Source organism: Moschus berezovskii, chromosome 3 (assembly GCF_049115385.1).
Source record: "Moschus berezovskii isolate FMDL1 chromosome 3, NW_MosBer_1.0, whole genome shotgun sequence".
Taxonomy (NCBI): Eukaryota; Metazoa; Chordata; class Mammalia; order Artiodactyla; family Moschidae; genus Moschus; species Moschus berezovskii.
Genome location: NC_142462.1, coordinates 107,948,308 through 108,020,396, shown reverse-complemented (window position 1 = coordinate 108,020,396; position 72,089 = coordinate 107,948,308). Strand labels below are relative to the sequence as shown.

The window sequence follows — 72,089 nt, the reverse complement described above, 5'->3', positions numbered from 1 at the left end:
CTTCTATGTTTTTCTGTAAAACAGAGTTGAACCGTGTGTGCCTCTGAAAATGGCAGTGGGAAACTTGATTAGTGGTCTTGTTTATATGAAGTATAAGTATACTTGTACAACCCTCTCGTCCTCCTCTAGTCTGCCCGTGAGTAGGCAGCAAGCAAAGCACAACCAGGGCCCCACATTTCCTACTCAAAGTGCCCATTACCCTCTCACTAAATATTATTATTTTTGCAAAAGCTTTAGCTAAATTACAAGCCACTTTATAGTCTGAATATACCCCACTGTAGCATGTATATTACACTGAACTATAAAATGTTTTGAGGTTTCTTGGGATGGGAATAGGTGTAAAATTACAGTCCATTATTATTATATATTTCTTTTCACTACTCTTTGTTATATTTCTTAGGTCTAAGCAAAATAATTCTTACTCTGCTGACTGTTTACAACCTTCAGATATGAGTAGATGGTCCCTGAGTTTCCCCAGATCATCATTTACGAAAGTTCCACCATTCAGCTCTTTTAATCATCCTCCATAAATCCAGTTTCCCTCCTCCATCACTCTTGTATCTTTCCTCCCAACACTCACCCCATTTGTTGGTACCTGGCTGGTAATTAGATGCTCAGAGCCAAGCACAGCCTTCCAGGTGGAGTCTCAGCAGGGTCGTCTGTTACTCCAAGCATTGCTTTGCAAATCCATTTCTTTTTTTTCCCTGGGTCCCACATTTCACTCCAGACAGGATAAGCCAAAGAGAGCACAAAGGAGAAAAACACAGATATTACCCCGACCCGTAGAATGGGTCCTGGGAAGGAAAATGACAAAGCTGGGCTGTGTTCCACTTGAGCCCAGGAACTGTTGCAGGAAGATAGTGTAAGGAAAGCAGGGATCCATTTTCTCCTCCATCCTCAGCGGCTGAGACATTTTGTCATAAATGTTATGAAAGTCTCCCTGGGGCTGAGCTGTCTGGGGTCTCTCTCCTTCCAGAAGTCACCAGAGGCCGCCTCTACAGTGCGATGAGAGGCAGAGGAGAAGGTCCCAATCACAGGTGTGCTGAGGGCAGCAGCCAGCACCTTGTCCACACCCCTCGCTCTGCACCTGCTCCTTCCTCTCCCAAGCCACCTCCAGGGCACTTTCCTAGTTACTTGCTCACCACGATCTGGGATCCCTTCATTTTTCTCATCAGCAGGGTTACGGAAGGAGAGGAAACCACATCACTAGATAGCCTGGATGAGTTTATATGAATCAGCCACACCTTCTTGGCAATTTTGTTAGCTCAGGTTTTCCTCATCTTGGGTGCTGACCCCAGCCCTGTATATAACATTTATCACAGCAGGGATCTGACAGACACTGGGGAGATGACCTGTAACAGTGTATCTGGATGTGTGTTTAAACCAGGCAGCTCTGGGCTTGTTACCTTATTCTCCCATCAGCTGTGTGATTAGGGGCAGGTGACTTCACCATCCAGGCCTCAGTTTCCTCACGGATAAGACAGAAACAAGCATCTCACTGGGGTTCTATGAGTCATGAGATGGCATAAGTAAACCCCCTAATGTATAAATGGCATTTATACAATGTTCATTTCTCTCCCTTAGAGGGAAACCTGATCATGGTGACTGGCTCTGGTAGACCTCACAATCTCTCACGCTTGTAAACTTTCTGTAATTGTCTCTACTTAGGAAAAGTTAGTATTTGGAGAGGGGAAAAAATATTCAAAGAACACAGTTAGTCTAATCCATTAGCAAGACAGCACAGAAGTTCATAACCTAGCTTTGATCAGCAATTTGGAGGAAGGAGTTTCCAAATACTTGAGGGACCATTTCTCCCCCTTGATGTGATGTTGGAATTTAACTCCCATTAACCATTACAGGCTTAATGAGTCGCATCCTGGGGAAACATACCTTCTAGTGCTTAATGAACACAAAATAAAATATTTCCTTTTATCTTCAACATCTACCAGAGGCATTTCAATAATGACATTCATATTCATGACGCATGAGGCACTTCCATCAGTTTAGCATTGTCACCGAGGCTCCTACAGAATGCCAATAAGGATGCAGAGATCCTTTTGATGAGACTGTGATATGGAAGCTGCTCCTGCAGAGGAATCACGGGGTCCCAGGTCAACAGAAGGTAAGGAACATTCTACAGTATCTTTCCACTCGAACCAATGGAATTTGGTAGCCTTGAAATGATAACCTTCAGATAGAGCACAAATCACCTTTACTCCAGCAGGGATGCTCTACCACCTGGTAAGATAAAAACAAGGGAGTGGCAATAGTGAAGCATGAGGTTCTGCAGTTTGCCCAGCCGGGACTTGAAGGGGGCAGACTAGGGGGTTTAAAAAGGACTGGGAAAGGACCAAGACAAGGGAAGACACAGAGGTGGTACAGGAAGTGGGGGTAGATGGTTCTAGAAGAGTGCTGTCCAATAGAACTTTCTGTTCCCATCTGAGGTTCTGACCATGGAATGTTCTCTAAATCTATCCAAAATGATAGCTGCAAGCCACACATTTCTATTAGTACTTGGGATGTGCTTAATGTGATTAAGAATTGAAATTTCCATTTTATTTACTTTTAAATTCTTTAAGTATGTATAGCCACGTGGGGATAGTAGCTACCATGATGATCAGTGTGGTTCCAGAAGAAAAGGTTAGGGGAGGGTTCACAATAAGGAGGGTCACACATCTGATGCCGTGCTTTGAGCCTTATCCTGTGGGCAAGGGGAAGCAACTGAGAAGTGTTAGACAGAAAAAGACTAGTGGTCAGATTTTTGAAGCACTGTGCAGGATACCCAAAGCACAGAAAATTTTCTTTAAATATTTGATTTTTAGTTGTAAGAAAATTACAATATTGTGATAGTTTTTGCCATACATCAACATGAATCGACCACACACATATGAATCGACCACAACATACAGATACACATATGTCCCCTCCCGCTTGCACCTCCCTCCTACTTTCCTCCCCGTCCCAGCCCTCTGGATTGTCGCAGAGCAGAGCACCAGCTTTGGGTTTCCTGGGTTATACAGCAAACTCCCTCATGGTAATGTGTATGTTTCACCTGCCAGGTGCATCTGGGGGCCAGTGCAGGAGACATAAGAGACACGGATTCGATCCCTGGGTCAGGAAGATCCCCTGGAGGAGGGCATGGCAATTCACTCCAGTATTCTCACCTGGAGAATGCCCGTGGAGAGAGGAGCCGGGTGGGCTACAGTCTATGGGGTTGCAAAGAGTCGGACACAACTTAGCATGTGCGCAATATGTATGCTTCAATGCTGTTTTCGCAAAATATCCCACCCTCTCCTTCCCCCGCTGTGTCCAAAAGTCTGTTTTCATGTCTGTGTCTCCCTTGCTGCCCTGCACATAGGATCATCAGTACTATCTTTCTAGATACTGTATATATGTGTTCATATACGATATTTATCTTTCTCTTTCTGACTTACTTCACTCTGTATAATAGGCAGCATGGGACTTTTTAAGATGGAGTCCCAACTCAGGATGAGGTCAAGGGAATTGCCTAAAAGAGGAGGTCGCACCTGAGCAGAACTGAAGAAATGAGCAGACATTTGCCAGGTGGCTCTAAAGGAAGGACTTTGGAAGTGGAAATAACAGACGCAAAGCAGCAGGGCCAGACAAAGATGGTCAGTGTGTGCTCAGGAGGCCCAGATACTTCTCAGGACCCAGGGCCCAGCACAGGGGCTGGAGAGCATCAGATGCAGCTGGGAAGATGGGATGAGAGGGCCCTCATCATACAGCAAACTCCCACTGGGTATCTATTTTACGTATGGTAATGTGTATGTTTCATCTGCCAGGTGGAGCTGGTGGTAAAGAATCTGCCTGCTAAAAGTTATGACTAATCTAGATAGTATATTAAAAAGCAGAGACATTACTTTGCCAACAAAGGTCCGTCTAGTCAAGGCTATGGTTTTTCCCGTGGTCATGTATGGATGTGAGAGTTGGACTGTAAAGAAAGCTGATCACCGAAGAATTGATGCTTTTGAACTGTGGTGTTGGAGAAGACTCTTGAGAGTCCCTTGGACTGCAAGGAGATCCAACCAGTCCATTCTAAAGGAGATCAATCCTGGGTGTTCATTGGAAGGACTGATGCTGAAGCTGAAACTGCAATACTTTGGCCACCTCATGTAACGAGTTGACTCACTGGAAAAGGTTGGGGCGGGAGGAGAAGGGGACAACAGAGAATGAGATGGCTGGATGGCATCACCGACTCTGTGGACATGAGTTTGAGTGAACTCCGGGAGTTGGTGATAGACAGGGAGGCCTGGCGTGCTGTGATTCATGGGGTCGCAAAGAGGCGGACACGACTGAGCGACTGAACTGAACTGAACTGAAGGCAGGAGACATAAGAGACACGGGTTCGATCCCTGGGTCAGGAAGAGCCCCTGGAGGAGGGCATGGCAATTCACTCCAGGAAGTGAATTCCTTCCCTTTTGGAAGGAAGTTTGGATTTTTTGGTTTTCTTTTTCTGTGAAGATATAGGAGATCAATGAAGGGTTTTAAATAGAGAAGTGAATCTTAGGTAAGTAAGCTTGGGCTAGTGATCAACCTCTCTGAGCTTCCATTTCTCTGTTTGGGGGTTGCAAAACTGCCAACAATGAGGTCCACCTCACCTCACAGATCTGTCTGTGTCAGGACTGTCCTGAGCAGAAGAAGTATTAGTCACTCAGTTGTGTTCTTCTCTTTGAGACCCCATGGGCTGTCCATGAACTTCTCCAGGTAAGAATACTGGAATGGGCTGACAAAACTCTGGTTTTCTAGTCTCTTCCAGCTGTCTCATCAACACGTGGCATCTCTGGCTGCGCTGCAGCCTCCTTTCTCAGTGGTCACCCCCGCGGGCCTGACGTGGAGCAGACTAGAACTTCCTCTTTTCCAATCCACCCCTCTCCTCTGAACTACCCTCCTCACTGTTGCATGAAATTGTGGGTGTTGGGGGTTTGGGGAGGAAACCAGTGCTGACTATGTGTGTTAGTGACTCAGTCATATCTGACTCTTTTTGCGACCCCATGGACTGTAGCCTGCCAGGCTCCTCTGTCCATGGGATTCTCCAGGCAAGAATACTGGAGTGGGTAGCCATTCCCTTCTCCAGGGGATCTTCTGACCCAGGGACTGGACCCGGGTCTCCTACATTGGAGACAGATTCTTTACCATCTGAGCCACCAGGAATACTCTATAACCATGACCAAAGGAGCATCTGTCTTGTTACAGGGTTTGTTCATAATGAAATGCTAAAATTTTAACAGAAACTCAGAGTAACATATTGTTGCCTCAAGAGAAACAGCAAACTCCGGGAGATAGTGAAGGACAGGGAAGCCTGGTGTGCTGCAGTCCATGGGATTGCAAAGAACCGGGCTAGACTTAGCAACTGGACAACAACAAAACTTGTAACAGAAACTCAGTCTACCATATTGGTGCCTCAGGGGAAAAAGTTGATAGTAATTATGAGTTGTTTTGATCTTATATGAAAGAGCCACCTTCCCTCACCCTTCCCCTCAAGACCAAGCCAAAGCAGGTGGGGTAGGTCTGTGAAAGACAGAATCTTCCAGGTCCACATTCAGAGAATGATTATCCTCCAGCAGGAGATCAGGGACTGATGCTCCACTTTCCCAGGGCATGATGCAACTTCCAGAAATCAGCAGCTCGAGGAAAGCAGGATGCAGAGACCACACTCGGGGGGAAAAAAACCCTGTTGACACATCATCAAAAGCTTTGGAAAATATTCTGCAGAGGAACAAGCTTTCCTTGTATTAAAGAGGTGGGCAGGAACACAAAATCTTCTCTGCCTAGGAGGTCCTCTGACCACTCCTCATTACTGCTCACTCAAGGAGCTGTCTGTCCTTTATAAGCCATCTGTCATGGCTGGAATAAAAAGCAGAGAATGGAAAGCATCCTGGAGGAAATCGGTCCTAGACAAGCAGGCTCCTCGTGTGTGACCCTGGTGGGGCTATGCTGTGGATGCTGAGGCTTGAGAAGCTCATCTTCCAGTTGTCTTCTCTGTCTGTGAGAATCTGTTGACATCAGTGCAACATAGAAGAGAAACTACTCTCTGCTGCAAGTTTCAGAAAGATTGACTGGATCGCTCTGCCGGAAAAATAAGCCCAGAGAAAACGAACTCTCAGGATACGATGCATAAATGTTGTGGTTGTTATTTGCTCAGTTGTGTCTAAGTCTTCTGCAATCTCATGGACTGTAGTCTTGCCAGGCTCCTCTGTCCATGGGATTTTCCAGGCAAGAATATTGGAGTAGGTTACCATTTCCTTTTCCAGAGGATCTTCTCAACCTAGGGATAGAACCCACGTCTCCTGCTTGGCAGGTGGATTCTTTACCATCTGAGCCACCTGGGAAGCCCATGATGAATTATAAGAAAGAGCATTTTCACATCCCAGCTCAGCTACTAACTACCCTGGAAGAGGTTATCTGACCTCTCTAAACTTCGGTTACCTTGTCTGTGCCTATAAAATGAGAAGAAAATACAGTTCTCTCATAGCGATGTGGCAAAGTAATATATGAGATGCTGTAACATAAAACATCTGGCAAAATGCCTGGCACAGAACTGTTCAGTACTTGCCAATTATCTTAAAGAACAATTACCTTAATGATCCTAATTTGGTCATTCGACAGGTATATTGAGTGCTCCTATGTACAAGGCACTGTTCTCATTGCTGGAGGTACACACAGAGTCCCTGGATTCCTGGAGTCAAATCTCTACTGGAAGACACAGAAAATTAAAAAAAAAAAAAAAATCCATTAGAAGACAATGACCATCATGTTAGGTAATGGTAAAGAAAATAAAGCAGGGGTGGGCCAGATGGAATGTCAAGGGATGCTATTTTAGATATGGTGGTCAAAAATGCTCTCTCTGAGGAAATAACAGTTAAGCACAAAATTGAAAGAAATGAGAAAGAAAGCCATGGATATACCTGGGGGAAGAGTGTTCCAGGCAGAATGACTAGCAAGTGTAAAGGCCCTGGAACAGGAATGGGCTCAACATACTGCAAAAAAAAAAAAAAAAAGACCCAGCAAAGTGCCCAGAGCAGTTGAAGAGTAGTGGCCCAGGGAAGAATGGAAGAGAAGTACCAGGGGCAGGGTTATAGCTGGAGTGTCCCGAGACACCTTGGTGGTTTCGTGGGAGTTTATCTAGCATCTCTGACGAAGTTGAAAACCTCGGGGGTCAGTGGAGCAGAGCAGTTACGACTCCAGACCCTAGTATCAGGCAGATCTGGGAGTTAGCCAAGGTCACAACTTTGCATCACCTTGGAAAGATCTCTTAATCTCACTAAGCTTCAGTTTCCTCCTCTAGAAAATGGAGCTCGTAATAGTGCCCATGCCTATCTCATTGGGTTTTCATGAAGATTAGATGAGAGAAGTTGGGAAAGGTGCTGGACATTGAATAAGTGTCCATATGTTGTTGTTCAGTCACTAAGTCATGTCTGACTCTTTGCGATCCCATGGATTGCAGCGTGCATGCCAGGCTCCTCTGTCCTCCACCGTCTCCCAGAGTTTGCTGCAATTCATGTCCATTTAGTCAGTGATGCCATCCAATCATCTTATCCTCTGCTGCCCCCTTCTCCTCCTGCCCTCAGTTTTTCCCAGCATCTGTGTCTTTAGCTATTACCATTGAGGACAGCAGACCCATGCCCTGCACTTTTATCCTTCAGCAGATCCATATGAAGCTCTTACCACGGACATGCCTTGTGAGGTATAATCCCATACTTCCTAGTATTGTGTTGACCACATAACCCAATGCCTAATGAACTTCTGTTCTGTTCTGATTTACAAAAGAGCAATAACTTTCTAACCCACCAATCAGTTTACTGACAACTCTATTTGAAACCCAAGAACCAGAAGGAAAACAAAATATGTCTTTAAATTCCCTAAACACCTGCCAGAAAAATTGCAAGCTAACGCTCCTCCTTCCAACTCTCTGTAACCTAAGAAACCAACTGATGGAGCACGTGACTGGGTTTGAAAATGTTCGGAATAGAGAGCTCCTCAGCCTAACGTTTTCAAACCCAATCACGTGCTCCATCAGTTGGTTTCTTAGGTTACAGAGAGTTGAAAGGGACAGTGGCCAAACGCCAACACACTTAATGTAGCTTAATGTATAGATAGCAACAGTGCAAAAGGACATCAAATGAAAACCATAGAAAGCAAGGAGGAGAACTCAAAAAAGGAAAACAGGAATCTACTCACTCATCCCTTTATTCACATATTCATTAATTCAGTTATTCAACACATATTTATGGATTACTATTGTTGCTGCTGCTGCTAAATCACTTCAGTTGTGTCCGATTCTGTGAGACCCATAGACGGCAGCTCACCAGGTTCCTCTGTCCCTGGGATTCTCCAGGCAAGAACACTGGAGTGGGTTGCCATTTCCTTCTCCAATGCATGAAAGTGAAAAGTAAAAGTGAAGTCGCTCAGTCGTGCCCGCCGACTCTTAGCAACCTATCAGGCTCCTCCGTCCATGGGATTTTCCAGGCAAGAGTACTGGAGTAGGTTGCTGTTGCCTTCTCCTAGGTACTATTGTTAAGAGCTGGGTACACAAAAGTGGCAAGACCCTCATCCTCGCCCTGGCAGAGCTTGTGGTGAGGTGGGGGAAGACAGGCAAGGAAACAATTTCAATACAGCGTTAAGTTATAGGCCAGATGAGCACAGAACACTAGAGGGCGCTGGAGGAGCGTCGATCAGCCTTCATCGGGCAGTGTTCGTTTCCTGGAGAAAATTGGAGGCCATTTAGCATCAGGGCACTCAGAGGCCGTGGTCCATCCAGTGACTCGGTAAGAATCACCACACTGCAATAATGGATGCTCAAAACCAGTGTTCTGTGCACAAGATAAGGATCGTCAATGTTCCCTGTATTTTATTTCATAAAGCAGGGAATAACATGAAGATTTTCATTTAAAATTATTTCAGTACAATTTTCAGTTCTTAAATTGATGCATTATCTGGAAATTTTTGCTTCATTGCAATCTTGCCCTTGTGACACTAACATTTATTTCCTAGTGATACAAGATCTATGAGGGATTATTGTTAGGCTGTAGTTTTTCAGACAATGTATGAGGCTTACTATATAATATTTTGTCTTGTATATAAATATTAGATAAAGTGCCTACTTTTTTAAGAAAAACTGGTTATGGGGAAAGGTTTAGAAAGAAATATCCTTTCCTATGGGAGTCCTGTGGAAGTTTGGCACTTTTTTTTTCCTATTTTCTTTATTGCGGTAAAAAGACAAATAATATTTTAGTACAATATTTTAAAACATCAAAATCAGTGCAGAAAAAGCCACAATGAATGAAATAACAGCTTTCAATACAGTAAGGTGGGTGAGGTTGCTATGCAAATTGAGGGTTGGATCCTGCTTATTTTTGTTTTGTTTTTACTATTTTTAATTTTTTGGCTGCACTGGGGCTTCATTGCTGTGCACAGGCTTTCTCTAGTTGCGGAGCGTGGGGGGCAGCTCTCTGGTTGTGGTGTGTGGGCCTCTCTTGTTGTAGAGCACAGGCTCTAAGTGCGTGGTTTTCAGTAGTTGTGGCTTGTGGCCCTGAGATCATACAGGATTCAGTAGTTGTGGTATATGAGCTTAGTTGCTCCTAGGCATGTGGACTCTTCCTGGACTAAAGATTGAACCCATGTCCCCTGCATTGGCAGACAGATTCTTATCCATTGTACCACCAGGGAAGTCTCTATTTTGTTTTTATTGATGTGCAATTGACATACAATATTATATTAATTGCAGGTGTACAACAGTGATTCATTTGTATATAATGATCACCACAATAAGTCTAGTTGCCATGTCATCATGCAAAGTTAGGACAATGTTGTTGACTATATACCCCATGCTGTACCAAATGTCCCTGTGACATTTATTTTATAACTAGAAGCTTGTACTTTCTGATCCCCTTCACCCATTTTGCATGCCCCTCTACACTTCCCTGCCCCCTAGAAACTACCAATCTGTTCTCTGTACCTGTGAGTCTGGGTTTGGTTTGGTTTTGTATGTTTGTTTGCTTTATTTTTTTTTTAGATTCCACATATAAGTGAAATTGTGTGGTGTTTGTCTTTCTCTGTATGACTTATTTCACTTAGCATGATACCCTCAAGGTCTATCTCTTGTTTGAAAATGGAAAGGTCTCATTCTTTTCTATGGTTGAGTAGTGTGCCGTTGTGTATGTATAAATGGCACCCCACTTCAGTACTCTTGCCTTGAAAATCCCATGGATGGAGGAGCCTGTAGGCTACAAGTCAATGGGGTCACAAAGAGTTGGACACGACTGAGCGACTTCACTTTCACTTTCATGTGGATATGTGACCATGCACATGAGTGCTAAAATCCCTCCAGTCGTGTCCGACTCTTTGCGACCCCTGGGACTGTAGCCTGCCAGGCTCCTCTGTCCATGGGATTCTCCAGGTAAGAATACTGGAGTGGGTTGCTGTGCCCCTCCTGCAGGGGATCTTCCCAACCCAAGGATTGAATCCACGTCTCCCATGGCTCCCATTGCAGGTGGAGTCTTTACTGCTGAGCTACTGGGAAATCACATACATATGGTGTGGATGTGATGTATGTGCACCATATATATGCATCTTCTTTCATCCACTGATCGGCATTTAGGTTGTTTCTGTATCTTGACTATTGTAAATCATGCTGCATTGAAAAAGCTTGGTACTATTAATGCTGCCAATCTAAAACATGAATCTAAACCCTGAGTCAGTCAGTTAACTGGGCTAGGTTTCACAGCTAAGTCCTGACCAGTTGTCCACTTCTTCAGTTTACTAAACAGTACTTTCCACTGGTAATTCAATGCAGTGTTGATTGTTAGAGCAAAATACTGTAAACAACCTAAAGATCCAACAACAGAGGACAAAATGTGAAAATGGAACATTCTTCAAGATGTATTGTTAAAGAAAAAATTGAGTGAAAAAACCTACATATTTTATAGTAAGTGGAAGGATGCCCAAAACATTAGTGACAATACTAGCCTCAAAGTAACGGTGCTGGGTGACTGAGGTTCAGGAAAGGGAAGGAATTTTACACTGGTCTCCTTTGTACCTTTTGAATTTTGTATCATGTGCATGTGTTATAAATTCAAAAATCTACAAAAAAGTTTTTAAAGAGGAAAAAGTAAGAAATGTCATCAATTGAAAAGGCAACCTGGTGAGATGGTGGAGCAGATTGATCAGGTGCCAAATGAGGGCTGAACAAGGACCCCCTCCTCCTGGTTCTGTTGCTTAGAGCATGATCCAGGGTCAGAAGCCATCAGCCTGCAGAAAGAACCTGGCTCAAAAATCCATGCTTTAAAAATGTGAATTAAATGGACTCCAGAGCAGATATGCAAATTGCTGGTGAGCACACGAAAAGATGCTCAATGTCAGTAATCACTAAAGAAATACAAATCCAAACCACCATGAGATACAACCTCACACCCATTAGGATGGCTACTATTAAAAAAAACACAGAAAATAAGTGTTGGTAAAGAGACAGAAAAAAGGGAATCTTTGTGCATTGTTTAGAAACAGAAAATGGTATGATTGCTGTGGAAAATAGTATGATTGTTTCTCAAAAAATTAAAGATAGAATTACCATCAGATCCAGCACTTCTAAGTATATTCCCAGAAAAATTGAAAGCAGGGTCTCAGTGGGATATTTGTACATCCATGTTCATGACAGCATTACTGACAATAGCCAAAAGATGGAACTCAAGTATCCATCACTGAATGAAGGGGTAAACAAAATGTGGTATAACAGACAGTAGAGTATTATTCACCCTTACAATGGAAAGAGATTCTGACACCTGTGATGACATGGCTGAACCTTGAGGACATTATGCTAAGTGAAATAAGCCACTCAGGTCATCTCAGGAGGCAGATCTTCAGAAAACTAAGATCATGGCATCCAGCCCCATCACTTCATGCAAATAGATGGGGAAACAATGGAAACATTGAGAGACTTTATTTTCTTGGGCTCCAAAATCACTGCAGATGGTGACTGCAGCCATGAAATTAAAAGATGTTTACTCCTTGGAAGAAAAGCTGTGACCAACCTAGATAACATATTAAAAAGCAGAGACATTACTTTGCCAACAAAAGTCCGTCTAGTCAAAGCTATGGGTTTTCCAGTAGTCATGTATGGATGTGAGAGTTGGACTATAAAGAAATCTGAGCACCAACGAATTGATGCTTTTGAACTGTGGTGTTGGAGAAGACGCTTGAAAGTTCCTTGGACTGCAAGGAGATCCAACCAGTTCATCCTAAAGGAGATCAGTCCTAAATATTCATTGGAAGGACTGATGCTGAAGCTGAAACTCCAATACTTTGGCCACCTGATGCAAAGAACTGACTCATTGAAAAAGACCCTGATGCTGGAAAAGATTGAAGGCAGGAGGAGAAGGGGACGACAGAGGATGAGATCGTTGGATGGCATCACCAACTCGATGGACATGAGTTTGAGCAATCTCTGGGAGTTGGTGATGGATAGGGAAGCCTGGCATGCTACAGTCCATGGGGTTGCAAAGAGTCAGACATGACTGAGCGACTGAACTGAACTGAATTGAAATAAGCCAGTCACAAAAAGACAAATACTGCATGTTTCTATTTCCATGAAGTATTTAGAGTAGTCAAATTCACAGAAGCAGAAACTAGAATGGTGGTTTCCAACGGCTGGGGGAGGGGAGGAAGGAAGGCTGAATGGTTGTTTAATGAGTACAGAGTTTCAGTTTTGCAAGATGAAAATGGTTCTGAGAATGGGTGGTGGCGATGTCAAGGTATTTAATACCACAGAACTGTGCACTTAAAAAGTGTTAAGATGGTAAATTGTGTGTAAATTACATGTTACCATGATTTAAAATAAAAATTTAAAAATTTGAATTTGAATGTATCCAGAAACAGTTTACACCTTCCGATTCGCTCCAAAACTCAATACGTTTTGCAGTTTCACACATTTATCTTAAAAATCAGTTTCACATTGACCTCACCTGTCTGGAACCATATGCACTGAAATTTGTGAGCCTTAGCAAATGTATTTAAACTTTTTGACCCTCAGATTTTCTTTAGGAATAATAATCCCTATCTCCCTCACATAACTGATGGAGGGGTAGGTGGGCATTGAGAGGAGTTTAGAAACCGAAACAGCCACTATGGTGTGCTATGTTCATCGTGGGGAAGAGCTTATCAAAGTGTCCCGCCAGGTGGGTTAGTGACATAGCTTAATGCCTGAGCCAGGGAGAAGGTCACAGAGCCAGAGTAGGAAAATCAGAATGAAACGATTCAGTGGGTTTGTTTTATTCCCTTAAAATAGTATCAGTTATCGTCAAGGGGTGAGGGAAGGTGGAAGCATAGTAACTTAGAGACACATCACATTTGATGCAAACAAGCATGATCGATTCTCTGACATCATTCTTTTCCTAAAAGGGGTTTAAGAGTATCTTTTCCTCATAGCACCTTTTCCACCACAGTCAGTCTCTCCCATCAGGAAGCTTCCATAAGCCTTGTATCCTTATCCATCAGAGGGCAGACAAAATTTAAACCACAATCACAGAAAACTAATCAAACTGATCACATGGACCACAGCCTTGTCTAACTCAATGAAACTATGACCCATGCCCTGATGGGTCATGGTGGAGAGTTCTGACAAAACGTGGTCCACTGGAGAAGGGAATGGCAAACCATTTCAGTATTCTTGCCTTGAGAACCCCATGAACAGTATGAAAAGGCAAAAATATATGACACTGAAATATGAACTCCCCAGGTCAATATGTGCCCAGTATGCTACTGGAGAAGAGTGGAGAAATAACTTCAGAAAGAATGAAGAGACAGAGCCAAAGCGAAAACAATGCCCAGTTGTGGATGTGAATGGCGATAGGAGTAAAGTCCAATGCTGTAAAGAGCAATATTGCATAGGAACCTGGAATGTTTGGTCCATGAATCAAGGTCAATTAGAAGTGGTCAAACAGGAGATGGCAAGAGTGAACATTGACATTTTAGGAATCAGTGAATTAAAACGGACGGGAATTTAATTCAGATAACTGTTATATCTACTACTGTGGGCAAGAATCCAGAAGAAGAAAAGGAGTAGCCATCAACAGTCAACAAAAGAATCTGAAATGCAGTACTTGTGTGCAATCTCAAAAACAAAAGAAAGATCTCTGTTTGTTTCCAAGGAAAACCATTCAATATCACAGTAATTCAAGTCTATGCCCGAACCAGTAATGCTGAAGGAGCTGAAGTTGAATGGTTCTATGAATACCTACAAGATGTTCTAGAACTAACATCCAAAAAAGATGTCCTTTTCATCATAGGGGACTGGAAGGCAAAAGTAGGAAGTCAAGAGATACTGGGAATAACAGGTAAATTTGGCCTTGGAGTACAAAATGAGGCATGGCAAAGGCTACCAAAGTTTTGCCAAGAGAACACACTGATCATAGCAAACACCCTCTTCCAACAACACAAGAGAAGACTCTACACATGGACATCACCAAATGGTCAACACTGAAATCAAATTGATTATATTCTTTGCAGCCAAAGGTGGAGAAGCTCTATACAGTCAGCAAAATCAAAACCAGGAGCTGACTGTGGCTCAGATCATGAGCTCCTTATTGCCAAATTCAGTCATAAATTGAAGAAAGTAGGGAAAACCACTAGACCATTCAGGTATGACCTAAATCAAATCCCTAACGATCAAATCCCTTACTGTATAAGTGGAAGTGACAAATAGATTCAAGGGATTAGATCTGATAGTGTGCCTGAAGAACTATGGACGGAGGTTCATGACATTGTACAGGAGGCAGTGATCAAGACCATCCTCAAGATAAAGAAATGCAAAAAGGCAAAATAGCTGTCTGAGAAAAGAAGAGAAGCTAAAGGCAAAGGAGAAAAGGAAAGATATACCCATTTGAATGCAGAGTTCCAAAGAATAGCAAGGAGAGATAAACCCTTCCTCAGTGATCAGTGCAAAGAAATGGAGGAAAACAATAGAATGGGAAAGACTAGAGTTCTCTTCAAGAAAATTAGAGATACCAAGGGAACATTTCATGCAAAGATGGGCTCAGTAAAGGACAGAAATGGTATGGACCTAACAGAAGCAGAAGATAATAAGAAGAGGTGGCAAGAATAAACAGAAGAACTATAAAAAAAGATCTTCATGACCCAGATAACCACGATGGTATGATCACTCACCTAGAGCCAGACATCCTGGAATACGAAGTCAAGTGGGCCTTAGGAAACATCACCACGAACAAAGCTAGTGGAGGTGATGGAATTCCAGTTGAGCTATTTCAAATCCTGAAAGATGATGCTGTGAAAGTGCTGCACTCAATATGCCAGCCTCAGCAGTGGCCACAGGACTGGAAAAGATCAGTTTTCATTCTGATCCCAAAGAAAGGCAATGCGAAAGAATGCTCAAACTACCACACAATTGCACTCACCTCACACACTAGCAAAGTAATGCTTAAAATTCTCCAAGCCAGGAAAATTCATTCAACAGTATGTGAACCATGAAACTTCCAGATGTTCAAGCTGGATTTAGAAAAGACAGAGGAATGAGAGGTCAAATTGCCAACATCTGTTGGATCATTGAAATAGCAAGAGAGTCCCAGAAAAACATCTATTTCTGCTTTATTTATTACTCCAAAGCCTTTGACTGTGTAGATCATAATAAACTGTGGAAAATTCTGAAAGAGATGGGAATACCAGACCACCTTACCTGCCTCCTGAGAAATCTGTATGCAGGTCAAGAAGCAACAGCTAGAACCAGACATGGAACAACAGATCGGTTCCAAATTGGGAAAGGAGTACGATCAAGGCTGTGTACTGTCACCCTGCTTATTTAACTTAAATGTGGAGTTCATCATGTGAAATGCCAGGCTGGATGAAGCACAAGCGGGAATCCAGATTGCCGGGAGAAATATCAATAACCTCAGATATGCAGTTGACACCACCCTTATGGCAGAAAGCAAAGAGGAACTAAAGAGCCTCTTGATGAAAGTAAAAGAGGAGTGAAAAAGTTGGCTTAAACCTCAACATTCAGAAAACTAAGATCATGGTGTCTGGTCCCATCACTTCATGCAAATAGATGGGAAAACAATAGAAACATTGAGAGATTTTATTTTCTTGGGCTCCAAAATCACTGCAGATGGTGACTGCAGCCATGAAATTAAAAGATGCTTGCTCCTTGGAAGAAAAGCTATAACCAACCTAGACAGCATATTAAAAAGCAGAGACATTACTTTGCTGACAAAGGTCCATCTAGTCAAAGCTATGGTTTTTCCAATAGTCATGTATGGATGTGAGAGTTGGACTATGAAGAAAGCTGAACGTTGAAGAATTGATGCTTCTGAACTGTAGTGTTGGAGAAGACTCTTGAGAGTCCCTTGGACTGCAAGGCGACCCAACCAGTCCATCCTAAAGGAGATCAGTCCTGAATATTCATTGGAAGGACTGATGCTGAAGCTGAACTCTGATACTTTGGCCACCTGATGTGAAGAACTGACTCACTTGAAAAGACCCTGATGCTGGGAAAGGTTGAAGGCAGGAGGAGAAGGGGATGACAGAGGATGAGATGGTTGGGTGGCATCACAACTCAATGGACATGAGTTTGAGCAAGCTCTGGGAGTTGGTGATGGACAGGGAAGCCTGGTGTGCTGCAGTCTATGGGGTCGCAAAGATTCAGACACAGCTGAGCCACTGAACTGAACTTTCCTGGTAGTGAGATTTACCATCTCAATTCAATAACATAATTTAACAAACATCAGTTCAGGAACAATGAAGAGGATTACTGGGAGGCACACAGATCAAACAGACATAGTTTCTGCCATCAGGAGCTCGTCCATAGCCCCTAGCATGCAGGACTGTTTCTTCAGGTGTTTAGCCTGATTTATAGTTTCTACTATGGCCAGTACCATTTTCAACCCTTCATCTGTTTGTATCTAAGAGTTTTGTAAATAGGAACTGGTTTTCCTAAAGGTCCTTCATTACTTCCTCCCTCCCTCTCTCCCCTCACTCTGTCCCTCCATTCCTTCCTTCCTTTCTACCTCCATCCATACTCAATTAGCATCTGCTGTGAGCCAAACGCCATTGAGATACGGAAGGCACCACGATTAATAAGACAAAATCCTTAAACTTATGCCACTAACACTCTGATTGAGAAAGTTTCCTTCCTCGCCCAAACTCTGTAGTACTCTGAAAAAGGTCATCCGTCTTTGAATAACATCCTTGAAGTAGCTAGATGACATCAATGTATCAACACACCAGGGCACTGCTTGACTCTGACCTATGAAACAGGTAACAAAAATATTTGACTTTATAAATAATACTGTACATATATTTATAGGGTGCCTTTCCCATGCACAGCTCCAAGTGTCTCAGGATTTATGTAATGGAGGAGAAAGATATGAAAACAGGTTTAAAAAAATACTCAAGTGACAGATCTCTGTAGGATTGTCAACTTGAGGACACTTGTCGAGGAATATTCCACAGGAGTAATCTTACTTAATTTTTTGTCAACAAGTTAGTTAAGTGGATTTAATAAATGATTCAAAATATGTCAGAGTGGCTGGAGCTAGAAGCACAAATGGCTTTTAAGGCAACCTTGACAGCCTTTTCCTGCTGACAACCCAGGGGCAAAGATGATGAACATTCTCAAAACAATAGGTCCTCCTTGTAAGGCAAGTGGTTGGCGTGAAGGTTTGAACACATTGAGCCCAGCTGCTGTCTCAGTTCAGTTCAGTTCAGTTCAGTCGCTCAGTTGTGTCCGACTTGCGACCCCATGAATCACAGCATGCCAGGCCTCCCTGTCCATCATCAACTCCCGGAGTTCACTCAAACTCATGTCCATCGAGTCAGTGATGCCATCCAGCCATCTCATTCTCTGTCATCCCCGTCTCCTCCTGCCCTCAATCACTCCCAGCATCAGACTCTTTTCCAGTGAGTCAACTCGTCACATGAGGTGGCCAAAGTATTGCAGCTTCAGCTTTAGCATCAGTCCTTCCAGTGAACACCCAGGACTGATCTCCTTTAGAATGGACTGGTTGGATCTCCTTGCAGTCCAAGACTGACCTTTTCCAGTCCTTGACTAAAGACCTTGATTAATTCACTGATACCCAACAGAAATATGTGTTTATGTTCACCAAAAGTTATGTACAAGAAATTTCATAGTTGCACTTTTCATAGTGGCCAAATGTCCATCACCAAGAAATTGTAGTACATTAATACAAGGGAATGCTATCCAGCAATGACAGTAAATGAACCATAGTACATGCAACGACACAGATGAACTGACAAACAACGTTAGGTGAAAGAAGCAGAAACAAAAGAAAATATTCTGTATGATTCCATTTATGTCAAGTCCAAAACCAGGCAAAACTAATCTCCGGTGCTAGAAAGCAAGAAATGTGGTTATTCCTGGAGGGGACTAATGATTTAAAGGAGGCACAGGGATCTTTGGGCATGCTGGTAATATTCTGTTTCCTGGCCAGGGTATTGGTTATATATCATTGTTTATGCAAATTCATTGAGCAGTGCATTTTTGGTGTTTACGCTTTAGAAATGATTCAAGCTGAAAAGTATTATGTAGTTATTGAAATTATGAATTGTGACTTATTTGACTCAAATAATGATAGCTCAGCTGGTAAAGAATCTGCCTGCAATGCAGGAGACCCCAGTTTGATTCCTGGGTCAGGAAGATCCGCTGGAGAAGGGACAGGTTACCCACTCCAGTATTTTTGGGCTTCTCTTGTGACTTAGCTGATAAAGAATCCACCTGCAATGCAGGAGACCTGGGTTGGGAAGATCCCCTGGAGAAGGGAAAAGCTACCCATGCCAGTATTCTGGCCTGGAAAATTTCATGGACTATATAGTCCATTGGAGAAGGAAATGGCAACCCACTCCAGTGTTCTTGCCTAGAGAATCCCAGGGACGGCGGAGCCTGGTGGGCTGCTGTCTATGGGGTCGCACAGAGTCGGACATGACTGCAGCGACTTAGCAGCAGCATATAGTCCATGGGGGACACAAACAGTCAGAAATGACTGAGTGACTTTCACTTTCACTTCCCAATGAAGTTAAACTCATTCATTCAACAAAAATTATATGTACATATTATATACCAGACACTGTCTATAATGCTAAGGACCTAGAAATGAATTAGTTATTGTGGTTCCTGTTCATAAAGGGACATAGTGCAAAAGAGGAGACTGACATGAACATGTAAACTACAGTGCAACCTGATTCTTGGGTTGGTTCAGGTATGTATGGGGTGCTAGAGATATGGAGGAGCAAGCTGTGAATGGTGCACTGAAAAACTACACACAGAAAGGTGATGTTTCAGCAGGGGACTTCCCCCTGCACAGTGTAAAAGTATCTATTCACTCCTCTGTCCTCCATTGCCGTAAAGGGATGAGCAGGAGTTGGCCAAAATGAAAAGCGTGTTCTGAGCAGGCCAAACAGCATGTGGAGATGTGAATTTTGAGTCTCTATAAACTCAGGGAACAGAGTGTTTAATGTGGCAGGAATCCAGGCAGTACTGGAAAGAATGGCAGGAGAGGAAATTCCAAATATAAACTGAGGCTTGATGGTGACATATCTGTATGCCTTCTCCAGAGTGTGAATTTTACACAAGGAGCCAAGAAACAATGTATAATTAGTCTTCAAAGATGCCTCTCTACCCACACATAGCTGATGCTTTTGCTAGTCCCTTCTCAGAATGAATCTGAGAATCATTCTTGGCCAGTGGAACCAATAGAATTTGGTGCAAGTGATATCTGAAGCCACTTCAGCTTCTGACTTGATTTCTTGGAATGCTGGTTCTAGGGGGAGCTAGTTGTCTTGTGGGAAGTCTGGCTATTCTGAGTGCACCTTATTGTGAGGAAGCACAGCCCGGGAGAGGCATTGAAGAGAGACCCTTCACCAGCCCAGTCAAGACTTTGGTTGACTCCAGCCTTAGCGGACATCTGGCCACAACTGCATCCAAAACCCCGGTGGAGAACGGACTAGCCATGTGTCGGACGTTGTCAACATACAGAACTGTGAGTGAGAGAAAATCTTTTTGTTCTATGCTATTTTCTAAATATTTATTTATTTTGGCTTTGCACACAGGCTTTCTGTAGTTGTGGTGAGCAGGGGCTACTCTCTACTTCTGGCATGTGGGCTTATTGTGGCTTCTTGGCTTCTCTCACTGTGGAGCATGGGCTCTGGGCTGCTCAGGCTTCAGTAGTTGGGTTGTACAGGCTTAGTTGCTCCATGGAATGTGGGATCTTCCCAGACCAGGGATCGAATCTGTGTCTCCTGTATTGGCAGGTGGATTCTTAACTACTAGACCACCAGGGAAGCCCTATATTATGTTTCCAATTGCCATATTTTGGGGTGGTTTGTTACACAGTAGTAGCAATTGGAAGACTTGTTGGAATAGCATTGTGACATAAAGAGTCTGAGTTTATTTTTGGAAACAGTGTGGAGATAGCATGGAGGGTGGACTGAAGCTACAAAGAATGTGTTAGGAGGGGAAGTGGGCATGGATGTAAACTGAAAGGAGAGGCTGGAATCTAGAGACAGTCGTGAGGCAGAAGTGTTGTGAAAAGAAGACTGTGAATATCTTTCAGGCTTTTGCCCAAAGAGAACAAGTGGTGGATAATGTCCTTAATAGAAATAAGGGCCCTATTTGAGAGGGTAGATAATGAACTGTCTATATGTTGATGTTGAGGGGGTTACAAGGATTCATTGGTGAAAATGTCTGATAAGCAATTGGTAACTTTAAGGCACACAGGAGATTGGGGCTGCATGTGTACACTCATGTACCATCTCAGTTACAAACAGTGATGGTTGAAGTTATGGAGGTGAGGTCATCAACAGAAAGTATACACGGCAACAGGAGGGACAGATAGTGGAGATCTGTTAGGAGAATTCAGTGAACAGAGCAGGAAAAAACCAAATAAAAACTGAAAAAAGATTAAGTCAGAGAAGTAGAAAATTCATGTCATAAGCAGAAGGACAAGAGAATGTCAAGAGCATTGAGCTCTCATTATCAAAAGTCATTGCAAGATCGAGTAAGGTGAGCTTGTGGTATTTGGAGCGGTCACTAGGTTTCTTAAATGAGACTGCTTTCAATAGGCTGGCTTCGGTCAGAGTAAAATGAAGAAACCATGAATATAGATTACTCTTTAAAGATATGTGGTGTTAAAGTGAAGGAGAAAGACCAGGTAGCTTATTTGAGCATGATTGTAGGCCATGGGGAAAAAGGAGCCTGGTTGGCTGCCTGAAAGTGAAAGTCACTCAGTCATGTCTGACTCTTTGCAACCCATGGCCTATACAGTCCATGGAATTCTCTAGGCTAGAATACTGGAGTGGGTAGCCTTTCCCTTCTCCAGGAGATCTTCCCAACCCAGGGATTGAACCAGGTCTCCCACATTGCAGGTGGATTCTTTACCAGCTGAGCCACAAGGGGCACTAAATCCCTGATCCAATGGGAGGGGTGGGATAAAAAGGTCTTCAGAGTCAACTATTTAATAGGCATCTAGGGGGAAAATCCCATAGACAGAGGAGCCTTGCAGGCTACAGTCTGTGGGGTTGCAAAGAGTTGGACACGACTTAACAACAGCACACAAACTTCAAGTGTGGTGGATGGATCTGTAGCATCATCAGCACCTGGGAACCTGCTGGAAGTGCAGAAGCTCAGGATCTGCACTTTCACAAGATCCCCAGATTATCATAGCTTTTAATCCTCACAACCACCAGGTAAGTCGGGCATTGCTGTGTTCTGTGCTTAGTCGCTTCAGTTCAGTTCAGTCGCTCAGTCCTGTCCAACTCTTTGCGACCCCATGAACCACAGCACGCCAGGCCTCCCTGTCCATCACCAACTCCCGGAGTTCACTCAAACTCATGTCCATCGAGTCGGTGATGCCATCCAGCCATCTCACTCTCTGTCGTCCCCGTCTCCTCCCGCCCCCAATCCCTCCAAGGAGATCCAACCAGTCCATTGGAAGGACTGATGCTGAAGCTGAAACTTCAATAGTCGCTTCCGTTGTGTCCAATTCTTGCTGACCCCCTGGACAGTAGCCCACCAGGCTCCTCCGTCCATGGGGATTCTCCAGGCAAGAAGACTAGAGTGGTTTGTCATGCCTTCTTCCTGGGGTCTTCCCAACCCAGGGATCGAATCCAGGTCTCCCGTATTGCAGGCGGATTCTTTACCATCTAAGTCACCAAGGAAGCAAGATGGGCATTACTGTTCCCATCCTTACCTATAATAAGAAACCGGTTGCCTTAGCCGAGCCAAGATTGAGTACTAGAACTTCCAGAGTCCAAGTTCAGTTCAGTCTCTCAGTTGTGTCCGACTCTTCGCGACCCCAGGGACCGCAGCACGTCAGGCCTCCCTTCCATCACCAATTCCGTGAGTCCAAAGTTCTTCTCAAAAGGTAGAAAAGGAAGTTCAGAAAATTTGCACTTTCAATTCAGGAGAATTGTCAGATCCTAGAACACCTCTCGGAGAAGGCAATGGCAAGCCACTCCAGTACTCTTGCCTAGAAAATCGCATGGACAGAGGAGCCTGCTGGGCTGCAGTCCATGGGGTCGCTATGAGTCAGACATGACTGAGCGAATTCACTTTTACTTTTCACTTTCACACATTGGAGAAGGAAATGGCAACCCACTCCAGTGTTCTTGCCTGGAGAATCCCAGGGACGGCGGAGCCTGGTCGGCTGCCGTCTATGGGGTAGCACAGAGTCGGACACGACTGAAGTGACTTAGCAGCAGCAGCAGCAGAACACTTCTAATTATCAGTCAATCACAGGTGTGTTGTTCTAGTGCCCTCAGCTGTGAGTTTGCCCTGAAAAATGATGGATGAATCCCTTTCGTAGCCTTTGGCTTCCTCACGGGAAACATTGACAGCGTTGGAACTTCACTTCCCAGCAAGCCTCGCGGCCCGCTACGGCGCGAGGCATGACGGGCACCTCCCCTCTCTCTCCGATTTAGCTGCCCGGCAGAAGCGGAGTACGTCGCAGCCTGACGTACGGGCGCGCGGCATTCTGGGAAGTGTAGTCTAGCCCGGACTCGGACGCCCCCTCGTATGAATGGGGCTCCGGTTGACGGCGAACTACAGCTCCTTGACCGGCAGCGTTGGTGGCAGCCGCTGGGAAAAGGGAGACCGTCACGGACCCGGGAGAGCGGCGCTCCAGGACGGTGGTGATGTTCAGTGCCGCGGTGAGGCGGTAGCCGGCCTTCCTGGGATAGTGGTCTAGTTGGGCGCTTCCTCTGCGCTCTCGCTCCCCTTCCCGTGTCCTGGCCATGCGCCCGGCCTTCGCGGTGGGCCTGGTTTTCGCAGGCTGCTGCAGTAATGTGATCTTCCTAGAGCTCCTGGCCCGGTGAGTGACCCCCGCCGGTCGCACAAAAGAAGCGGGAGGAGGGGCGCCCCCGAATGCCGCAGCCACCCCCCCGCCCCGTCTTGTTGTCGTTCCCTCCTCTCCCCGAGGCGCGCGCGGGCCGGGATGGAACCGCCTCCGCCCGCGGCTGCTCTGGACTACCTGGGACCTCTCTGAGTTGGCTGACCCGTCATCCTATGCACCGTCAGCTCTCCTGCCCAACAGTTTTTCAGCATCCCTCGAGGGGAACGCTCGGGGTGTTTGCTGTCGTCACCCTCCGTTTCATACCCTGGAGGACTGAAGCCTGTAGAGTTTCCCACCCCCCCCAAGGTCGAAGGGAGCTCGTGGGAGAAGCCAAGATTCCCCCCAGCTCTTCTTGATCCTGCTAATGCCTCTTGTATGACTTGAGCAAAGCTTGGACTTAAAAAGCAGTCTGACTTGGTTTACGCTGCAAAGAAAGTTTCCGTTTTATTAATAAAGTAGGCTGCAAAATTGTTTTATTGGCCTCAGAGATGGTTATGATACTTCTCCCAGCATACCTCTTGGGGATGTAGTAGAACGAATTCTTAGGCAGAAAGTGGTCTAATTGACCAGAGATGGACTTTCCAGCATTAAGATACTATTGACTAAATTAGGAAGCTTGCAATTTGAGGCTAAAACTTTATAAATTAAGAACGGTTATGACACTATCCCAAAGGACACGAGGGTAGCTTTATTGAGGTGGCACACAAACAGTGTTAAGTAACTGTGCAAAGGTCATTGAGCAGAAACTGTTACAGAAAAGGCGACAGGTGGACCGGAAAAGCCCAAGACAAAATCTCATGGCTCTGTCATTCCCCTGGCTGTGTGACATTTTCAAGTTATTTAGCCTCTCTGGGCTTCCTTTTTCCACCTATAATATCTGTGCTGTTTAACACCTTGTTTTAAAAAACTGCACAGTTATCTCCATTGCCCATCAGAACAATCTTATGTACAAGATAGGTCAACAATTATATTCTCTATTTTACTGAAAGTGAAACACGTCCCAAGAAATTAGGTCCTCTTTTATCACTTGTAAATGGCGGAACCAGAACTGGAACCCAAGAATCTAAACTCTTAGTCCAGTATCTTTTTCAGCCTTCCTGTTATTTTTAAACTGGAGCAGCCCATAGTTTTGGTCACCCAATTCCTCGTGTGGTGCCTATTAGACTTGTATTTTATTTTCATGACACTATTGATCGATTAAGATATTCTGAAGCAACCAGTTTACTTAAGGAAATTCTGTGGGGTTAATTTTTGCAATTACAGAGCTTGAAATTTTATTATGCAAAAAGTGTTGATAAAGATCTGTCATTTGCTGTTCTTGGGAGTAAGTGGTGAGGGATATGAAAATGAAAGGAAAAGATGCATCCAGCTGTCAGCTGGTAAGCTTCAAAGGAAGGTCACTTTGGAAATTGGTTTAAAAATATAAAAATGTGATGAAATCAGGTCAGCCATGGAAATGAAGGTCAGAGAATAATAGTGTGTTTATGTTGAATATGCCATTAAATTAAATCTTGCCAAAGGCTGTATGACATCAGAATATGCTAGCAATTGAGAGCCTTTTTTTTTTAACCAGTTGTGAGCTAAATTATTTAGTCTTTCTGAGTCTGTTCTCTGAGCTGTGAAAGGGTGGAGATAGATGCCAGCCTCACAGGGTTTTGAAGGATTAAGTGAAATTCAGGTGCAAAGCCTGAAGCTCATATTTGGTTCGTTACCCTTTTAACAACCTTTGTTTCAGTATTTGTATAGCTGTTTTATTGGGCTTCTCAGGTGGCTCAGTGGTAGAGTATCCGCCTGCTAATGCTGAGAGATGAGAGTTCGATCCCTTGGTCAGAAAGATGCCCTGGAGGAGTGCATGGCAACCTATTCTAGTATTCTTGCCTGGAGAATCCCATGGACAGAGGAGCCTGGCGGGCTACAGTCCATGGGGTTGCAAAGAGTTGGACGTGACTTAGTGATAAACAACAACTGTGTTTTATTAACTGTTCCTGAAAAGTTGTGGGTAAATATAAACTGTACAGAATGTTTTTCTGCATTATTCATCTGAATGTTTGCATATAGTAGTAAGGGGTACATTTGCTAATTTAATGAATACCCCAGACTGAAGAGCAGTTTTTTCCTAATTTGCTTGGGCAACTCCAACTTAATCATGTTTCAGATTGAGAAAATAAGAACTGGTTGGACTAGATAGTCTTCAAGGTTCTTTGTAGATTTGGCTTCCCGTAATTTGTAACTCTTATCTTGGGACATCATCCATTCGTTCCGTTCCGTTGCTCAGTCATGTCCGACTGTTTGTGGACTGTAGCCTACCAGGCTTCCCTGTCCATGGGATTCTCCAGGCAAGAATAATGTGGCCTACCGTTTCCTTCTCCAGGGGATCTTCCCGACCCAGGGATCGAACCCCGGTCTCCTGCATTGGAGGCAGACGCTTTAACCTCTGAGCCACCAGGGACATCATAGTGGAAAGTTAAAATTTTGTAGAGCAGGCAGTGTGCTTCTTCTATGGTTTTCTTGGAATCATTAGGTATGGAACACCAAGTGAGAATAGAAATACTAAAGTGACTTGTAAAGTGAGCATTTTTAATCATTCTCTTCTGAATTGGAAAACAAATTTAGGTTTTTCTTTCTGACTTCATACCTATGATTGGGACCTATAATAAAATACAAAACACCCATGCAGTGTATAGGGCAAGCATGAAGTATTGAATGAGTGCCTTGATCTTCTTTCTGTGAGAGTTCACCTTCTACCTCGGAATCAAGATACACATTGGTTCCCTATCTAGGCGAAGTGTCTTAGATCACGAAAACAATCTGAAACATTTTCTTTTTGGCATTTTATTTTTTAATCAAGTGCCTAATGTTAACTCAAATAAGGACAATTTCTTATGTAAAAATGTAATAAGTAAAACTTTGGATTCTTGCCAAAGAGAATTCAAACAGAAATGATTTGCAGTTGGTGATTATAATTCCTGAGGAATAAAGTTCAAGAAAATAAGTGATTTAGGGGAAAAAGATCTAGGTTTGTACTCTGATGTTTTCAAATGAATTATTCAAGTTAAATTGTTCCATTGGTAGCTATACAGCACTGTGTTCTTAAAAAGTTCTGTAAATTGATTTCTTAAAAATTGAATTATGTGGGCGCATTAGGGAGATATAAAAATAGATATAAAAATATGGAAATAGAGACAAAGTAGATTAGATTGTCAAGGGGAGGGGAAAATGGGGACTGATTCCTAATGGGTATGGGATTTCTTTGGGAATGTCCTAAAATTAAACAATGGAAATGACTGCACAACTCTAGATATACTAAAAACCACTGAATTAAAAAAAAAAAAGGGGGACCTCCTTTGCGGTGCAGTGGTTAAGACTCAGCACTTCCAGTGCAGGCGCACGAGTCAGTCGCTGGTGAGGGAACTAAGATCCCAAATGCCACTTGGCAAAAAGGAAAAAAATTAATAATAACATGATAATAATAAATAGATTAATAATAAAATGCAAACACCATTTATTTGCCAGGTAGCCCTGAGAGACTTACCTAACTCAGTGTCATATGGCCCTCAGTGTCTTTAGCAATGAAATGGGCATAACAATACCTACCTACTATGAGACAGGTATTGTTATAAAATAACACCTGTGAAGCCATCATAATCAAGGTAATAAACATATTATCCATCACCTCCAAAATTTTATTGTGTTCTTTTTTATGATAAGAACACTGAACATAAGATGTACCCTCTTAACAATTTCTAAAGTATGCAATATGGAATTGTTAACCGTATGTACTACAATGCACAGGTATCTTTTGAACTTGTTCGTTTTGTATAACTGAAAACTTATACCCATTAAACAACAGGTCCCATTTTCCCTTCCCCCTTGACCTTGGCAGTCTCCATTCTATTGTCTGCTTCTGTAAGTTTGATTTTAGATGCTTCATGTAAGAGGAGTCCTGCAGTATTTGCCCTTTTGTGACTGACTGACTTCATTTAGCATGTCTTCCACGCTTTTGCAAATATCATTTCCTTCTTTTTTAAGGTTGGATAATATTGTATGTTTATGCCACATTTTCTGTATCTATTCACCTGTCCATGAACATTTCAGTTGTTTCTGTATCATCACTCAGTTCAGTTCAGTCGCTCAGTCGTGTCCAACTCTTTGCAACCCCGTGAATCACAGCACGCCAGGACCTCCCTGTCCATCACCAACTCCCGGAGTTCACTCAGACTCATGTCCATCCAGTCGGTGATGCCATCCAGCCATCTCATTCTCTGTCATCCCCTTCTCCTCCCGCCCCCAATCCCTCCCAGCATCAGAGTCTTTTCCAGTAAGTCAACTCTTCGCATGAGGTGGCCAAAGTATTGGAGTTTCAGCTTTAGCATCAGTCCTTCCAATGAACACCCAGGATTGATCTCCTCTAGAATGGACTGGTTGTATCTCCTTGCAGTCCAAGGGACACTCAAGAGTCTTCTCCAACACCGCAGTTCAAATGCATCAATTCTTCAGTGATCAGCTTTCTTCACAGTCCAACTCTCACATCCATACATGACCACTGGAAAAACCATAGCCTTGACTAGATGGACCAGTGTTGTTAAAGTAATGTCTCTGCTTTTCAATATGCTATCTAGGTTGGTCATAACTTTCCTTCCAAGGAGTAAGCGTCTTTTAATTTCATGGCTGCAGTCAGCATCTGCAGTGATTTTGGAGCCCCCAAAAATAAAGTCTGACACTGTTTCCACTGTTTCCCCATCTATTTGCCATGAAGTGATGGGACCAGGTGCCATGATCTTTGTTTTCTGGAGGTTGAGCTTTAAGCCAACTTTTTCACTCTCCTCTTTCACTTTCATCAAGAGGCTCTTTAGTTCCTCTTCACTTTCTGCCATTGCAAATGGTGCTGCAGGGAATATGCTACGAACAGCTATGCTTTCAAGCTCTTGATTTCAATCATTGATTTTCAACATTAAAAAAACTGAACTATAGTTGATTTCTAATGTGCCAATCTCAAAGTGACTCAGTTATACACATTCATACATTTTTGTGGGGGTGGGGGAGCGCTTCCCTTGTAGCTCAGTAGGTTAAGAATCTTAACCTACCTGCAATGCAGGAGACCTGGGTTTGATTCCTGGGTTGGAAAGATCCCCTGGAGAAGGAAATGGCTACCCACTCAATATTTTTGCCTGGAGAATCCCATGGACAGAGGATCCTGGCAAGCTACAGTCCATGGGGTTGTAAGAGTCGGACATCACTTAGCAACTAAACCACCAACCGCCACCACATACATGTTTTTAAATATTCTTTTCCATTATGGTATATCCCAGGAGACTGGATGTAGTTCCCTGTGCTATACGGTAGAACCTTGTTATTTATCCATTCTATGTGTAATAGTTTTCATCTGCTAACTCCAAACTCCCCAGTCCATCCCTCTCCTCCCTTCCCCCTTAGCAATCACAAATCTGATCTCTGTGTCTGTGATTCTATTTCTGTTTTATAGATGGGTTCATTTTTCCATTTTTAGATTCCACATGTAAGTGATGTCATATGGTCTTTCTCTTTCTGACTTCACTTAGCATGATATTCTCTAGTTGCATCCATGTTGCTGCAGATGGCATTATTTTGTTTTTTTATGGCTGAATAATGTTCCATTGTATGTTTGTACTATATCTTCTTTATCCATCCATCTGTTGATGGACATTTAAGTTGTATCCATGTCTTAGCTATTGGGAATAGTGCTGCTTTGAACACTGGCTTATGTGTATCTTTTTGAATTAGAGTTATCCCTGGATGTATGCACAGGAGTGGGTTTGCTGGAACACGAGATAAATCTGTGTTTAATTTTCTGAGGAACCTCCGTACTGTTTTGCATAGTGGCTGCACCAACTTATATTCCCACCAACAGTACAGGAGAGTTCTCTTTTCTCCACACCCTCTTCAGCATTTGTTGTTTGTAGACTTTTTAATGATGGGTCATTCTGACTGGCATGAGGTGGTACCTCATTGTAGTTTTGATGTACGTTTCTCTGATATAGTGATGCTGAATATCTTTTCATGGGCCATCTGTATGTCTTCTTTGGAGAATTGTCTATTAAGGTCTTCTGTCCATTTCTTGATTGGGTTTTTTTGTTGTTGTTGTTGTGTTGTATGAGCTGTTTGTATGTTTTGGAGATTAAGCCATTGTATGGCACATCATTTGCAAATGATGCTACGGCTTTCATTCTGTAGATTTTTTTTTTTTTTAATGGTCTCCTTTGCTCTGGCAAAGCTTGTAAGGTCACATTTGTTTATTTTTATTTCTGTTGCCTTGGGATATTGACCTAAGAAAACATTGGTATGATTTATGTCAGAAAATGCTTTGCCTATGTTCTCTTCTAAGAGTTTTATGGTATCATGTCTTATGTTTAAGACTTTAAGACATTTTGAGTTTATTTTTGTGTGTGGTATGAAGTTGTGTTTTAACTCCATTGATTTATATGCAGCTGTTCAACTTTCCCAGTACCACTTGCTGAAGAGACTGCCTTTTTCCCATTTTATATTCTTGTCTCCCTTGTCAAAGATTAATTGACTCTAGGTGTGTGGGTTTATTTCTGGGTTCTCTGTTCTGTTCCATTGATCTGTATATATGTTTTTGTACCAATACCACACTGTTTTGATTACTCTGTGTGTGTGTTAGTCGCTCAGTTGTGTCTGACTCTTTGTGACCCCCACGGACTGTAGCCCGCCAGGCTCCTCTGTCCGTGGAATTCTCCAGGCAAGAATACTGGAGTGGGTTGCCATGCCCTCCTGCAGGGTTTGATTACTGTAGCTTTTTATTAACAGTATTGTCTGAAGTCTGGAAGAGTTATGTCTCTTGCTCCCCCCCCCCCACCCCTTAGGATTGCTTTGGCAATTCTGGGTCTTTTATGGTTCCATATACATTTTGGGGTTATTTCTTCTAGTTCTGTGAAAAATATCATAGGTAGTTTTATAGGGATCGCATTAAATCTGTAGATTGTTTTGGATAGTATTGCCATTTTAACAATATTAATTCTTCCAAATTAAGGGCATTGGATATTCTCCCATTTCTTTGAAACCTATTTGATTTCCTTTATTAGTGTTTTATAGTTCTTGGCATATAAGTCTTTTACCTCCTTGGTCACGTTTATTCCTATTTTCTTGTTTTGTTTTCTGGTGTGATTTTTTAAAGGTTTTTTTTTCCTACGTTCTCTTTCTGTTATTTCATTGTTTGTGTAAAGAAATGCAACTGATTTCTGAATGTTAATCTTGCATCCTGCACTTTGCTGAATTCATTTATTAGATCTAATAGCTTTTGTGTGGAGACCTTAGAGTTTTGTATATATAGTTTCATGTCATCTGCATATAGTGGCAATTTTATCTTTCCTTCTGATTTGGATACTTTTTTATTTCTTGTCTGATTGCTGTGACTAGAACTTCCAATACACTGTTAAATAAAAGTGGTGAGAGTGGGCTGCTGCTGCTAAGTCACTTCAGTCGTGTCCGACTCTGTGTGACCCCACAGACGGAAGCCCACCAGGCTCCCCCGTCCCTGGGATTCTCCAGGCAAGAACACTGGAGTGGGTTGCCATTTCCTTCTCCAGTGTGTGAAAGTGAAAAGTGAAAGTGAAGTCGCTCAGTCGTGTCCGACCCTTTAAGGCTTTCTTGCTAAAAGTATTGTATCGAGTGCTGCTGCTGCTAAGTCACCTCAGTCGTGTCCAACTCTGTGCGACCCCATAGATGGCAGCCCACCAGGCTACCCCGTCCCTGGGATTCTCCAGGCAAGAACACTGGAGTGGGTTGCCATTTTCTTCTCCAGTGGATGAACGTGAAAAGTGAAAGTGAAGTCGCTTAGTCGTGTCAGACTCTTCGCAACCCCATGGACTGCAGCCTACCAGGCTCCTTCATTCATGGAATTTTCCAGGCAAGAGTACTGGAGTGGGTCGCCAGTGCCTTCTCTGATTATACTGAGTATTAAAATGGCTATGGGTTTGTCATAAGTGACTTCTATTATGTTGAGATATGTTCCCTGTATACCCACTTTGGTAAGCGTTTCTTTTTTTTTAATCACAAGTGGATGTTGAATTTTGTCAAATGCTTTTTCTGCATCTATTGAGATGATCATGTGGTTTTTTTACTTTTCTTTTGTTAATGTGTATTACGTAATAAATTGATTTTATTTATGCATTGATTTTGCATATGTTGAACCATCCTTGTGAATTTGGGGTGAATCCCACTTGGTCATGGTATATGATCTTTTCTGTGTGTTGTTGGGTTTGATTTGCTAATATTTTGTTGAGGGTTTTTGCATCTATATTCCTCAGAGATATTGGCCTGTAATTTTCTTTTTTGGTGGTATCTTTGTCTGATTTTGACATCAGGGTGATGCTGGCTTTGTAAAATGTCTTTGGGAGCGTTCCCTCCTCTTAAAGAAGAATCAATATAAGTTCTTCTTTGTGTGTTTGGTAGAATTCGCCCGTGAAGCTGTCTGGTCCTGAAATTTTGTTTATAGGGTGTTTTGTTTGTTTTTGTTTTTTTCGTTACAGATTCTATTTCACTTCTAGTGATTGGTCTCTTCAAATTATCTATTTCTTCTGGATTCAGTTTTGGTGGGCGGTATGTTTGTAGAAAGTTGTTTCTTCTGGGTTGTTAACTCTGTTGGCATGTAATTGTTTATAGTATTCTGTACGGTTTTGATGTATTTCTGTGTTATCAGTTGTGATTTTTCCCTTTTCATTTCTTACTTGGTCTCTTCTCTCTTTTCTTCTTGGTGATCCTAGCCAGAGGTTTGTCAGTTGTGTTCACCCTTTCAAAGAACCAGCTCTTGGTTTTATTGATTTATTTTTTCTGTTGCCCTTTTAATTTCTATTTTATTTATTCCCTCACTAATCTTCCATGGTGGCTCAGATGGCAAAGAATCTGCCTGCAATGGGGAGACCTGCCTTCAGTGCCTGGGTTGGGAAGATCCCCTGAGGAAGGGAATGGCTACTTATACCAGTAGAATTTCTTGGAGAATTCCATAGACAGAGAAGCCTGGCAGGCTACCGTCCATGGGGTCTCAAAGAGTCAGACACAACTGAGCAAATTTCACACACAGTCTTTATTATTTCCTTCCTTCTTCTGACTTTAGATTTTGTTTGTTCTTTTTCTAATTACTTAGGTGGTAGGTTATTATTTCAGATTTTTCTAATATTTTGAGGAAGGCCTATATCACTGTGAATGTCCCTCTAGGAACTGCTTTTACTACATCCTGTAGATTTTTGTATGGTTGTATTTTCATTGTCATTTGTTTCAAGCTATTTTTTAATTTCCTCTTTGATTTCCTCATTGGCCTATTGGTTTTTTGTATGTTGTTTAGTCCCCATATAATCAGTTTTTTCTCATTTCTTTTCCTGTATTTGACTACAGTTTCATGCTGTTGTGGTGAGAGGAGATGCTTGAAGTAATTTTTTCTTTTCAACAAAATTCTTTATTTCACTAGAAATCGCTTTATTGATGAAATCACCAGGAATTTTCAACACAAGATTTAACATCTTAATATCCACCAAGGCCTGGGCTCTGGGGTTTGCTCTGCCTCTCCTGATCCTTAAAGGGGTTTAGAGACAGACGTGATTAGCAGAGATCAAGTAAGGTGGTTGGAGGTCTTCCTCTCCCAGTCATTGGACAAGCTGCTCAATTCTTGTCCAGAGTAGGAAAGAGCCAGTATTTCAGAGTAGTCTAATAAGAATTTGACATTGCATTTTAATCTCATAACAGTTTCAATTTATCAACAGTATTGGTCCAAACTTATTTGCTTCTAATCTAAGTGCTTTTCATTTGGCAATTTATTTTTGGTGTCCATGTAATTTTAATAAATAATCTCACTTCTTGTGAAAAAATCAATTAAACCTGTGCCAAGAAAAATATCTCAAACCTGAATAACCTCATCTTGCTCTTGGAAAGAGGAAACTTCGGGGTTTCCTGCTCTTTTTCCACTCAAGAGATGAACAAATCTACCCCTTGGAAGTCCAAAATGTTACTTCTGGCCTTGGAATCTGCAGTTTTTGATGGGCTGATTCAAATTACCTAGGAAGAGCAGCTGGAAGTACTAAGCAGGCAGCCTTCTTTGGAAATTTCTTCCTAAAATCAACTGTAGAGAATGGCCCATGCTTTTGTACAACTTCTGCAGTTCCATCTCACAAGCCAGGCCCAGAGGAGGCACTGGAGTTCTCAGGAGCAAGAGCAACAGCGGTGGCCCCACAGGGTAGGACCTCAGTAACGCGAGGCTTGTCAATGATCCGGGCTGGCTGGTTTCCCTTTTCCGACCAGGCTCGCCTGGTGCCGGTCGCACTTCCGGTCGCGTTAGGCCCGCCAGGAGTTTGAGCAGCGTCTCCTGGGGGACCTTGCAGGCTCAGCCCTTCATGCCGAAGCCAGTGAGCCGCCAGCTCCGGCTGCGACCCAACGCCTGGGGCTCGAAGGACCGGTAGCTCGAGAAGCCCCTGCCTAGAGGCAGGCCCGCCGGGCCTGAGGATCTACCCCGCGGCCACCGCTGCCATAGCCCCTCCGCCGGCACCTGTCGCTGCGGCTTCTGCCATCATGCCTGCCCGGCAGGGAGAGGAAAAAGAAGATGGAAAAGGAGAGGTCCCTTTTACTTTCCACTCCAGTTAGCAAGGCTTACTCTTGCCTGGAAAATCCCATGGACGGAGGAGCCTGGAAGGCTGCAGTCCATGGGGCTGCTGAGGGTCAGACACGACTGAGCGACTTCACTTTCACTTTTCACTTTCATGCACTGGAGAAGGAAATGGCAGCCCACTCCAGTGTTCTTGCCTGGAGAATCCCAGGGACGGGGGAGCCTGGTGGGCTGCAATCTATGGGGTCGCACAGAGTCGGACACAACTGAAGTGACTTAGCAGCAACAGATACTACCGCAGTGTCTCTCTGGCACTCGCGCAGCCCTACTGCCACCACACCACACGCTCCAGGGCCTCCTTCTATATTCTTAAATGTGTTGAGGTTAGTTTGTGCCCTAGTGTGTGGTCAATCCTAGAGAATGTTCCATGTGCACTTGAAAAGAAGGTGTTTTCTTTTCGGGGGAAGAAGGCGGTTATAATGTCCTGAAAAACGTCAATTCTGTTGTATTATTTAGGATCTCTGTTGCCTTATTGATTTTCTGTTTAGAAGATCTGTCCATTGATGTGAGTGAGAAGTTAAAAGTCTCCTACTGTTGTATGCTCATCAATTTCTCCTTTTATGTCAGTGTTTGTTGTATGTATTTAAGTGTGACTGAGTGACTGAACTGAACTGAACTGATATTAGGTGCATAAAGGAGATCAGTCCTGGGTGTTCATTGGAAGGACTGATGCTAAAGCTGAAATTCCAATACTTTGGCCATCTCATGCGACGAGTTGACTCACTGGAAAAGACTCTGATGCTGGGATGGAGTGGGGGGCAGGAGGAGAAGGGGACAACGGAGAATGAGATGGCTGGATGGCATCACCAACTCAATGGACATGAGTTTGAGTGAACTCCGGGAGTTGGTGATGGACAGGGAGGCCTGGCGTGCTGTGATTCATGGTGTCGCAAAGAGTTGGACACGACTGAGCGACTGAACTGAACTGATGTGGATGAGTGTAAAATACTCTTCTTGTAGTGATCCTTTTATCATCATATAGTGTTCCTTTTTATCTTTGTTTACAGCCTTTGCTTTAAGGTCTATTTTGTCTGATATGAGTATTGCAACTCCCTTCTTGTCATTTCCATTTGTATGAAATATGTTTTTTCCATTACCTCACTTTCGGTCTATGTGTGCATTTGCCCTAAGGGTGGGTTGCATACTGTAGGCAGCACATTGTAGGCTCTTGTTTTTTAATCCAGTCTGCCACTTTGTGTCTTTTGATTGGAGCATTCAGTTCATTGACATTTAAGGTAATTATTGATACATATGTATTTATTGTCATTTTAAACATTGTTTTCCAGTTGATTCTTCTGTTTCTTTTTGTGATTCGATATATTTTATGCTTGTGTTCTCTTCTTTTTGGTTTTTGTGAATCTATGTTTTTAATTTGTGGTTCAGTTCAGTTCAGTTCAGTTCAGTCGCTCAGTCGTGTCCGACTCTCCGCGACCCCATGAATCACAGCACGCCAGGCCTCCCTGTCCATCACCAACTCCCGGAGTACACTCAAACTCATGTCCACAGAGTCGGTGATGCCATCCAGCCATCTCATTCTCCGTCGTCCCCTTCTCCTCCCGCCCCCAACCTTTCCCAGCATCAGAGTCTTTTCCAGTGAGCCAACTCGTCTCATGAGGTGGCCAAAGTATTGGAGTTTCAGCCCTAGCATCAGTCCCTCCAATGAACATCCAGGATTGATCTCCTTTAGAATGGACTGGTTGGATCTCCTTGCAGTATAAGGGACTCTCAAGAGTCTTCTCCAACACCACAGTTCAAAAGCATCGATTCTTCGGCGATCAGCTTTCTTCACAGTCCAACTCTCACATCCATACATGACCACGGGAAAAACCATTGCCTTGACTAGACGGACCTTGGTCGGCAAAGTAATGTCTCTGCTTTTTAATATACTATCAAGGTTGGTCATAACTTTCCTTCCAAGGAGCAAGCGTCTTTTAATTTCATGGCTGCAATCAGCATCTGCAGTGATTTTGGAGCCCAAAAAAACAAAGTCTGACACTGTTTCCACTGTTTTTCCATCTATTTCCCATGAAGTGATGGGACCAGATGCCATGATCTTTGTTTTCTGAATGTTGAGCTTCAAGCCAACCTTTTCACTCTCCTCTTTCACTTTCATCAAGAGGCTTTTGAGTTCCTCTTCACTTTCTGCCATAAGGGTAGTGTCATCTGCATATCTGAGGTTATTGATATTTCTCCCAGCAATCTTGATTCCAGCTTGTGCTTCTTCCAGCCCAGCGTTCCTCATGATGTACTCTGCATATAACCTTTTTTCCCCCAATTGTGTTAATCCCTTTGTATTGCTTTAGATTGCTTTAGACTATAGGGTCAAACACTTTTTTTTTTAATCTGTATTTTCTTACTGTCCTTCCCCACATTTTCTGATTTTGGTGTCTTTTTTTACATTTTCATGTTTATCTTTCCATTGTTCCTTGTGTTGATCATCACTTTCACAAGTAGGTTTGTTTTTTTTTTTTTTTTTTAAATCTGTGTACTGGCCAGTTTAAATGATTTACTTTCCAATTGTGATTTCCTCCTTCCTATGTCTTCTTGTTTTTTTTCTATTTTGAGAAGCCCTTTCAATATTTCTCTTGGGATAGTTTTTAAAGTTGCTGTATTTGTTTAGTTTTTGCTTGTCTGAGAAATTCTTTATTTCTTCTAAATGATAATCTTGCTGCTGCTGCTAAGTCACTTCAGTCGTGTCTGACTCTGTGTGACCCCATAGACGGAAGCCCACCAGGCTCCCCCGTCCCTGGGATTCTCCAGGCAAGAACACCGGAGTGGGTTGCCATTTCCTTCTCCAATGTGTGAAAGTGGAAAGTGAAAAGTGAAAGTGAAGTCGCTCAGTCATGTCCGACCCTTAGCGACCCCATGGACTGCAGCCTACCAGGCTCCTCCATCCATGGGATTTTCTAGGCAATAGTACTGGAGTGGCTTGCCATTGCCTTCTCCGGATAATCTTGCTAGGTAGTGTAATCTAGGCTCCAGATTTTTCCCTTTCAAGACTTTGAATATGTTTTGCCACTCCCTTCAGACCTTCAGTGTTTCCGTGGAGAAATCAGCTCATAGCCTTATGGAGGGTTCCCTTATAATTAACTCATTTTAAAAAGTAATTTTATTTATTTATTTTTGGCTCTGCTGGGCCTTTGTTGCTCTGCGGGCCCTCTCTAATTGCAGCGAGCAGGGGCGTCTCTCTAGTTGTGGTCACAGGCTTCTCGTGGTGGTGGCTTCTCTTGTTGCAGAGCGCAGGCCCTAAAGTGCGGGCTTCAGTAGTTGTGATCCTCAGTAGTTGTGGTACATGGGCTTAGTTGCTTTGCATCATGTGTGAGATCTTCCTGGATCAATTGTTTATCACTGAGCCACCAGGGAAGCCCTATAGTTGACTGTTTTTCTGTCTTTAGAAATCTCTCTTTAGCTTTAGCCATTTTTATTAAAATATGTCTTGGTATAGGTCTGTTTGGGTTTATCTTGTTTGGAACTCTCTGTGCTTCCTGTATCTGGATATCTGTTTCCTTCTTTAGGTTTGGAAAGTTTTCAGCCATAATTTCTCCAAATACATTTTCAATCCCCATTTCTCTTCTCCTTCTAGAATACCTATTATATATAGATTGGCATACTTTATATTATCTCACAAGTCTTTTATATTGCTTTCCTTTTTTTTTTTTTTTTCCATTTGGCTTCCTGTCTGCTGTTTTGATTGGATAATTTCCATTATTCTGTCTTTCAGGTCACTTATTCTTTCTTCTGCATTATTCATTATGCTGTTCATTGCCTTTAGCTCTACTTTTGTCTTGGCAAGTGAATTTTTAAATTTTTCTTGCCTCTTTATGTTTCTGGTTCTTTTTTACAGTAATTTGCATTTCTGTCAATAGCCTTTCTTAATTTCTTCAGTATTTTCATTACCTCCTTTTTGAACTTGGTGCCTTTTAGACTGAAGATATCTATGTCATTGTTCCTTCAGGGGAATCTTCTTGGTCTTTTAATTGGGAGTATTTCCTCTGCTTCTTCATTTTGCTTATATCCCTCTTACTCTGTGAGTTTTGAAAAAACAACTATCTACTATAGTCTTGGAGGGCTATTTATATGTGGGAGCATCCCTGCATAGCTTGTGTGAGTTTAACATTTTTTGTCATTAGGGCTGTTTTGAGTTTGGATGGTGTCTCTTTCCTCAGGACTCCTAGAGTTCAAGTAGCCTGTGCCCTGCCTCCTGAGAGCGTACTTGGAGAAAGAAGCTCCTATTGTGGGCCCACCACCTCCTCACACACCCCCCAACAATGGCCTTGCTTCTCTGGTGGGCCCAGGCATCTTCTTATACTCCCTTGCCTGTGGCACACCACATCCTAGCCAGCCCCCTCAGGCTGTCTGCATGCAGCCAACCCCAGTCCTCTCCCAGTCTGAGCTCTGAAACCCGAGCCTCAGGACCCAGCCCCCACCCACCCCAGTAGAGGAGCACCTCAGTCTGGGGAGGGCTGGGCAGCCGCTGACCGTCTATGCGGGTCTCTCTCTCATTTGCCCTTCACAGATGGGTGGCTGTGCTCTCCTCCAGGACTCCGAAGCTCCCCCTCTGTCCTGGCTGATCTCCCTACTAGAGAGGGCCTTTCCCAGGGCCAGGAACCTTTCCTCCTTCACAGCTCCCTCTCAGGGGGTCAGGTTCTCATCTCTGACTCCTTTTCTTTTTTTGTCCCACCCAGTTACATGGAGATTTCCTTGCCCTTTTGAAAGTCTGAGGTCTTTTGCCAGTGTTCAGTAGGTGTTCCATGAGAATCGTTCCACACATAGAGGTATTTTTGATTATTTGTGGGAGAAAGTGAGCTCCAAGTCCTACTCCTTTGCCATCTTGATCCAATCCTGTTATGATGCCCTTCAAAACATAGAATATACTTTTAAACGGAATTTTTTTTTTGAAGTAGTTTATTTTTAACTTTCATACTATCCTAATACTCTAGGTCATGTTTGCTTCAGTTGCTCGAGTGAAGGCCAGACTCAGTGCCCAGAGCCTGGAGGCATGAAGATGAACAGGACACCCTTTAACCATCCAGGAAGAAGGATCAGGGCACTGGGTTCCTTCTGCCTCTTACTCCGTCCATGCTTGGCAGGGATCGTGTCTCATTCAGTTGGCAGCTCCCTCACAACCAGCACTTAACTGCACGTGCAGAATGTTCTCAATAGTTATTCATTAGTTGAATTGGCCTAAGCTGTTGGTAAAGAGGAAATGGAAGGGAAAGCAGGAAGTGTAATGAGCCCTTCTTGGACCGAGTCCTGTAATTGTTGATTTCTTATTGAATCCTCACTATGACATTAAAAATATATCACTTCTATTTTACAGGTGAGAAAACTTGGTCAGTATAAATGTCTTTAACAGAGTTACTATACTTAAGTTGAAGGTATCCTAGTGTTCTACTCTTTGCCTTTTCCCTCTTTCAAGTGCATTTCAGGGACTGGCTTATTTACTCAAGGAGATAGGCACTAGTACTGTTCTCATTTTAAAGATAAGAAAACTAAACTTAGGATAATTAACTTCTGCTGTCATCAGGTAAGTGGCAGAGCTGGATCCTGCATGTCACTGTGTGTTTCTAAGCCATAGGGTCACAAAGAGTCATCTATGACTGTAGCAACTTGCCATGCACAAGCTCTGTGGAGCACACAGACTCTCAGCCCCATGGCAGCCCTTAAGATTTGTGCGTGTTATACACACACACACATACACACTCCTATACCTCCCAGACCTACCCTAGTGGTTCTCAGCTCTGGGAGCACATTAGGATCTAGTGGGAAGCTTTCAAAAGTACAGATTCCAGGACCCCACCCCACAGGGGAGGGCGAGGCTTCTCAGGCTTATAGGTTTTTAAAGAGCAGCCTAGCCTGAGTCCCTTGTGGCTCAGCTGGTAAAGAATCTGCCTGCAATGCAGGAGACCTGAGTTAGGAAGATCCCCTGGAGAAAGGAAAGGCTACCCCCTCCAGTATTGTGGCCTGGAGAATTCCATGGACTATATAGTCCATGGCGTTGCAAAGAGTCAGACATGACTGAGCAACTTTCATTTCAGCTGGAGTTAAAGAGCACCATGCTAAAGCTAACGTTCCCTCTCCTGTCACTTATATTTAGGCTCATAGTCTTGATTAGTTCCTTGAATAAGGGAAATGACTTACATGATTATGTATGAATTCCTGCAATGTTTCGCCCTGTCCCTCAAACATAAGGAGTGCTAAAAGAGATGGTTGAATACAGAGCAGTAGTTTTCAAGGAAACTTTCATAAGCAGTAGAGCCTAGAGAGAAGCAACACTTACACTTCAGATGGAAAGCACAGTGCTATACAGGAATGGCTTATGCTTGGCATTGTTTATTTTTATTTAGTGAATTTAAGAATGCATCCTTGGGATTGCTATTTAATATTAATACCACCAATGGGGGCTTCCCTGGTGGCTCAGCAGTAAAGAATCCACCTGCAATGCAGTAGGTGCAGGAGATGTGAGTTCAACCTCTGGGTCGGGAAGATCCCCTGGAAGAGGGCATGGCAACCCATTCCAGTATTCTTGCCTGGAGAACCCCATGGACAGAGGAGCCTGGCGGGCTACAGTCCATGGGGTCACAAAGAGTGAGACACGATTGAGTAGCTGAGCACACACACAGCACCAACAGAGAATGGAGTTGTTAATAAATAACATTAACATATAATAATTGTTAAATCCCTCTAATCATTAGGCTTGAGTAAATGTCTTTGGTTAAGATGTGGATTCAGAATTGGGAGGCTCCGTTTCATAATATGGGAATAATGGTAACGTGAGGACTGTAGAGGGCTCAGGAAAACAAAGATAACTGCTCACTTTGTCCTTCTTCCAGTGATGGGGCAGCACTACGTGATGCAAATGAAGCTGAAAACAAACCACACATTTTAAGTAACTAACCTTCACAAAGTGCCTCAAGAGGGATGTCAGAGAATTTTACCACCTTGTAGATTTGTTCCTAAGCGTCACTGTGGAAGATTCCCCAACCCTTACACAGATGACTGCAGAGGTTCCAGTGAATTCCAGGGATGTATGCTGAGTGCCGAGTCCATTTGTGTTAAGGACAGTGGAGACTGGTAGACTGTAGCAGTGCTCCTCAGTCTTGTCTTCATCACTGCCCCGCCCCCAACGCCCACAAAAGACCCTTTGTAGGCATTGTTTCCCCCTAGTCATCCCTCTGCAGATCCACTGTAAATGGACTTACATGCTGTATGTTTATCCTGTGCTTTACACTTAGAAAAAGAGTAAGATTCCGCGTCCCTCTCCCCCAACCAGTTGTTGCCCACATCAGGTCTCTGTCTAAGGTAGTGTTCTTGTGGTCAACACTGGACAGGAGTGTTTGATTGACAGCAGTCTTGGAGATTCCTGGTCGGGAGGATATGTAAACATTACAGGTCAAAGTGAAAGTGGCTCAGTCGTGTCACTTTGTGACCCCATGGACTATACAGTCCATGGAATTCTCTAGGCAGAATACTGGAGTGGGTAGCCTTTCCCTTCTCCAAGAGATCTTCCCAACCCAGGGATCGAACCCAGGTCTCCCGCATTACAGGCGGACTCTTTATCAGCTGAGCCACAAGGGAAGCTAACACGTTACAGGAGACCTGAGCATATTTCTGTCCCTGGACTTTGTGCCCAAGCTGACAAGGATCTGGACTGAAGCCCTCTTGGTTAAGTGAGGGTCCCAGTGAGAACCCATGACCCAACTTCCTGCAGTTCACTGGGAAAGTTGTATCATAAGTTCTCAGAAGGAGCATTATCAGAGTGGTTCTTCCTCCTGGCCTGCTCCACCCTCAGAAGAGTGAAGGAAGAAAGCTGATGTTCTTCTCTGTGGGTCTGTTGCTGTGTGTGTGAGATCCATGGGATATGATAACTCAGATAAAGACGGACAGTGGGTAATAGAAATCCATCTTCCCTGTTTTTCTGAACTATCAGTAAAACAAATCTTAATGCCCTTTATCTCAGTTTTCTGTGCTTTTTTTTTTCTTTGTGTTATCCACTCCACAGGAAACATCCAGGATGTGGGAACATTGTGACATTTGCACAGTTTTTATTTATCGCTGTGGAAGGCTTCCTCTTTGAGGCTGATTTGGGAAGGAAACGTCCGGCTATCCCAATAAGGTATGGCACGTTGAAGTCTTCTTTTAGCCCTTTTAAAAAACTTAACAGCTGTTCTTCTCATAACCATTTAAAAGGAATGGTAGGCATCCTTTTATAAGATTTATATCAAAGATATCAGTAGAATAATTCATTTTCTGAATTTAATATGTGGGGAAACTCCAGGGAGCCTATTTTTAGAATACAATTCCTGTCACAATACTTAAAATAACTCATTTGTGTGTGTGTTTCTGTGTATCTTCTGTGTCTGGCATATGGTCAGTTAAAGGCCTAGTATGGTAACCAATTTTTAAGTACTTATGTGTGTTATCCTCATGATGGTAACCAAATATGGTAAGAGTGGTATTGTTGTTACTTTTGAAAAAACTAATGGCTTTTGGAAATGGAGGTGATAGTTACATAACATTGTAATATATTGGGTTGGTTTTTCTGTAACCCAAACAAACTTTTTGGCCCACATAATACTAAATACCACTGAATTGTTCACTGTAAAATGGTTGGTTTTCTGTTATGTGAATTTTACCTCAATCAAAACAAAATGAATGGCAAACTAAGGTAAGATTCTTATTTCCAGACCTCCATCCATGAGTCCAAATTTGTGTGATTATACTCATGGGGCCAAATACAAATAGGGCAGATCTTATAATAAACAATGGATTGAAAAACAGCATTCTTGCTGTGAGATACTTGAAATCAAAGTGTATTTATTATTTTTTTAATTTTTATTTTATATTGGGGTAGCGTTGATTAACAATGTATTTGTTTCAGGTGTACAGCAAAGTGATTCAGTTATACATACACATATATCTGTTCTTTTTCAGATTCTTTTCCTGTATAGGCTATTACAGAATATTGAGTAGAGTTCCCTGTGCTATACATTAGGTCCTGTTGTTCAATTAAAAAAAAAGATTCATGCACACAAAAACAAAGTGTAATCCATCCAGTTGTGAGTATTTAGCAGGATAAATACCCCCGTCCCCCAGTGGCCTTCAGTTCAGTCGCTCAGTCGTGTCTGACTGTTTGCGACCCCATGAATCACATCACCTGTTCATCCCTCCATGTCCGCTTCCTACCATTGTATCGTAGCACCCACTCTCACAGCCCACCACTGGATTCAGAGTGAAGCCCAGACTCCCTAACCTGCTTTTGGAGGCTCCCCATGAACTTGCCCTAACAACCATGCTCCCATGTGTGCAGTTTGTGCTGGCTATTTTATTTTCTATCTGTGAAGGCATAATCAAAATCTTGCTCATGTCATTCATCCCCACAAGCAGTGCAATATGTAGGCAGTGATGTGGAATAGTTGGAATTAATTATCCTGAAAGAACTTGATGAACTCTATCTCCAAATGGCATCTTTTCAAGACAGGACAAGGAAAATTGGACAAAAAAGCTTGTGAAATCCCTAACAGTTTATTATGCAGAAGCTGTGAAATTGCTCTTAGCAATAACTTTGCATGTGTGTATTACTGGGTTCTGTGTTCATTGTAAAAAGCTCTTCAAACTTCTGAAACTGGGTTAATGTTGCCCTGGTATGGCTGCCTATGAGGGCAGAGAGCCCTCTACCTCACCAGGAACACAAAACTGGTTCTTGTTAGGAAAGGTAACTTGAGACTCAGTGTGTCACATTTTCCAGATGTGCAAAGGGGTAAAAGTATGGGATTCTGTGCTCAAAGACTTCCGACACTTCTTGAAGAATATGGAACCACTTGTTCACATTTGCCCTGAATTCTTTAGCTCTGCTTTGGGTTGGTCGTAAAGTTCATTCAGGTTTTTCTGTAACATCTTGCAAAAAAAACCCAAACAAACTTTTTGGCCAACCCAATACTTCAAATACGAACAAAGCTAGTGGAGGTGATGGAATTCCGGTTGAGCTATTTTGAATCCTAAAAGATGATGTTTTGAAAGTGCTGCACTCAATATGCCAGCAAATTTGGAAAACTCAGCAGTAGCCACAGGACTGGAAAAGGTCAGTTTTCATTCCAATCCCAAAGAAAGGCAATGCCAAAGAATGCTCAAATAACCACACATTTGCATTCATCTCACACGCTAGCAAAGTAACGCTGAAAATTCTCCAAGCGAGGTTTCAACAGTACATGAACCAAGAATGTCCAGATGTTCAGGCTGGGTTTAGAAAAGGCAGAGGAATCAGAGATCAAATTGCCAACATTCACTGGATCACAGAAAAAGCAAGAGAGTTCCAGAAAAACATCTGCTTTATTGATATGCCAAAGCCTTTGACTGTCTGGATTACAACAAACTGTGGAAAATTCTTAAAGAGATGGGAATACCAGACCACCTTACCTGCCTCCTGAGAAATCTGTATGCAGGTCAAGAAGCAACAGTTAAAACTGGACATGGAACAACAGACTGGTTCCAATTTGGGAAAGGAATACGTGAAGACTGTATATTGTCACCCTCCTTATTCAACTTATACGTGGAGTACATCATGCAAAATGCCGGGCTGGATGAAACACAAGCTGGAATCAAGATTGCTGGGAGAAATATCATAACCTCAGTTATGCAGATGACACCAACCTTATGGCAGAAAGCGAAGAAAAACTAAAGAGCCTCTTGATGAAAGTGAAAAAGGAGAGTGAAAAAGATTGCTTAAAACTCAACATTCAAACAATTAGGATCATGACATCCGGTCCCATCACTTCATGGCAAATAGATGGGAAAACAATGGAAACAATGACAGATCTTATTTTCTTGGACTCCAAAATCACTGCAGATGGTAACTGCAGCCATGAAATTAAAAGACGCTTACTCCTTGGAAGAAAAGCTATGACCAACCTAGACAGCATATTAAAAAGCAGAGACATTACTTTGCCAAGAAAGGTCCGTCTAGTCAAGGCTATGGTTTTTCCAGTGGTCATGTATGGATGTGAGAGTTGGATTATAAAGAAAACTGAGCCCTGAAGAACTGATGCTTTTGAACTGTCGTGTTGGAGAAGACTCTTGAGAGTCCCTTGGACTGCAAGGAGATCCAGCCAGTCCATCCTAAAGGAAATCAGTCCTGAATATTCATTGGAAGGACTGATGCTGAAGCTGAAACTCCAGTATTTTTGCCACCTGATGTGAAGAGCTGATTCATTGGAAAAGATCCTGATGCTGGGAAAGATTGAAGGCAGGAGGAGAAGGAGACAACAGAGGATGAGATGATTGGATGGCATCACCAACTCTATGGACATGAGTTTGAGCAATCTCTGAGAGTTGGTGATGGACAGAGAAGCCTGGCGTGCTATGGACAGGGAAGCCTGGCGTGCTGCAGTTCTTGGGGTCGCAAAGAGTCAGTTACAACTGAGCGGCCAAATTGATACTTCAAATACAATTTTTCTCATTTTGAATATATTAGGTTGAATCGTATGAAATTGCTGATGTTTAGCCTACCAAAAGAGAAAAGCATTTTAAATGGCTTAAGCTGATTTATATGAAAGTCATCTTAAATATTTTCTAGCTCAAAATGGGGGCATACAAATATAAAATTTTTTCATTTGTGTATAATTTTTCATTTGTATTTATCTCTTTATCTAAGTGATAAGAGTTCCTAAATTTTTTTAAGTTTTTTTTTATCATTATGGAAGAATATTAAAATAGTGTTTCTTGAAACACATTCTATAGTTCAGACTTTTTCAGTGTCAGTCTAGCTTTGTGAAGTACTTTCATATATACTTGGTATTTGACTTCATGGGATAGTGATGCCATCTTTTAACACAGAGAAGATAAGCACAATACTTTTTAAATCAAAAATATGTATTTCCTAGTCTACTTGATTTTCTTGAAATTGTGGACCCTGTGTGATGATGAACTGCTGTCTCTGCCGTTCAGGTACTACGCCGTAATGGTGACCATGTTCTTCACCGTCAGCGTGGTGAACAACTACGCCCTGAATCTCAACATCGCCATGCCCCTGCACATGATATTTAGATCTGTAAGTCTGCAGACTCACATGCATATGTTCCTCTGGAAAATGCAGTTAAGCGGGTCCATTAAATTCAAAGGTCCTATAGGAAGTAAAGTCTAGGGTGTAAGACTCGGTCTCATGAATGAATGAAAAGAGACTGAATTTCTTCTGAGACGGAAGGCAAAAAGACAGAAATGTGAAGGTGGATGGTTTACTTTCATTTATCAGAGGGCTTATAGGCAGTTAATAAAAGAAAAGTTTAAATTTCCCCAGATAACAGATCTTGCCTTTAATTTTCTGGTTGGTTTTATATTCAGTCTTGCTATGAATGTTATTTAACTTTTTTCTCATCACTTTTTGTTTCTTCTGTAAAATTATATTTACTTCTATTATGTGGTATACATTACTTCCTTTTTCTGCTGTTTTTTGAAAGCAGAGACGAGATAATTAGCTAAAGGGAAATTCTTAAGGAAGGTAGGGTTTCTCCCGAAGCAGCAGAGGTTTTCGTCTTTGCCTCAGGCATGGTGGGAGAGCTTCCTTTAGTCTGTGTATAAATAAGGACAGAGTGTTTCCCGAAGAACAGGAGAGAAACTCAAAGGGGAATGTAGTTAGACTTGTAGAAGAATGCAAAATGGGTGAAAATTGGAATAATAACTTTTTTGTGTGGCCTGAGGTTTTTGTGAGATGAAATGTGAGATTCCCTAAAGGAACTTTCCAGAGCTGATTATAATAACTAAGATGACCTTCAGAGCATTGAGCACAGAGTAGACTTTCAGTAAACACTTGCTGACTGATTGATGCCTTTTGAGAGGATAGAGAGGTCCCTGCACAACTTCATTCAGTCGAACAGCAGTTCAGGAAAAGCTTATTAAAGGCTCCTGTGAATTATATGGGCGTCCCAGGTGGCTCAGTAGGAAACAATCCTCCTGTCAAGCAGGAGACCTGGGTTCAATCCCTGGGTGGGGAAGATACCGTGCAGGAGAATGGCAACCCACTCCAGTATTCTTGCCTGGAGAATTCCATGCACAGAAGGGCCTGATGGGTTACAGTCCATACGGTTGCAAAAGAGTCGGACATGACTTAGCAACTAAACAACAAACAACAACAATTAATTAGAAAATCTGCCAAAAATAAGTCTGTAATATTCCTGCTAGCCCTAGCTTCAACTGTGACCATATCGGGAATTGATCATTTTTATTCTTAATGTCGTCTTTAAACGGTGTTATTATTTTCTATGATAGATTTTTATAGTTTGTCCTTTTTGCTGTCCTAAGAACAAGTGATTCTCACTAGTTATTAATCCTAACCTCCATCTTTGTAGTTGTTTTTCCCCCTTGTCTATGTTCATATTTGTCTTGAATTACATTATTTTCTTTCCCTCATGCCCTAAAACTGTTATCTCTTTTTACAGGGTTCTCTAATTGCCAACATGATTCTAGGAATTATCATTTTGAAAAAAAGGTAAGCAGTGTTCTTTTATTGTGTATATAGGAAGGTCCACCTGAGCCCCAGCCACAATTTTGTCTGGATTCCTTGTCTCATAGTGGTGATGTTTGCTCTTGTCCATCTGCCTTGGTTCTTGGTTCTGTCTGTGACACTGAGGCCCATTCCTGAGGCAGTGGATCAGGGAAGAGGCCCCACCTGTGTCTCTGGAGCAGCATTTTCTCTGTAGAATTAATAGACTCTTGTCGTTAAATCTTTAGTACCATATTAACGTGTGAAGCCAGGCTTCCCTGGTGGCTCAGTGGTAAATAAATCTGTCTGCCAGTGCAAGAGCCCTAGGTTCGATCCCTGGGTTGGGAAGATCCCTTGGAGAAGGGAAGGGCAACTCATTCCAGGCTTCTTGTCTGGGAAATCCCATGGACAGAGGAGCCTGGCAAGCTATAGTCCACAGAGAGTCAGACACAACTTTGCAACTAAATAACAACAATAACTTATGAAGCAAACTGATCTAAAACTTCACTGTCCCACGTGGTCATCACTGGCTACATGTGACTATTTACACTTAAATTTAAATATTAAAAATAAATAAAATTAAATATATAGTTTCTCCATCTCTCGAGTCACATTTTAAATGTTCAGTAGCCATGTGTGACTAGTGGTGACCATATTGGAGAGCCCAGGTGTGGAACATTTCCAGATTTACCAAAGTTCTATGGGACAGTGCTCTCCTAGGAAGCATACAACATCGTGAACTAAGGAACAATCATATGTATTACAAAGAAGATTCCTAACAAAGGCCCACGTGGCCAAGAAGAGGCAAGGAAAAGTTTTAGGACTGGTCTTTGTGCCTATCACGAGCAGCTCTCTCTGGGTGTAGTTGGGAAGTATCAGAAGTCCACGAGGGACTTTCCTGAAGGTCCAGTGGTTAAGACTTCGCCTTCTAATTCGGGCAGTGCAGGTTCCATCCGTGGTCGAGCTAAGATCCCACATGACCCCAAAGCATGCTGCTGCTGCTGCTGCTAAGTCACTTCAGTCGTGTCCGACTCTGCGTGACCCAATAGACGGAAGCCCACCAGGCTCCCCCGTCCCTGGGATTCTCCAGGCAAGAACACTGGAGTGGGTTGCCATTTCCTTCTCCAATGTGTGAAAGTGAAAAGTGAAAGTGAAGTCGCTCAGTCGTGTCCGACCCTTAGCGACCCCACGGACTGCAGCCTACCAGGCTCCTCCATCCATGGGGTTTTCTAGGCAAGAGTACTGGAGTGGCTTGCCATTGCCTTCTCCGCCCCAAAGCATAAACAGAAGCAATATTGTAACAAATGCAGTAAACACTTTAAAACGGTCTACATCAAAAAACAATCTGTAAAAAAAAAAAAGCAGTACCTGGGATGCTGTTTCCAGGGATTCGTGTCTCACCTTTGTTCAGAGCTTCACCCCTCACACCCAAGGAGGAGGGGCAAGGGGCAGAGACAGCACACACAGGCCGGAACGTTTCTTAGGGAGAGTTCATCCTGTTAGGACCAAAAATGTGAGTTGGTGCCAGCTTTTCAACGTAGTCCATACCCAACCCCAGGACTGGAACTCTGTACCAGCTTGGAAAGTAGCTGTCAATTCAGCATGGTAACCTAGGGTTTTTTAAGTAATAAGGACTGGGTCATAAAATGGATAATTGTCCTGTCCTGCTGGCTCCTGGTGATGAGCTCTTTATCTCCCGAGGCTCATATATTCCCCAGATGAGAGCACCCTTGTAGTTGATTGCTTTTCTAGGCTCTTCTGTTCAAGCATACAGAGATAATGCTCAGGCTCATTTCCTTTGAAGTGACCCCTGTGCTTCTTGGTAGTGTAAAATTCACATTGGGACAGACCTGTGGTCTTTATAACCTTTGATTTTGGTGCATAGCAGGGATATAGAAGAACTTACTATAAAAGGAATGCATTAATATTCTGACATACCTCTAATGTCAGGGGCCTTTATCAAACATCTAATTTTTCCTTAAGAACCCATTCAGAGTCTGTCATCTTGAGTCTCTCTCTCTCTTTTTGACTTTGTCCAGTGGGTCTTACCCAGAAAGCAGAAACTTCTCAAAGCTAACTATATCATGGATTAGTCATTTATCATCTCCTTTTGTTTATCTTGAGTAGTACCCCTTCAAGAGTATTTGAAGACCAAACCTCTATTCACCTTAACTGTGTTCTTCATGATTGTTCAGACCCGAATTTTAGACCTCTCTCTCTGATCATTGGTGGCTCAGATGGTAAAGTGTCTGCCAACAATGCAGGAGACCCGGGTTCAATCCCTGGGTCGGGAAGATCTCCTGGAGAAGGAAATGGCAACCCACACCAGTATACTTGCCTGGAAAATCCCATGGACAAAAGAGCCTGGTAGGCTACAGTCCATGGGTTCACAAAGAGTCGGACACGACTGAGTGACTTTCTTCTTCTTCTCTGATTGTTGCAGACTGAAGAGCTCCCGTCTGTTTATACATCTGCTGCAGCAGTGCCTGTCTCCTTGCCCATCCCTCTTCTCTAGAGTGGTGCTTTTGGCTCTTTGCCCCACCCCTTAGCCAGTTCTTAGTCACCCCGGGCCTTTTTCTGACACGCTGTGACCAGAACTATACAAAATAATAGAGTCGAAAATGTCAGATGTAAGATTTTAACGTCTTTTTCATTGTCGCCAGAGGCTTTTTGCTTCATCACCAAGAGCCTGCGAGGGATGTTAATTGATACTATTTTAGTTAATGTGAAATGCCACTGTTATTCCTGCTAATCGTCCTATTGGGTTAGTAGTACTCGCTTTATCCAGCTATGCCAACATTGAAAAACAATATTTAAGTCATTCAGAGGCATTGAAACAGCACCCTCCCCTGGAAAGGGAGAGCTGAATTCTTCTCTGAGTGTGGAATCCTGCTGCTTGTTCTGGTGGTCCTTCTGTCCCGTCCTTCCTCTGCATCCTGTGTCTCTTCACACTAGGTTTGGGCCCCAGAAACCAGGAAAAGCAACAAGAATTCCGTATTAAGTTCTGTCAGGCTTTCATTTAGATACAAGAGCAGAATGGGCTGTCGTGCCTGATCTGCTTTTTTTTGTTTTCTGATGAAATAGTCTACTGGTGTACCAAGTCTCGGACACCACCAGAAAGGGTGTGGTCTAGAAACGAGTCAGTATCCTGATTCTTTCACGCGCAGACTTAGGTGGACTCTGCTGAGAAGTGATCCCCTTGATCATGTCTTGGTGATCTGTACTTTTGTGAACCATCCTACTGTCAGCATCATGTGGAAATTCATATCTGTGCTCTTTTTATTATTTTTGCAGATACAGTATCTTCAAATATACCTCCATTGCCCTGGTGTCTGTGGGGATATTTGTTTGCACTTTCATGTCAGCAAAGCAGGTGGTAAGAGTCTGTTCACAAATGATTTCTATTCACTTCTCACCAGGGGTGCCCAGGTACTTATTAATGATACAATAAATGTAAGTGCTCGTGTAATACAAGGATTTACATCTTCAAAAGAGAATTATGGAGGGAAATGGGTAACATAAATATTTTCCTTGTATCAAGGGCCCTTGCATGTAGTTCTGGTCTCTGTACCTTGTATGTTTTCTTATTTCCTAGACTTCCCAGTCCAGCTCAACTGAGAATGATGGATTCCAAGCATTTGCATGGTGGTTGCTAGGCAAGTACAGTAATTACAGTAAAGCTAATTGCTTCTGCAGTTCTGTTTTCAGAGTTTTCTCCTAAGGGATATGTTTCTTGGCAAGAAGCTTCAACTGAACAGATTATGCCATGGAAGAGAGAGGCACCTGGAACTATATCTCTCTGAACCTTAGGGTTGAAGAAACTAAAAAGAAAATGTCTATGTTCATGGTCGTGTATTCTACAACATGGGTGTTTTTCCTGGTTGCCACTAGTATAGAAAGAAAAGTCTGTGTCTAGTTACCCATCACAATCTCTGGGAACAATGGGAGTGTCATCCATTTCTTTATGATCTGTCTGCTGAGCAGAAGCTTCTACAAAAGGAGGGCACATTACAGCAGTTGACTCTTTAAATTTCCATAAGACCCATTTCTAAATCTTAGATTTCTTTTCTTCATAAGCTTTTCCACATGGCAGTGTTCCCAAACCTGACTGGTCATCAGAATCTCCTGGGTAATTTTTAAAAATACAGATATCTCTTTGTTTAATTAATTAAACAACTCCTATAGAGCTTTGCCCTCGCTGTATCCTATAAGGAAGAGAGAGTCAGTGATAGCAATAAGAGATGGAGACTGACCAAATGGAAGAAAAGTAGCAGTGAAAGAACTGGATTCTCCTTGCTTCTTGACTTTGCAGCTTTACCCCTTTAGGTTGCTATTCTTAACATAGAAAGATCTTTATGAGCTATTAGGAAGATACTTTCTCCAATAAGAATAAAAGACTTTAACACACAATTCATGGGCACAGAATTAATATTCAATAAACTTATGTTCAGCCTCACTGGTTTACTAAACAAAAAAATGCAAACTGAAACCAAAATGCAGTATCTTTTTGTTTTGGTCTATTATATTGGCTAGATATTGATTATTCTCATTGCTGCTGAGGGTGCAGTAAGGCAGCCATATTCATATAAATTGTTTATGGTAAATTGACACAGACTCTCGGGGAAAAAATTATGTATTGAGCTTTTTAAATGTCTACAACCTTTGTCTCAGTAATCCCCCTTATAAGAGTTTTTCCTAAGGGAATTATCAACATTTTGTTTAAAGATTTATGTACGAGGATGTCCGTTGATTTTAATGATGGAATAATTAGAAGTAATCTAACCATTCTCCTCTTGTAAGACATTTAAGTATGGTATAGTCCACTTGATAGAATAGTATGCCGTTTTTAAATCATACTTTTGAAAACATTTTTAATGGAATGACTTGAAGGAAAATCCAGGAAAAAGATCATGAAGAAAAAGATATGAAATTACATACTCATTATGATCCCATCTCAGAATAAAGTATCTTTTGGGTTGGCCAAAAATCTCCTTTGAGCATTCTGTAAGATCTTAGAAAATCCTGAATGAACTTTTTAGTCAACCCAATATCTAAGTAACATATACAGGGAAAGATAGCAAACTATTTAGGACTGGATGGTAATACGGTGGTTGATTTTTATTTCTTTTTAAATTTCATACATGGTCCATGTTTAGTGTGTAATATTTGTAGAACTGAATAAATGTTTTTTTAAGAAAAGAATAAATGTTTTTCCAGAAGTTAGCCAGTATGGGCGTTTTGTAACTCCATGTTTGCTTTTCAGGCATCGGGGCACTGACTTTCGCTCTTCTGATGTCCGCAAGGATGGGTATTTTCCAAGAGACTCTGTACAAACAATTTGGGAAACACTCCAAGGAGGCTTTGTTTTATAATGTAAGCAATTTATTGAACCTGGGGTAAAGGAAAATTACTGAGTTGTTTTTGTAGTATATTAGTTCAAGTATGCGGAGAAGGCAGTGGCAAGCCACTCCAGTACTCTTGCCTAGAAAATCCCATGGATGGAGGAGCCTGGTAGGCTGCAGTCCATGGGGTCACTCAGTTGGACACGACTGAGCAACTTCACTTTCACTTTTCACTTTCACGCATTGGAGAAGGAAATGGCAACCCACTCCAGTGTTCTTGCCTGGAGAATCCCAGGGACGGGGAAGCCTGGTGAGCTGCCGTCTATGGGGTCGCACAGAGTCGGATACGACTGAAGCGACTTAGTAGCAGCAGCAGCAACAGTTCAAGTATGATATGCCATCTTTCTGGGATAGTTGAAGGATCAATTTATTATCCAGCAAACTGCTTTGGGGCCCACCGACTTTGACATTTTTAATAGCCTGCCGTAGTTCTCTACAAGAAATGATTGTTATTAGTCAGTGAGAACAGAATATGTCTGCCAACCAGGAACAACCATTCCCTTCTCCAGAAGACAAGGAACCCAATGTTCCTAAAGATGAATCAAGTTAAAACCAATATGGAAACCTGGAAAGGGAACAGAAGTTCCAAAAGCCCTGTGCCAAGGAAAATATGTGCAGGCAGGAGTTGGGGAGAACTGGAGAGGATGGGGTTTGAGGAGTAAGCTGCTCAGACAGGCTTTATTCCTTGGATAGAGAGCTTAATTAGCTAATTATATGCCCTTTCGCTTCTTGTTTGGAATTGCTGATCTAGAGCCGCCTTCTCTAGCTTTCTTCTTTCTCCCCACTCTTTGGTTGAGATAACGCCCAGCTCCTCAAGGTCTCAGGGAAAGCATTGCCTTCAGGTTCAGTAACCTCAGGGAGTCCTTCCCTGTGAACCTTTTGAACTGAAGTTGCAGACAAGCAATTTGAGATATTTAATTGCAGCTACAGTATGTGGCTGGGAGTTTAAAAAGTAAAGGAACATTCTGTTTGGTTCCCATGTTTCTTTTAGCACAGTACGTGGCACGTAGTTAACTGCTCGTAAATGTTTACTGTGATTCCTTAGTAAACGTTTACTGTGGTGGTGGTGGTGGGTGGGTGGTTGTCAGGCTCCTTAATCTTTGCTTACCTATTGTTTCCGCTTCCTCTCCAGTCTCTCTCTGTCTTCATTTCTTTTCCCCTGACTTCATATTGTCCTCTAGCCTCTCTCCCATTAGTTTCTTGAACTCCCTAAAATCTGCCTTCACATTCCATATAATTTTTAAAGCCGTTATATTGTTTAACCATTCTCAAAAATAGTAAGATGTAGGCAGATCCTTTGGGCAGAATGACTGTTTCAATTTCCCATTCCCTTTTGTTGAGGAAAGGATGCTAGCTCTATTGTTTTGTAATGACCATCAGCTTCTATGGGGCAGGAACTGTAATTTGCGGGTTGATATCATGCCATACAATGTCAGGACTTATTAAAAGTATCCAGTGCTTACTAAAGGCACTGCGTATGTGCCCAGTCACTATGTCTGACTCTTTGAGACCCTACGGACTGTAGCCTACAGGCTCCTCAGTCCATGGATTCTCCAGGCAAGAATACTGGAGTAGGTTGCCATTCTCTTCTCCAATGGCTCTTCCCAACCTAGGGATTGAACCCATGTCTCTTAGATCTCCTGCATTGACAGGCAGGTTCTTTACCCTTGGTGCCACTTGGGAGGCTATTTAAAGCACTGGATACTTTTAACAAGTCTGACTTGTTTTTCTTGATATTGCTTGTTACACAACTTGTAAAGCTTTCAGTCATTGTAAAAGATACTCTATGTTATACTTCTGTAATGTTTTTGCATTTAAATTTACATGAAATGTTTCTTCCCCTAGCATGCCCTTCCACTTCCTGGTTTCATCTTTTTGGCTTCTGACATTTATGACCATGCAGTTCTGTTCAATAATTCTGGTGAGTTTGGGGTTATCCAGTAGAATTACCTGAGAGTTTCAGAGGCAACGTCTCAGTTTTACTCGTGACTTCACCTCTGCAGTTTTTGTCATATCCAGATCACCCATCCCCATGCCACCTTCCTGAAATAGAGTGCCATTAATCAGTGGTTGCAGAAACAAAAGCTTTTGCAGGCGCTTCTCAATTATTTGCCAATGAAGTAAGACAATATCTTCAAATTTTCCGTTTTGCTTTGGGATTTGTGTTGCTGTTTGCATTTGAATAGGGAATGTATGATGATCGGAGAATGCAAACAAATAGTAATAATACTGCAGTAACTGGAGCCATGAGAAGTTGGGCCGCAGTCCAGCTTCTTTCCTCCTGTTCCTCCCTCTCTGCTAGGAAAGGCACATCTGCTCACAGATACTGGCCGAGCTGCCTGCCTCCACGCAAGGAGGAACAGAAATGCCAACAGGGTAGATAGGCCGCAAGAATAAGCAAAATTAGTTCAGGTGTCTACAGTGTGAGTTGGCTATTACTTTTTACAGTGGCTGTTTAGTACATTAGCTAATAATTGCTAGTTAACTTAAAAGAAATTACCAATGTTAGGTTGGCCCCAAAGTTCCTTCGGGTTTTCCCATAAGATGTAATGAAAAATTTGAACAAACTTTTTGGTCAGCCCAGTATAATCTGATTATCTACTAAAAGAGCATATTAGGCAACTGGATACACAGGGAACAAATATTTTTAAAATTACGGCGTTATGTTGCTCAGACCTAAAATGGTAAGTGTGTTTTGTAGAATGACAGTGGGGGCTCAGTAAACATTTGTTTGCTATCTGGTCACAAGTCGTGAAGTTGTGACTGTTCTCTGAGTCTGCAAAGTTGTATCTCCCATTTGCCTGCAAAAAAGTGTGTGATGACGGCACGCAAGAAAGTTTTTAAGGCTCTGAATTATTCAATTGGTTCTGACTTTTTTAAAAAATTGAGATATAATGGACATATAGCTGATTTTTGATGCATTGTTTTCTAAGGTCTCTTAAGAGGCTCCATATAGCAAAGGGCTATTGAAATAAATACATTATCAAGTTCCTTGAGATTGATACTGATTTAGTTACTTGAATGTTTCTTCTAGAAGTCACAGGGATGGGTACTTTTATCAAAAAATCTTTTAAGGTATGCCTTTAACTTCTTTAGAGCTGTTCCTAAGTATACATTTTTTCGTCTCAGATGAACTTGTTATTTGCAAGGAAACTGAACATCCGTCTAAATACTTTACATCATATGGATTGTCTTTCCCCAGCAAGCTGATACAGTGAATATCTCAAGTTATTATACAGTAATAACATTTGCTGACTTTCTTTTCATTTCAGTACTTGCTAAGTATTTCAGAGACAGTAGAACACTAAATTATTGGGATTTCCCACTAGTCCAGACATAGAATTTCAGAAATTATTTATATGTATATAGATTTTTATTTTTTGCAAAAGAAAATTAATGTTCATTTACTAACCATATTTCAGCATCACTTTGTTGGACTTTACTTAGTTATGCTGTATAATTCAAGTGAAAGTTTTAGTGGCTCAGTCATGTCTGACTCTTTGTGACACCATGGACAGAAGACACAGAATTCTCCAGGCAAGAGTACTGGAGTGGGTAGCCTTTCCCTTCTCCAGAGGATCTTTCCTGGCCCAGGAATTGAATCCAAGTGTCTCACATTGCAGGTAGATTCTTTACTGTCTGAGCCACCAGGGAAGCCCATATAATTCAAGCCTCCCAAACAATTTAGCAATATAAGACTGATCCTTCAAGGATTACTATGTCCTTATTCTCTTTGATCTTGAATATTTTATTTCCTCCCACATACTTACTGTGCAAGCCTCATTATATAAAACTAAACATAAGAATGTATTTCAAGGAAGGAAAGTTACAGTTCTGTTGCCCTACACATGAGCTAATTTCATTTTACGTTTCCGTCCTGACACTATTTACATATATTCTCACACAGTCATAATTCTTGTGTAAATATAATTTTACACTTTCTTTTTCACTTCCGTTCTGTGTTTTCTATGTGACTATATATAATCTTTGTGATTTTTTTTTAAATCAAGTGTATAATGTCACATTTAGTTAAAGTACCTTTGCTTAAATAGTCCTTGCTGTTATCACTGGGTGTTGTGACTGATTTAGTTTTTCCTTTATTATAAACACCACCACAATGTATGTTGAACTTGTTTCTTCTTTTGAATTAACTAGGACTAATTCCTGAGAATTAAGAATCAATGCCTTATGACCACTTAATACCTATTATGAAATTGATTTTGAAAACACCAATTTATACTACCACCCACTGAACGGCTGCTAGTTCTCCTACCACCTTGCCAGATCAGGATATTATTTATAAGTGTTTAATTGCTAAGTTAATATATATAGAATGGTACAGCCTTGTAATAATTTAGGATTCTTTGATTACTGGTAGGATTGAACATATTTCCAAATGGCATTTATTTAGGACTGGTCTGTCATCTTGTATTAACTATCACTTAAGACCATATCGTTTTGAACTTCTCTGTGTTGCACAGTCTTTCTCTATAAAGTGGGGTCCTAGTCAGGTGAAAGGTAAAGAGTTTAAAGTTAAAATATAATTTGTTTTAAAAAGCCAGTGTAATGACTCTTGAGGACAATGCAACCTGGAATCAAGGCTAGTTAAGTATATGACCCAAGTCTACTTGCAAGAGAAATAACGTTGCTATCTCTACTATGTTCATCTGTGTCACTGTGTTCAAAGGGATGAAAACATAAGCTGTCCAAAGTGATACGACTGTCTCTCAATCTCTGCAGAATTGTATCAGGTTCCAGTCATTGGTGTGACAGTGCCCATCATGTGGTTCTACCTCCTCATGAATGTCATCACTCAGTATCCTTTGCACTCCTCTGCCATGTGGTCTTTGCTGTGCTACTTTGCCACAGAAATGTTTTTTCTTCTAACGGTGCAGCGACATGAATTTCACTTTTGCTCTGATCTGCTGCTGCTGCTGCTAAGTCACTTCAGTCGTGTCCGACTTTATGTGACCCCATAGACGGAAGCCCACCAGGCTCCCCCACCCCTGGGATTCTCCAGGCAAGAACACTGGAGTGGGTTGCCATTTCCTTCCCCAATGTGTGAAAGTGAAAAGTGAAAGTGAAGTCGTTCAGTCATGTCTGGCTCGTAGCGACCCCATGGACTGCAGCCTACCAGGCTCCTCCATCCATGGGATTTTCTAGGCAAGAGTACTGGAGTGGCTTGCCATTGCCTTCTCCGTGCTCTGATCTATTCTGCAGTAAGTAGGAGACAGGCCCATCCAGTGAACTCCTTTGTTGCAGGGAGAGGGAGGCAAAAAGATACTGGTGGTGTGGAGGGTCAGTAAGTCATAACACCAGGAAGGAAAACCTCTGGGTGGAGGGATAGAAGTCAATGGGTAACTAAGAATGAGTATGTGACAGAAATCCCCTATGATTTCTACATGGAGTTTTCCAGTATCCCAGGATATTTCACAAGCTGCCACAAAATTCTGCAAGAAATTTCAAATTAATTAAGGCCCAATTTTTAAAATGGCTCTTTCGAATCACCTTGAAAGTTGCTCAAGTTGTTCTATACAGTCCATGGAATTCTCCAGGTCAGAATACTGGAGTGGATAGCCTTTCCCTTCTCCAGGGGATCTTCCCAACCCAGGGATCAAACCCAGGTCTCCCACATTGCAGGCGGATTTGTTACCAGCTGAGCCACAAGGAAAGCCCTTGAACCACCTTAAGCCCATTAGAAAAACCCTTGAGCCTTTGAAACAAGGGAACAGACTGTGGTTGACCTCATTCCTCTGAAGTCACCTCTATGCTTGCCCCACAGGGTTCCTTTCTGGAGATGTGATCACCTTTACTGACAGTGTTACCTTCTGTCATTACTTGGGAGGTGACCTTCACTGTAAACTATGGGAAGAATCCAAAAAAAATCCAAAATGAGGATCATAGGAAGTTTTCAGGCAGCTTCAAGTTAGGATCCACAAATGGTGTGGCAGGACAGGAATTCTGCAGGGTGTTCCATCAAGGAGGAGCCTCAGGGTAGCCGTGGCCGACGCCCTGTTTTCTGGTTCCTGGACTATGAAGCCACGAACCTTGCCGGAAGGCTCTCCCGCTCATCTCTGGGTTGTTTACAGAAAACCGCCTTAACCCCGCCCCTCCAGGTACGTTTGCATCCGGGGCGTCTTCATTCTCACCACAGAATGCGCCTCCCTCACCGTCACCCTCGTCGTGACGCTGCGCAAGTTCGTCAGCCTCATCTTTTCCATCTTGTACTTCCAGAACCCTTTCACCCTGTGGCACTGGCTGGGCACCTTGTTTGTCTTCATCGGGACCCTCATGTACACAGAGGTGTGGAACACCCTGGGCGCCACCAAAGGCCAGCCTCAGAGGGTGGAGAAGAAGAACTGAGGCCGGCCTGCAGCAGAGAGACCAGAGGCTGATGGGCTGGGGCCCGGCCACCATCTCACCTTGGTTAATGCTGAATGACCCGCAGCGCACCAGGGAATCCTCAGAGGGAGGGACTGCTCAGATTTCTTATGGCTCTGCAGACCCACATTTGTGGACCCTGAGTAGACGCCCCTCTACCCTGAAGTAGAAAACAGAATGGTTCTCCACTATCGGGTAGCCCTGTTCATTTGTTATTTCTGTTTTGTTTACCAAAATATTCAGCACTGTACCGGCTTACTGAATCCTGAGTCCCCAGAGCTGCTAGTTTGATATCCATGGCCTCAGTCAAGATTCCGCCTGTTCTGATGATTCCCTTATGTAACGGCCATCCTCCTCCTGGGGCCCTGTCCCCTTGCTCCCTCACCCTGCCACCCTCGGCTGCACTGTTCAGTCTGCCGCGCCAGGCACCCTCACCAGGAACAACTGAGTGGCCGAGAGAACTGAGGCTCCAGTGATAGTGGGGCTGGGCTTTATCCCGAGAGTTGGGAAAGAAGCAGGTGTCCCTATGTGCCCTGGCGACACTGGGGCAAGACTAGTGGGAGTTTTCCCACATTTGTCCTTTTTTTTTTTTCTTCCCTGTATGCAACAGTCATGTGCTTTCATACCTTTTGCTTCTGTACTTAGAACAAACTGCAGTAGTTCTCTATGGCACTAAAGAAAAGTTGTGTAATAATTGGGAAAGAGAGACTTTTCCTCTCTGTCTCCTCTCAGTTGTCTGAGTCATTTAGCCTCAAGGTTAGATGGTGATGCCAGGAGGACCCAGGAGAAACTGGCCAAGAGGGCACTTGGAGAGCCGCGGGCTCTCCCACCTCTACACCCAGCCAGGCACTCAGGGCGGGTTCCACGTGGGAGAGAGGTTAAGTCTTTGAAATGCTGCTTAATCAGAGAGGTTCATCTCTGCCTGGCAACTCTTTTCAGAGTTATGACCAGTCAGGCTAATGGGTAAACCAATATATTCAATACATGTGGGTGTGGTGTATCAGGCCAAACCACAACTGAAATAGAAGGTTTTTCATTTTTTAAACAAGGCATCTTAATGTTCTTGCTGGGTTTGGGGGTGAGTGTGTTTTTTTATATGTAGAAACCTGCACACCGCCCCCCACCTTTTGCTAATCATTTCAAAGGTCTGGTTTTCCTTCCATGGGGTAATTTTGAGAAAGAAGAACAGTGTTAGGGTGGCGTGTGTAGGGGTGTGTATGCTTTTGTGTAGTTTGTAATCACTGGTGAGGAAAACATGAAAGCCCTGACCTGCATCGCCTCACCAGGCATGTGCTTTGGGGTCCATCAGACTTACCAGCCTGTCTCTTTTTGCACATAGAGGCCTCTCCTTCCGTGCTGGGCACAGATTGTGTTCTTAAATCGAGAGGTGGCTCTCCAGGTCTCCTGGGCTCACCCAGGGTATGATGTGTTTATTCCACCATCAGGAGCTGTTCTCTGATGGGATCTGAGATAAGTGTCCTAGAAACCCTAGGTCACTTTGGGGGAAGTCAGTTAAGCTGCCTCGAGTTTTTTGTTACATACGGTGTGGATACTGTTTCTCCACCTAAGTCCCAGGGTTTTCAGATCAATTTGTTGTTCTGGACATTGACAGCTGTGCTGTGAGAGTGCCAGTGAGAGTCTATACTAAAAGATGCTGAATTAAGTGTGAATTTTTTCATGGAATCAAAAGGTATTTAATTTCTTTGAACTGTGTAGAGTTTCTCAGACTGGTGGTGCTATAAATACCATGTATTAAATAGCCTCTTAAGAACAAAAGCTACTTTTCTTACCGTATAATAAAAGAACCTGTCCCCAAGGGGCTGCATGTCTGGAGTCTTGACAGGATAACTATAGAGCTTTACATGAAATAGTATCACTTTTTTTGTGTGTGTGGATGGGAAATATTACAATTTTTAGTAACTGAAACAGTGTTGATGTACACAGACAGCATTTAACTGGGTTCCTGAGGTTTTAGGTTCTGGCTTATGGAGCATGTGTTTCTCTTAGTCTAAACACTTCTGCTGGTCTTATTCATAGGAGAATGGGTATGGATAGCTTAGAGCACTCATACAATGAAATGAGTGTCTGTAAGAACACAATGCCCTGGGAATTGGTTTTTCTTTCCAGTAGTTACATATAAGGAAATACATCTAACAGATCCTAGTTAATACTTTTTAAAAAGTTTATCCCCCGCTCCCCGTGGTTAACTGTTTTTTCAATCCTGGTTGAACTTGATTTCAATTCCTGTTAAAAGGGCAAATAAACCATTTTATAGAGGACCCAACTCATCTGTAACTGGAGAAGAAATGTCTGTTAAATGCCTCTCCTCTTTCTCTGGATCAGGACCATGTAATTTTGTGCCCCAGAGAGAGAGGGTATGGTTTGTTTACAAAAGAGATTGATGTTTAAGGCATCCAAAACTCTACTCTTAGAGCAAAGATCAAATAGCAAATGATTAGCTAGAAAACCCAAGTTTTGTGTGTGTAAATGTTACCTGTGAGCTCACTTCATAGCTTGACCAGGGTCATAAATGAGGCAAAAGGAGAAAATTGGTGATATTTGAGTTATTTCATTTAATGTCTGCATATCCTTTACCACAGTTCCATTGTTGTATTAGAAATGCTTTTTCATTTATTAGAAATTTATTTTTGATCTTTTCTTTTTCATCCAACTGAAACCATTAATCCATTTAATAAGTTTCTGTCAAGTTCTGAAGTATTTGGACACAATCTAGATAGTCTTTTCCTTCTTTCTGCACAGTTACCCAAAATGAATACAGTACCTGAAATTTGGTCATTGCGTCCAGTGAAGAAAAACACAGAAGCTGAGTTGATCTCTGCCAACCTCACCAAACCCCTTCCATTCTTCTGGGAAGATTACCTGGTGTTTTGTAAGGATTATAATAGCTTGTGTCATTCCCTGAGCACCCTTCCTCCCTTCTGCGGCTTCCCTGGTGGCTCAGAGGTTAAAGCGTCTGCCTCCAATGCGGAGACCTGGGTTCGATCCCTGGGTCGGGAAGATCCCCTGGAGAAGGAAATGGTAACCCACTCCAGTATTCTTGCCTGGAGAATCCCATGGATGGAGAAGCCTGGTAGGCTACAGTCCACGGGGTCGCAAAGAGTCGGACACGACTGAGTGACTGAACGGAACGGAACCCCTACCTCCAATTTCTTTAGCAGCGTCTGGTTACTCACATAGTTTTCTACTGGGCGACACCTATAATCTTGTGTCTATTTATGCCTCTATTCTTTGGGGCCTCTAGGTGTCTTTTGTGGATTTTTATAGGATACACATAGCTGTGTAGCATGTATTTTGTTATACATTGTTTTAAGCACTGATACTAGGGGTGTGTATATATACAGATGCAAATATCGGGCAGAGCGAATGTATGTGCGGATGAGTGAGAACAAGAAGGGTTAATGTACAAATGTTTACACACTGCTACAGCTCAGAGAGGGGCGGAGGATCCTACCATCCTACCACATTCTTGTCTATATTTGGGAAGCAGTAGTTTTCACCTTTTGCTCTTTTTACCCTATCTCTAGCTGACTTCACTCGCAGTGCCAAATGTCTATGGTGAGGGGAGGTGGGCTGCATTAGGTCAGGAGTAATTGTAAACCAATTAATTAGTTCTGGGCTGGGGGGCACGCTTATTGGTGGGCTAGCACATAAGCCAATGTAGCAGAGACCTGAGCATCTCCACAAATGCACGGTGAAAGGCACCCTAGCATGGAGATAGGAAATCAAGATCCTGCATTTGCTGTAGTTTGTTTCTCTTTGGCTAGAACCATGAGCATTTTGGTCTCAATAGCTTTATCCTGAAAAATGTGCATGGAAGTTACCTATGAGAGTTCAGTCTTAGGGTGAAAGAACTGTCAATATAGATAAAATCCATTTTTATTACAGATGTGTGACCTTTGGACATGAGTTCAGTTCAGTCGCTCAGTCGTGTCTGACTCTCCGTGACCCCATGAATCACAGCACGCCAGGCCTCCCTGTCCATCACCAACTCCCGGAGTTCACTCAAACTCATGTCCACAGAGTCGGTGATGCCATCCAGCCATCTCATTCTCGGTCGTCCCCTTCTCCTCCCGCCCCCAACCTTTCCCAGCATCAGAGTCTTTGGACATGAGTATAAACAGTAAAATTAATAGCATTAGCATACATGTGGTGTGTACCAGGCTGGGCTGGGAGACGCTATAGTAGTGTGTGCCCTTTCTAGTGCCTTCCTTACAGTGGGACTGCAGAGAAGGGAGGGACCAGGATCTGACTTGCATTCCATGAATAAATAAATCCTCACCAAGATCTCTTACTCCCTCAAGTTTCTGAGAAAGCTTCTAATGGTTCTTGATACCCGTTCCCACCCTTCATCAGTAGGTCAGCAAGAAAGCAAATAAGACAAAATTCCTGAGATTGTAAGCCAGAGAAGGAAGGGAGGATGCCCACCAGGAGTTGTGCAAATGCCGCTTTCTGCTCTGCAGTTGCCAGTGGGAGGAGGGCAGAGCGTTACATATTTAGCACCTTGCATCATTTGATGCTCAGAGCAAGCAGAGACCCTCAAGGTACCATTAAAAATGCTTAAAAGTTTTTGGAGTAGGGTGCTTGGGGTGTCCCTTACATCTCCAAAGCTGGTATAGTGGGTTTGCATCAGCTGATGCCTTAAGCTCATTGTCTTTTTGTCTCCTCAGAATCACATGGAGATTTTACCTACTTAAATCACTCAGTGTTCTACCAAATGCCCTCAATTTCAATCTAGCAAGGCAAGCTGCAAGGGTACCATAGATAGGTGGGTTGGGGGGAGGAAAGCTTGGTCTCCATTTAGAAGAAATAAGACTCATACTTTTTAAAGTAAACGTTGTAATGATTCTTTGGCACATTGAATTATTTATAGCTTTTGAGATGTAAAGAAGACTCCCGTGAACCAGGAGAAGCAATAATTATTCCCCAACGTGATAAAAATGTTCTTTGTGTGTCACTTGCAATCACAAGTCATTTCTGTGCTAGTTGCTTTCATTCCAGAGAATGGTATCATCCTCCCCAAAAAGAGGATGATTTTTAAAGTAGGATTTTGTAACAGATACGTGGCATGGTGCTGGGGAAGGATGATGGGGATTTGATTTATCCAGCCTCTGAGCTCTTCATTCATATTGTGATTTAAGAACAAAGATGGCGGCGGGGGGGGGGGGTGGTGGCTAGACAGTAGTAGAGTATGTAGAACAGCTAAGACATTATTGAGTATTCAGATTTTGAGCTGTGTAAATATCAAATGTCAGCTTCCAGCCTTCTGAGTTATTTGAGCAGAGAGTTGTGAAGAAAAGGGAGATTTTGTGAATAAAATGTTTTTGCCAAACAAATTGAATGAGTCTTTTTACCATGATTTCTTATAAAGAGTAAATTTCTGCCTTCTGAAACAACTCATCAGACACCTGGTTTTTAATCTTGAATTGTATAATCATTGTTTCTTAATAAAAGTGATAAAAATCTTGCAGGTGTTTCCAATCACCATTACCTTTCAAGTGCTTGGGTGCCATTTCAAAAGCTCTGCAGTTTTTGCCTTGTACAGTGGTGGGACATTTACCACTATCGTAAACAACCTATCTATCTTCTGCTGCCTGGCAGCTGGGTCAATCACAAACCACTTCCCCGGCTACAGGTCAGTTTCTACTTCAGAAATTTAAAGAGGACTGGCTTACTTTGGGAGGTTTTAGAGGTTCGTGGCAGTAAGTTTCTGTAGCAAATCTCTCAAAACCTCTTTGCCTTAATAGAAACACATTGATTTTTGTAACGTTGCAATGGCCAGCTCTCTTCCTCTTCCATCTGTTGCTTTTAAATGAATCTTAATGTGGAAGCAACTTTCAAAGCAGTTTCCTATACTCAGTCTTTTTCTTTTTTATTGCAGTATAGCTGATTTACAATAATACTAGTTTCAGCTGTACAACCTAGCGACTCAAGTTTTATAGATTATACTCCATTTATAGTTATTATAAAATACTGGCTGTATTCCCTGTGCTGTAAAAAAATATCCTTGTAGCTTATTTATTTTATACATAGAGCTCTGTATCTCTTAATCCCCTACCTCTATCATGCCCCTCTCTGCTTCCCTCTCCCCACTAGTAACCACTAGTTTGTTCTATATCTCTGTGAGTCTGTTACTTTTTTGTTATATTCACCAGTTTTATTTTTTAGATAATATATAAGAATAACAACATACAGTATTTGTCTTTCTTTGACTTTAAATTTCACTAAGCAAATTTAACCCTCCAAGTCCACCCATTTTGTTGCAAATAGCAAAATTTCACTCTTTTCTTTGGCTGACTACTGTTCTAGTGTATTTATCCATATCTTTATCCATTCTTCAGTTGATGGACATTTAGGTTGCTTCTAAGTCTTGGCTATTGTAAATAATGCTGCTGTGAACATTGAGGTACATGTATATTAATGTTTTTGTTTTCTTTGGATATATATACCCAGGAGTGAAATCACTGGATCATATGATAGTTCTAGCAATATCTTTAGCTTTTTGAGGAAAGAACCCCTATACTGTTTTCCACAGTGGCTGCAACAATTTACATAGTCTATACTTCGGTAGTTCTTTTTTTAGAGTTATGTTTGAATTCCTCTGTTTGTGCATATACTACAGATTTTTGGTTTGTGGTTACCATAAGGTATCTGAATCTATCTATGTGTACGTGTACACACACATATATGTATACACACATACATATGATTAAATTGCTGACTCCTTAAGCATTTTAATAACACTGCATTTTGCTCTCCTCCCCTCATAATTAGTTTCTTACATTATATTTTGTATCTGTTTTGCATATCCCTTAATTCCTTATTATGGATATATTTTACTACTTTTGTCTTTTAACCTTCCTACTAATTTTGTATATGGTTGACTTTCTACCTTTACCGTATTTTTTTTTGCCTTTACCAATGAGCTTTTCCCTTTCATGTTGCCTTTGCTTAGAGAAGTCCCTTCAACATGTCTATTAAACAGCTGATTTGGTGGTGCTGGACTCCTAGTTTTTGCTTATCTGTAAAACTTTTGACCTTCCCATCAAATCTGAATGAGAGCTTTGTCAGATAAAGTATTCTTGGTTGTAGGTTATTCCCTTTTAGCGTCGCTTTAGATGTAGCATACCACTCCCTTCTGGCCTACAGAGTTTTTGCTGAAAAGTCAGCTGATCGCCTTATGGGAATTCCCTTGTAGGTAACCTGTTGCTTTTCCCTTACCATTCTTTAATATTTGCCATTTTACTTATAGTGTGTCTTGATGTGGTCCTCTTGGAGTTGATCTGGTTTGCAACTCTCCATGCTCCTTGGACCTGGATATCTGTTTTTTAGGTTAGGAATATTTTTAGCTGAGACTATACATAGAAAAGCCCAAAACGCTACCAGAACTACTAGAGCTCATCAGTGAATCCAGTAGAATTACAGGATACAAATTTAATACACAGAAATATGTTGCATTTCTGTACACCAGCAATGAAAAACCAGAAAGAGAAAGAAACAATGCCATTTACCATTGCATCAGAAAGAATAAAATACCTAGGAGTAAGCCTACCAAAGGAAACAAAACACCTGTACTCTGTATAAGACACTGATGAAAGAAATAGAAGACAACACAAATGGAAAGACATACCATGTTCCTGGAAGAATCAATATTGTCAAGATGCTTATACTATTCAAGGCTATTAATTTAACACAAAGGAGGCAAGAATATACAACGGAGAAAAGACAGGCAATAAGTGATGCTGGGAAAACTGGACAGCTACATGTAGCAGAATGAAATTAGAACATTCTTTAACACCATGCACAGAAATAAACCAGATTTTTTAAATAAAAATGGAATTAAAAAAGACATAAAAATGGATTAAAGACCTATGTAAGACCAAATACTATAAAACCTCTTTGAGAGGGAAAAGGCAGAATAAATACTATTTGACATAAATTATAGCAATATCTTTCAAATTGTCTCCCAGACTAATGGAAATAAAAATAAACAAATGGGACCTAATTAAACTCAAAAGCTTTTGCACAGCAAAGATAACCATAAACAAAGCTTTTAAAAAGACAGCCCATGGAATGAGAGAAAATATTTGCAAACTGTGACTGACAAGGGATTAATCTCCAAAATCTACAAACAGCTAATGCAGCTTAAGATCAAAGAAACAAACAATCCAATTAAAAAATAGGCAGACGATCTAAATAGACATTTCTCCACAGAAGATATACTGATGACCCATAGGCTCACGAAAAGATGTTCAACATCGCTAATTATTAGAGCAGCAGCAGCAGCAGCAGCTAAGTCACTTCAGTCGTGTCCGACTCTGTGCGACCCCATAGATGGCAGCCCACCAGGCTCCGCCGTCCCTGGGATTCTCCAGGCTAAGAACACTGGAGTGGGTTGCCATTTCCTTCTCCAATGTGTGAAAGTGAAAAGTGAAAGTGAAGTCACTCAGTCGTGTCCGACTAGTAGCGACCCCATGGACTGCAGCCCACCAGGCTCCTCTGTCCATGCAATTTTCTAGGCAAGAGTACCGGAGTGGCTTGCCATTGAGCAATGCAAATTAAAACTACAATGAGATATAATGTCACATCAGTCAGAATGGCCATCATCAAAATGCCTAGAAACAATAAATGCTGGACAGGGTGTGGAGAAAAGGAAACCCTCTTGCACCGTTGTTGGGAATGTGAACTGGTACAGCCACTGTAGAGAACAGTATGGAGATTCCCTTAAAAACTAAAAATAGAGCTACTATAGGATCCAGCAATCCCACTCATGGGCTTATTCCCAGAGAAAGTCACAGTTCCAAAGCATGCATGCTTTCCAGTATTCATTATAGCATTCATTCACAACAGCCAAGCAACCTAAATGTCCACTGACATGAATAGATATAGAGGATGCAACACAAATATACAATGGAATACTACTTGGCCATTAAAAAGAATAATGCCATTTGCAGCAGCATGAATGGACCTGCAGATTATCATACTAAGTGAAGTCAGAGAAAGAAAAATACGTAATATTGCTTATATATAAAATCTAAAAAAAAGATTCAAATGAACTTATTTATAAAACAGACTCACCAACTTAGAAAATTTATGTTTACCAAAGGGGAAAGGAGGGAGGAGGAGTAAATTAGGAATTTGGGATTAACAGATACACACTACTATATATAAAATAGATAACCAAGGATCTACTGTATGGCACAGGGAACACTACCCAATATTCTGTAATAACCTAATGGAAAGAATTTGAAAAAAGTGTGTGTGCGTGTGTGTGTATCTGAATCACGTTGCTGTACCTGTCAAACTAACAAAACATTGTAAATCAACTATACTCCAATATAAAATAAAGATTTTTTAAAATCACACAATTAAGAAAAAATCCACACAATTTTTAAAAAACGTATCACAGTACAACTTCATCAGAAGGACAGGACTCAGTGTTCTTAAACAGTACTAAGCCTGTAGTTGGATGTTCAGAATGGTCTCAGCTGCTTCTGAAGCCCCTTCACTCTCAAGTCATATAGGCATCAGTTCAGTTCAGTTCAGTTCAGTCGCTCAGTCATGTCCAATTCTCCGTGACCCCATGAATCACAGCACTCCAGGCCTCCCTGTCCATCACCAACTCCCAGAGTTCACACAAACTCATGTCCACAGAGTCGGTGATGCCATCCAGCCATCTCATTCTCTGTCATCCCCTTCTCCTCCCACCCCAATCTTTCCCAGCATCACAGTCTTTTCCAGTGAGTCAACTCGTCGCATGAGGTGGCCAAAGTATTGGAGTTTCAGCTTTAGCATCAGTTCTTCCAGTGAACACCCAGGATTGATCTCCTTTAGAATGGACTGGTTGGATCTCCTTGCAGTCCAAGGGACTCTCAAGAGTCTTCTCCAGCACCACAGTTCAAAAGCATCGATTCTTCGGCGATCAGCTTTCTTCACAGTCCAACTCTCACATCCATCCGTGACCACGGGAAAAACCATTGCCTTGACTAGACTGACCTTCGTTGGCAAAGTAATGTCTCTGCTTTTTAATATACTATCAAGGTTGGTCATAACTTTCCTTCCAAGGAGTAAGCGTCTTTTAATTTCATGGCTGCAATCAGCATCTGCATTGATTTTGGAACCCAAAAAAATAAAGTCTGGCACTGTTCCCACTGTTTTTCCATCTATTTCCCATGAAGTGATGGGACCAGATGCCATGATCTTTGTTTTCTGAATGTTGAGCTTCAAGCCCAACCTTTTCACTTTCCTCTTTCACTTTCATCAAGAGGCCTTTGAGTTCCTCTTCACTTTCTGCCATAAGGGTGGTGTCATCTGCATATCTGAGATTATTGATATTTCTCCCAGCAATCTTGATTCCAGCTTGTGCTTTTTCCAGCCCAGCGTTCCTCATGATGTACTCTGCATGTAAGTTAAATAAGCAAGGTGACAATATACAACCTTGACATACACCTTTTCCTATTTGGAACCATATAGGCATAGAGGGTGGTATTTCTAAAAAGTTACAAACCATAAAGCCTAAAAACTGTAACACTTTGGGAGACTAAATCATGGTTTTAAAGTGAAAGTTGCTCAGTTGTATCCAACTCTTTGCGACCCCATGGAGTATACCACCCATGGAATTCTCCAGGCCAGAACACTGGAGTGGGTAGCCTTTCCCTTCTCCAGGGGATCTTCCCAACCCAGGAATCAAACCCAGGTCTCCTGCATTGCAGGCAGATTCTTTGCCAGGTGAGCCATGAGGGGAGCCCAAATCATGGTTGAACTCCCCAGCAAAATGTATAACCTTAGTGGAGCAGTCTTCTATAGGGTACGCTGTGATTCCAGTGCCAGCAACAAAACACAAGTACAGATGCTGCAGCAACTTCTCAGCCTTCGATATTCCTCATTATAAGGGCTTGAGCACTTATGTGGATGTCAGAAAAGAGTCCATTTCTTTGTCCTTGTCTTACATTTGGCATTCAATCACCTATCGTAAATGAACACAGATGAATGAATGGAGTGTGTGTTAATGTCAGAACTTTTCTTTAAAAGAAAAAAAGCACATCTGGCTATGAAAGTATTTAATAGTCAAAGATTTTCAGTGATGTTCTTTATCTGCAAATTAACTTAATAAAATCATCCCATCATTAAAATTAAGTTATGTTCACGTTTGATTGTCTCTTAATCAGCACTTGAAGAACTTAGCATCTGGCTTCATTATTGCATGTGACTCTGTGGTGCACAGATGCCTTCTGTAGCTGAGGGAGCATATGATGATAATTATTGGCGGTTTATTATTTCCTGTAATAGCTTCGAACGACGTTTACTGCGTGAACACCCTCCTTTCATGAAGGCCACACATCTGTATCAATTTCCCAGAATCTTCACCACTGTTACAGTGATGGGTTCCATTCCAACACTTACCTGCCATGAAACAGTAGCAGTAGCAAATGTGTATTTACCATGTGTGAGGCACCTTGCTCCGCTTACATTAACTGATGGAATCCTCATGACTAAACTTAGAAAATTACTCTATTTTCTTAGGCACAGAGGAGCTAAATTGCCTCAGACACTCACATATGAGATTGGAGTCGAGATTTGAACCCATGAAGACCAAGGCCAGCACCTATGCACTCATCATCACCATACTATGCCACCTCTTGAATCACAGGAAGAGGCTGCCTGAACATCCTCTACCCTACACCTCCCTGTTTGGTGTTGATCTCTATGTCAACAACTAGTCGTGATCTGTTTTCTCACAGTTGTGTTAACGTATGTCTTTGAATTCAGCTTATTAATCTACTTTTCCTCTAAGAGTTTATGATCTGTGGTACAAACAAGAGGAACATAGAAGGGGGTCAGGATGGCAGAGGAGGATGTGGGGCTTACCTCCTGCCACAAACACATAAAAAATATTACATCTACACATGGGAAATCTCTTACAGAAAGCCAACTGGAAACTGGCAGATCATCTATACAACCAGGACTGCGAGATTTTCATGGAACTGGCAAGGACAGGGAGAAAACAGCAGGTGGGGACCTGTACTCCTGGGAGGAGACAAAGAAGAAAAGGGAGATCATAGGGAGTAAACAGGCCAAGCCACAGACTAGGAACCCCAATTCCGGGGTCCGCAGGATAAGAATATTATATACAAATATACACTATATACATTCACACTACATACAAAAGTAAACTAAACGTGGTTTAAAGACCTAAACCTAAGACCTGGAAAAGAATGTCGGCAGAACACTTTTGACATAAATCAGCAGTATTTTCTTGGATGAGACTCCAAAGCAAAACAAATTAAAAGAAAAACAAATGAGACCTTATTAAACTTTAAACGTTTTGCACAGTCAAGGAAACCATCAACAGAATGAAAAGACAACCTGTCAAATGGGATATAATATTTTCAAATGCAACCAACAAGGGGTTAATACCCCCAGATATACAAACTATAGTAACTATATACACAGTGTTCCACAGAAGCCCTACAGATAGCTAAGAGGCATTTGAAAAGATGCTCAACATAGCTAATTATCAGAAAAATGCAAATACACCAGAGTGAGGTATCACCCCACCCCTGTCAGAATGATTATCATAGGAAAGTCTACAAATTATAAATGTTGGAGAGGATGTGGAGAAAAGGGCACCCGTGTAAACTTGGTAGGAATATAAATTTGGTGTAGCCACTAGGAAAAACAGTATGTAAGTTCTTTAAAAAACAGAAAATAGAACTATCAAATGATCCAGCAATTCCACTCCAAGGTGTACATCTGGACAAATATGAACTAATTTTAAAAATATACATGCACCCAAATGT

General features: G+C 42.3%; 1 protein-coding gene across 2 annotated transcripts; it reads left to right on the top strand.

Annotated features, from left to right (window-relative positions):
* The first annotated feature begins 23,039 nt into the window (after positions 1 to 23,039).
* Positions 23,040 to 60,698, top strand: SLC35B4 (solute carrier family 35 member B4). Of its 2 annotated transcripts, XM_055421293.2 has the most exons (10): positions 23,040 to 23,345; positions 42,017 to 42,130; positions 45,958 to 46,060; positions 47,445 to 47,494; positions 50,783 to 50,864; positions 51,084 to 51,144; positions 52,752 to 52,861; positions 54,736 to 54,811; positions 57,631 to 57,706; positions 59,007 to 60,698. In XM_055421293.2, exons 1-10 carry the CDS (start codon positions 23,269 to 23,271, stop codon positions 59,251 to 59,253), a joined length of 996 nt encoding a protein of 331 aa, XP_055277268.2. In that variant the 5' UTR covers positions 23,040 to 23,268; the 3' UTR covers positions 59,254 to 60,698. The 2 variants fall into 2 exon arrangements, with proteins under 2 accessions (XP_055277268.2, XP_055277269.2); XM_055421294.2 differs by lacking the exon at positions 57,631 to 57,706 and having other exon boundaries at positions 59,125 to 60,698.
* Positions 60,699 to 72,089: the final 11,391 nt, after the last annotated feature.

Bases quoted from the DNA above. Each gene is read 5' to 3' on its own strand.
- SLC35B4 (XM_055421293.2), top strand. From the start codon at position 23,269: ATGCGCCCGGCCTTCGCGGTGGGCCTGGTTTTCGCAGGCTGCTGCAGT. The intron at 23,346-42,016 runs GTGAGTGACCCC...TCCACTCCACAG, and splicing joins TTCCTAGAGCTCCTGGCCCG to GAAACATCCAGGATGTGGGA. The intron at 50,865-51,083 runs GTAAGAGTCTGT...CTTATTTCCTAG, and splicing joins TCATGTCAGCAAAGCAGGTG to ACTTCCCAGTCCAGCTCAAC.